We start from the raw sequence: 72089 nt of genomic DNA, 5'->3' as shown, positions 1-72089 counted from the left end.
GAGTTTTGAGGAAGGTGACCTTGTCCTTAGGAGCGTTCAGTCTGCCAAGGGTACAAACAAGTTCACGCCAAAGTGGGAAGGCCCTTACCAGGTAGTACGAGTCACCAGACCTGGCGCAGTCCGTCTGGAGACTGGAGATGGCATTCAGTTGCAAAATTCATGGAACATTGAGAATCTCCGCAAGTTCTACCCGTAAGGCCCGGCTGTCGGGCCCTGCCCCGCAGCCACCCTTTTGTACAGGCCTTGCCTCTGTTGCCTGTAACCCCTTGTACAAAGCCAAGCACAAACCCTGAGCAACAGATAAATAAATGAAGCGATGGGGCCCCCCCGCCAAATAGCATGCATGCATAAGCATATCATGAGCATAGCATGTTCATGTAGATAAGGTCGCATGATGCATCATTTTCATCTACACCAAACTGCAGGCTCCTACCGTGGATTCGGTGCTGAAGAGGAGAAGAGAAGACAAGCCTACATTGCAATCCCCGGCATGCCCAAACAGATAAGTTCTCTCTCTCTCTCTCTCTCTCTCTCTCTCTCTCTCTCTCTCTTATCCATACGTGTTATGTAAGCAAACACTTCTGCATAAGGAAACCTCACCGCTTTCGAAACTTAGGTGCTCCCGTCCCTTGACTCGAACATTGCTTTGGTCGGGGTGGTTGTAGTGGCCTTTGGCAAGAAGGTTTGGCGGGGGGCTGGTCCTTCTTTACGATTTGTTCCCGGCAGGCCTAGCGCCACGGCAGCAAACTGAGGGTGTCGGTGGGATAGCCTACTGGGGAAAACTTGTTTACTCGAGTGTATAGAGGCATTCTACCTCTGCACGGACATGTTACATGCACAAGTGCCCAGCAAGGTTTATCTTTTTGATTATTACGCCGATCAACAAGTACAGACCGAACACAAACATGGATAAAAGAGATTACATAAATTGAACTCAAGTTTGGCAAGTGCCTACACATTTTAGATTGAAAAAAGATAAGTGCCCCGTGATGCCCTTTCTTGTCTCGCTCCTCGTAGGCACTGCGGGAGGAGGAGAAGAGGGCAAATGGGGCGCCTAGGTAGAAGCCCAGTCTGACCCTGCGGGCTCCAGGAAAAGTAGCCAGACAAGACCAGGAGGGCGCGGGTGAAGGTGATGGTGAAGAGATCAGCGGAGACGACCAGTCAACCGCCACTACCAGGGCCATCAGGACGCGGCACGCAAAACGAAGCTGCAGCCCGCGAGGAAGCCTACCGGGGCCAAGCTGGAAGGCTGCTGGAGGAGCCGGGGCACCATATCCACCCCTGCACCCAACTCCCCGGTAATTCACCATGCTAGAGAGGATATGCAGGTGCAGATGGTGGTCCCACCGCCTGACGGTGATGGTGCGGCTGGTGCTCAGCCGGAGTCAGATTCGTCGCCCACCCAGTCGGCACCGTCGTCATCGCCGTCACTGTCCTCCTCGTGGCTATCGCTCGAGGAGGAGCTTTCATCGTCGGTCGAGCTCTCTGTTGTAAATATGTAAAGCCAGCATTCAAGTTTTCAGCAAAGATTATGAACTAACCATATTCACAATAACATTCAGGTCTCATGTTTACTCATATCAATGGCATAATCAACTAGCGAGCAATAATAATAAATCTTGGATGACAACACTTTCTCAAAACAATCATAATATGATATAACAAGATGGTATCTCGCTAGCCCTTTCTGAGACCGCAAAACATAAATGCAGAGCACCTCTGAAGATCAAGGACTGACTAAACATTGTAATTCGTGGTAAAAGAGATCCAGTCATACTCAATATAAATTAATAGTAATGGATGCAATTGACAGCGGTGCTCTCCAACTAGTGTTTTTTAATAAGAGGAGGATGACTCAACATAAAAGTAAATAGATAGGCCCTTCGCAGAGGTGAGCAGGGATTTGTAGAGGTGCCAGAGCTCGGTTTTTGAAATAGAGATAAATAATATTTTGAGTGGCATACTTTCATTGTCAACATAACAACTGAGAGATCTCGATATCTTCCATGCTACACACATTATAGGCGATTCCCAACCAGAATGGTAAAGTTTATACTCCCCCACCACCAACAAGCATCAATCCATGGCTTGCCCGAAACAACGGGTACCTCCAACTAACAACAGTCCTGGGGGAGTTTTGTTTGCAATGATTTTGATTTGGTTTGAGTATGGGACTGGGCATTCCGGTGACCAGCCATTTTCTCGTGAGTGAGGAGCGGAGTCCACTCCTCTTGAGAATAACCCGCCTAGCATGGAAGATACAGACAGCCCTAGTTGATACATGAGCTATTCGAGCATACAAAACAGAATTTCATTTGAAGGCTTAGAGTTTGGGACATACAAATTTACTTGGAACGGCAGGTAGATACCGCATATAGGAAGGTATGGTGGACTCATATGGAATAACTTTGGAGTTTATGGAAGTGGATGCACAAGTAGTATTCCCGCTTAGTACAAGTGAAGGCTAGAAAAAGACTGGGAAGTGACCAACTAGAGAGCGACAACAGTCATGAACATGCATTAAAATTAATCAACATTGAGTGCAAGCATCAGTAGGATATAATCCACCATGATCATAAATATCATGGAGGCTATGTTGATTTTGTTTCGACTACATGCGTGAACATGTGCCAAGTCAAACCACTTGAATCATTCAAAGGAGGATACCACCCTATCATACCGCATCACAACCATTTTAATAGCATGTTGGCACGCAAGGTAAACCATTATAAAATCCTAGATAATTAAGCATGGCATAAGCAACTATAATCTCTAGTTGTCATTGCAAACATGTTCCATTCATAATAGGCTGAATCAGGAACAATGAACTAATCATATTTACAAAAACAAGAGAGGTCGAGTTCATACCAGCTTTTCTCATCTCAATTAGTCCATCATATATCGTCATTATTGCCTTTCACTTGCACGACCGAACGGTGTGGATAATAATAATAGTGCACGTGCATTGGACTAAGCTGGAATCTGCAAGCATTTTAATACAAGGGAGAAGACAAAGTAATATGGGCTCCTGGTTAAATCAACAACAATGCATATAAGAGCCACTTCAACATTTTCATTATGGTCTTCTCCTCTCGACCCCGAAAGAAAAGAGAGGAAATAAAACAATTTACACGGGAAAGCTCCCAACAAGTAAAAGAAGAACGAGAAATCTTTTTGGGTTTTCTTTTAGTTACTACTATTACATGCATGAAAAGTAAACTAGCTAAAAGCTACAACTAATTTTTTGGTTTTTCTTAAGGTTTTTCAAACACACAAGAAGAAGGTTAGAAAGAAAGTAAACTAGCATGGATATTACAATGAAAAAGTATGATCACCGACAACTAGAATGAGTGTGTGAACATGAATGTAATGTCGGTGAGAAATACGTACTCCCCGAAGCTTAGGCTGTTGGCTTAAGTTGGTCTATGCCCACGGATCAAAGTGGTCCTCTCCTGTGTACTGAGGAGGATCCTCGGGGTGCCACTGGTTGGCGATCTTCTCTGGATCCCACTGATAAATAGACTTCCGATAAGGGTCAAGTGGTGGCTCCGACTTGGCCTCTGGAGCAGGTGTCGCGCTCATGTACGCGTGAATGGCCTCCGGCAAAATGAGGTACGTGCCTGAAAATATGTTAAACAAAGAGGGCGCAGGCAAGGTAATAAACTCACAATAAATTTTATCAAATATCAAATTATATTTAAGAAATTTCTTCTTTTTTTCACAATAAAATCATGTGCTACCATACTTTTATAATCTAGAAAGACAGGGGGCAGCAACTTCTCTTCTTTCTCATAATGCCTAATAGGTATTGAAGTGTGCAACAAGGCGCGAAGCAAAGATGCCACCGAAGATGGGGCCCTTTGTATGGTTCAGACATAACCGTTTAGCAACCATAGCGCCTAGACTGATGGTTCTATCACGGAGTAAAGCATGGCACAAAATGGCGAGGTCAGGGGCACTGAGGCGCCCACTGTTCCCGCGACCAATTAAACATCTACTAGCAAATATTGCAAAGTAACGTAAAACAGGAAAATGTATGCTAGTGATTCTTGCATCGGAAACTTTCCTCGTTTCCCCTATAGCAATTTCATTAATAAATCCCTCCACATCATTACGATGTGGTTCCTCTACGCTGCCCTCAAAAGGTATCTTGCATACCCGACAAAAATCATATAGTGACATCTCCTTAAACTCATCATATAAATAAAAATCTACCGAAGGTGGTGACCTTCTAGCATGGAAATGAAAATTTTGCACAAAAATATTAGTGAGTAGGAGATACTGTTCGCGCTGGTCGCGGAGGAAATCGGTGAGGCCTGCATTCTCAGCCAAATAATAAAAATCATCATGAATCCCGGCTGCCTTCAAGAACTCTTCACAAGGCCATTCACATGGCCGAACCTCCGCAGTGCGAGGGAGAATATATTTGGGCTTCTTATCCTCCTAACTTTGCTTATCCTTCGAGCTTCGGCTCGAAGAGCCTCTCAACAATCTCTTCATCATTCTCTTTCACTGAAAATTTCTGAAATTTTTAGTAACTCAAAATAAAAGTGAACCAAACTCAACAAAATTGAAAGCAACCACTCCCACAAGTGCCTAGAGACTATATCATGCATTAGAACTATTTGGGACCAAATAAATTTGACATGCCAGCTCAAGAACAGGGTCACCTAAGCAGCAAAAATTTGCAATAAATAAAGCACTAGAATAAAAACTAATTGGACCATTGGAGGAGTCAAATACCGAAGAACAACCCCCCAAAGCAAATTTGTGAGTGCAGCTTTGAGCAAGGAGATCGAAAATCGCAGCAAGATGAGCTAGAACACGGGTTTGAGCGAGGTGGTGATTTGTTTGGAGGAAGACGAAGTGTGTGGGTGCAGGAATAAGTGGAGGGGGCCACGTGGGGCCCACGAGGCAGGGGGCGCGCCCCAGGGGGGTGGGCGCGCCCTGGACCCTCGTGGCCAAATGGTGGGTTCCCCTGGTGTGTTCTCAGTGCCAGATATTCTTAAATATTCTAGAAAAAATCATATTTCAATTTCAGGGCATTTTGAGAACTTTTATTTTCGGGGTATTTTTATTGCAAGGATAATTTAGAAAAATGACAAAAAAATACTATTTTTGCTTTATTTAATCTAAATAACATAAAGTAAAAGGAGGGTACAGAGAGTTGTGCTTTCTAACTTCATCCATCTCATGTTCATCAAAAGGAATCCACTAACAAGTTTGATCAAGTCTTGTTAACAAACTCATTCTGAATTGCATGAAACCGGATAATTTTCGAATAGCACGAGGTTACCTCAACGGGGATATGCACGTCCCCAATAATAAGAATATCATATTTCTTCTTGACAGTAGGAAGAGGAAATTCAAAACCTCCAATAATAATCGATGGAATTTTTCCAATAGAATTAATACTGTGGACTTGAGGTTGTTTCCTCGGGAAGTGTACCGTATGCTCATTACCATTAACATGGAAAGTGACATTGCCTTGGTTGCAATCAATAACAGCCCTTGCAGTATTCAAAAAGGATCTACCAAGAATAATCGACATACTATCGTCCTCGGGAATATCAAGAATAACAAAGTCTGTTAAAATAGTAACGTTTGCAACCACAACAGGCACATCCTCACAAATACCGACGGGTATAGCAGTTGATTTATCGGCCATTTGCAAAGATATTTCCGTAGGTGTCAACTTATTCAAATCAAGTCTACGATATAAAGAGAGAGGCATAACACTAAGACCGGCTCCAAGATCACATAAAGCAGTTTTAACATAGTTTCTTTTAATGGAGCAAGGTATAGTTGGTACTCCTGGATCTCCAAGTTTCTTAGGTATTCCACCTTTAAAAGTATAATTAGTAAGCATGGTGGAAATTTTAGCTTCCGGTATCTTTCTTTTATTTGTAACATTTTCTTTCATATACTTAGCATAAGGATTCATTTCAAGCATATCAGTCAAACGCATACGCAAAAAGATAGGTCTAATCATTTCAGCAAAGCGCTCAAAATCCTCATCATCCTTTTTCTTGGATGGTTTGGGAGGAAAAGGCATGGGTTTCTGAACCCATGGTTCTCTTTCTTTACCGTGCTTCCTAGCAACAAAGTTTCTCTTATCATAACGTTGATTCTTTGATTGTGGGTTATCAAGATCAACATCAGGTTCGATCTCTACATCATTGCTATTGCTAGGTTGAGCATCAACATGAACATCATCATTAACATTATCGCTAGGTTCATGTTCATCACCAGATTGTGTTTCAGCCTCAGAAATAGAAATATCATTGGGATTCTCAGGTTTGTCAACTACAGGTTCACTAGAAGCATGCAAAGTCCTATCATTTTTCTTTTTCTTCTTTTTAGAAGGACTAGGTGCATCAACATTAGTTCTCTGAGAATCTTGCTCAATTCTCTTAGGGTGGCCTTCAGGATACAAAGGTTCCTGAGTCATTTTACCCCCTCTAGTCACAACTCTAACAACATTATCATTTTTATTATTATTTAATTCATTGAGCAAATCATTCTGAGCTTTAAGCACTTGTTCTACTTGAGTGGTAACCATAGAAGCATGTTTACTAATAAGTCTAAGTTCACCTTTAACTCTAGACATATAATCACTCAAGTGTTCAATCATATAAGAATTACATTTCAATTGTCTACCAACATAAGCGTTGAAGTTTTCTTGTTTAACAATAAAATTATCAAACTCATCTAAGCATTGGCTAGCAGATTTATAACGAGGAATATCACCATCATCAAATCTATAGAGAGAATTTACCTTTACTACCTGTGTCGGGTTATTAAGACCATGTATTTCTTCAATAGGTGGTAAATTCTTAACATCTTCATCTTTAATACCCTTTTCTTTCATAGATTTCTTTTCCTCTTGCATATCTTCAAGACTGAGAAATAGAATACCCCTTTTCTTCGGAGTTGGCTTAGGAGTTGGTTCAGGAAGTGTCCAATTATTTTTATTACTCAACATATTATTCAATAGCAATTCGGCTTGATCAATTGTTCTTTCCCTGAAAACACAACCAGCACAACTATCCAGGTGGTCTCTGGAAGCATCGGTTAGTCCATTATGAAAGATATCAACTATTTCATTTTTCTTGAGAGGATGATCAGGCAAAGCATTTAGTAATTGGAGAAGCCTTCCCCAAGCTTGTGGGGGACTCTCTTCTTCAATTTGCGCAAAATTATATATTTCCCTTAAAGCAACTTGTTTCTTATGAGCAGGGAAATATTTAGCAGAGAAGTAATAAATCATATCCTGGGGACTACGCAAACAACCAGGATCAGGAGAGTTAAACCATGTTTTAGCATCACCCTTTAATGAGAACGGAAATAATTTAAGGATATAGTAGTAACGAGTTTTCTCATCATTAGGGAATAGGGTAGCTATATCATTTAATTTAGTAAGATGTGCCACAACAGTTTCAGATTCATAGCCATAGAAAGGATCAGATTCAACCAAAGTAATTATCTCAGGATCGACAGAGAAATCATAATCCTTATCGGAAATACAGATAGGTGAAGTAGCAAAAGCAAGGTTATATTCCATTCTAGCATTCCAAGATTTTTATTTAAGCTTAGCTAATAATTTCTTAAGATCATATCTATCATTGTAAGCAAGAAAGTCTCTAGTAGTTTCTTCATCCATAACATAACCCTCAGGCACAACAGGCAGTTCATATCTAGGGGGAGAATCTTCATCATCACTTTCATCAATATTATCAGTTTCAATAATTTCATTCTCCCTAGCCCTAGCAAGTTGTTCATCAAGAAATTCACCTAGTGGCACAGTATTATCAAGCATAGAAGTAGTTTCATCAAAAGTATCATGCATAGCAGAAGTGGCATCATCAATAACATGCGACATATCAGAATTAATAGCAGAAGTAGGTTTAGGTGTCGCAAGTTTACTCAAAACAGAAGGAGAATCAAGTGCAGAGCTAGATGGCAGTTCCTTACCTCCCCTCGTAGTTGAGGGATAAATTTTGGTTTTCTCGTCTTTCAAGTTCCTCATAGTGATCAACAAATATAAATCCCAGGTGACTCAAAGAATAGAGCTATGCTCCCCGGCAATGGCGCCAGAAAATAGTCTTGATAACCCACAAGTATAGGGGATCGCAACAGTTTTCGAGGGTAGAGTATTCAACCCAAATTTATTGATTCGACACAAGGGGAGCCAAAGAATATTCTCAAGTATTAGCAGTTGCGTTGTCAACTCAACCACACCTGGATAACTTAATATCTGCAGCAAAGTATTTAGTAGCAAAGTAGTATGGAAGTAACGGTAACCGTGGCAAAAGTAACAGTAGCAGTTTTGTAGTAATTGTAACAGTGGAAATGGTAAAGTAACTAAGTAAAGATCAATATGTGAAAAGCTCATAGGCATTGGATCGGTGATGGAGAATTATGCCGGATGTGATTCCTCATGCAACAGTTATAACATAGGATGACACAGAACAAGCTCCAGTTCATCAATGTAATGTAGGCATGTATTCCGAATATAGTCATGCGTGCTTATGGAAAAGAACTTGCATGACATCTTTTGTCCTACCCTCCCGTGGCAGCGGGGTCCTATTGGAAACTAAGGGATATTAAGGCCTCCTTTTAATAGAGTACCGGACCAAAGCATTAAAACTTAGTGAATACATGAACTCTTGAAACTACGGTCATCACCGGTAAGTATCCCAATTATTGTCACTTCGGGGTTAACGGATCATAAGACATAATAGGTGACTATAGACTTGCAAGATAGGATCAAGAACTCACATATATTCATGAAAACATAATAGGTTCAGATCTGAAATCATGGCACTCGGGCCCTAGTGACAAGCATTAAGCATAGCAAAGTCATAGCAACATCAATCTCAGAACATAATGGATACTACGGATCAAACCCTAACAAAACTAACTCAATTACATGGTAAATCTCATCCAACCCATCACCGTCCAGCAATCCTACGATGGAATTACTCACGCACGGCGGTGATCATCATGAAATTGGTGATGGAGGAAGGTTGATGATGACGACGGCGACGGATTCCCCTCTCCGGAGCCTCGAACGGACTCCAGATCAGCCCTCCCGAGAGAGATTAGTGCTTCACGGCGGCTGCGTATCGTAAAATGCGATGAATCCTTCTCTCTGATTTTTCTCCCCGAACGTGAATATATAGAGTTGGAGTTGAGGTCAGTGGAGCTCCAGGGGGGCCACGAGGTAGGGGGCGCGCCCAGGGGGGTAGGCGCGCCCCCACCCTCGTGGACAGGGTGTGGGCCCCCTGGTCTTGATTCTTTCGCCAGTATTTTTTATATATTCCAAAAATATTCTCCGTGAAGTTTCAGGTCATTCCGAGAACTTTTATTTTTGCACAAAAATAACACCATGGCAATTCTGCTAAAAACAACGTCAGTCCGGGTTAGTTCCATTCAAATCATGCAAGTTAGAGTCCAAAACAAGGGAAAAAGTGTTTGGAAAAGTAGATACGATGGAGACGTATCACTCTCCGCGCAGCACCCTAAGCGAGCACCTGAGCACCCAAAGACTCTGAAGAAAAGAAAATCTGCCTCCATTAATTTAAAATGGAGGACGTGCCCTTCCGGTAGGCTATGGGCGCGAGCAAAGGTCTTCCACCCACGGCGGAAGAACATAACATGAGGAGCGGGGAAGTCCACATCCACCTGCGTGCTGCTGTTCCCGCAGCCCCTCATGTGGAGTTTCAACGCGTGCGGTTGCTCGAGCTCCATCACCCTTGCGAATGGAGTAGGGAGACGGAGGCGGCCGCGTGGAGGCTTGTACAACCTGATAAAAAACTCCAGAGGTTGGTCTCTGACGTGGCCTTCCATCGGGGGAGGGTCGGCCGGCGGGGGCGCAATCAAAGCGCCACCCCGTCCTCCTCGGCCCCGTGCGCCACGACGACCACGACCTCGCCACCTCCCACCTCCTCTCGTAGCAGGCTCCGCCCCCCGCATCTTCGGAGGGAGGAGGGAGATGCTGTCAAGAAGAAGTTCTCGTCGCCATTGGGGGAGGGGCGGACCCTTGACCTCTCACCATGATAAACGTGGACTACTACAGGAATGGAGAGGGAAGGAGGTGTGGAAGAATGTCTTGCACCGAGCCCCCTTTTTATAGGCGGGCTCGGCAGGGGGCTAGATTTTTCTCACTGAGGTGGCCGCCCCGCTCTGCCAGTCCGGCTCCCCTTGCCATTAACGGCTCGAAGAATCAAGGCCGACCCCCTGCACCAATCCATGACGCCTAGCTTTCTGCCATGGCACTCATTCCCACGCCCTCCGCATCTGCCACCAACCTTGCGCAATGCATGCGATACACGTGGCAGAAGCGCTTGGTGCGGGAAGGATAGTGGGGTGGCAGTTATCACCCCGTGAACGTGGGACATGGGTACTCCTCAAATCGTGGCCCATTATCTCCCTCACTAATGTTGGCGTTACACGACGCACGGGAGAACCGGAAACTGACCTGGGCTCAGGTTAATGAAGAAGCAAAGAAGATCTCAAAGGACGATCAACTACTACCCTCTTGCCTGTGAAGTAGTTAGGGTCTACCCCGATGATGCCCGGCAGTGCGTTCGGGCCAGGCCCGGGGGCTCCTATCGGTGCAACAAACCCTGGGTCTGTTGCCCAGACCGTGCACAGGCCTAAGATCAAGATTACAACATCCAAGACGAGACCAAGCATAAGAGATCAGCTCTTTGAAAATATAGAGTGCAGATCAAGAAGACCAAGTCAAGCTAAAGGAGTAAGACACCGCTAAGGGAAGACCTCCCTTGTCGGGCAGGCGAGCCTGGCAAGGTCAAGGTTACCCCGGAAGCAAGGCTCAAAGACCAACCCAGCAGGCTTGCCGGCCCCTAAGAAGGCAAGCTACCCCTCCAAGGCTCCACTGCACCACCTCACAGCGACATAAGTCATCGATTAATGCGGTGTTAAGCCCCCATGTGACTAAGTGGTTGTTCTTGCCACATGGCAGCCACTTCCTATAGAAATTACTTCCAAATGACACCTGTCCAGCGACGTGTCATGCAGATAGGAGAAAAGGTGGCCTAGCAGCCCGGCAAGGCTTGCCGGGCTGGACATGATCTGACACTAAGTGGCGCATTTAATGCGCTCTGCCCTATCTGCAGAGTTAGGTATAATAGGACTATTTGCTATCTAATCAGTGCACAATGACTGATTTGCCACTGTGGTGACCCCTTGATCTATAAAAGGAGGCCCATGGCAACCATAGAAAGGATTCGGACCCTTGTACACTCATATGCGCGTAGCTGCTCTCGCCTCGAGGCAACCCTGCCGGGCTAGAGCGCCGCGTTTCCACCACAACCCACCATCAATCAACCAAAGCAGTAGTAGGGTTTTACGCCTCGCGGTGGCCCGAACCTAGGTAAAATCACCCGTGTGATCTCGGTCGTGTTGCGGGACGCTCTCCGCTCTTTGTGCAATGTGCTCATCGCCCCTGCCGAACCACAAGGGGCTCATGGCACCATAGGTGGTCGTGGTTTCTCATGATAGATTTCATTCAGATCTAGATCAAATTGTTCACAAAATCTGCCTTGACCATCAAGCCCAAGTCACTAGCTACAATGATCTTGTCAAAGGGCACATTGATCCATCGAAGGAAAACAATAAGAAGAAGAAGATAGAGAAGAAGAATGCTCCTCCTCCTACTGATGCTGAGACACAGAAAGAAAATGTTCCTGAACAAGCAATTCCTTGGCCAACTCTTGAACCAGTTATAGATGCATCTACTTCACCACGGCCAACTGAAACAGTGCTTTTGGCCTCCCAAGCTCATGAAGAGAATCCTTCTCAGCACCAAGTTTCAGAAGAAGGTGAAATCCCTTAGTCTGATCGACAAGCTTCTCCTGCCCGTGTTGAACCAAATGGTTCGGTTCCTTCCTCTGCTCCTCCAATGACTCCAGGAGCAAATCCCCAACGGTCCCCAGTGGCTGATAAAGATTTAATGCCTGATTCAGCACCTAAACAAGTGTCTAATCCTTCTCCTCTGAGAATCTCACTCAATACTGCACAAAGAACTTCAGATGTTGACCCTTCTGCAACAAAGTCAGCTTTTGCTCATCACTCATACTCAGTTATTTAGGGCGATGAAGATTTCCGTAGAAGATGAACTCAAGCACCCTTATCCTCGCAAGCAACTGCCACTGTTCTCCATCGGCGTTGGCGTCAAAGGACCTCTTTTCAATTGGAACACTCATCCAACTTTCTTTCAAGAGAGTCCATACAGCAAGCCCCGCACTTCAGAATCTCCTCTCTTTTGGACTCAGGAACATGCCATTTGTTATTCTCGGATATTATATGAAAGCCGCAAGATTTTCCCTCAGGAGTTCCCGGATATTGCTGCGATGAAAAACATTGGCTGCTTCAACCATGTATTGTAAGAAATCAAAGAGTTTGGCCTCACGCATGTCTTTGCATATCAGCATCCATGGAATAGAGAGATCATTCTGCAATTTTATGCCACTCTATATATCTCTGGTGATGCCTCTGATAGCACAAAATGGATCATGGAGTGGATGACTGAAGCGAAAAGAATAAAATGCTCTGCAGTAGACTTTGTCTCCCACTTTCATTTCCCTCGGTTCGAACATGGCAAGACTGAGATTCGGGTTCATAACATTGATGTGATCTCTGATGAAGATTTCTGATGCACAATGGATGATGAAAAAGAATTGACTACAATGGTCCTCCCCTGCCTGAGCACTTGACATTCGACAATCAGACCTTATATCATATTCTTAATTATACCCTCAGTCTACTGGCTGGGATGAATACAGACAACTCTATTTCTAATGTTCTTCGGAACACCATCCAGGCTATCTCTCAAGGCTTTATCTTCGATGTCGAAGACATGTTATTGCACATACTGATGGATTCAGATTAGCACCCGAAAACTATCAAGGTATTTGCGCCCTAGATTCAGAAGTGGTTGACTATGCAATGAAGACCGAATATGTTGCAAAAGTCAGTCTCAAGAGTTTCGTTCCTCTAGTTCGTGATAAGATAAAAATCATAGAAGAATTTTCCTCAGGGAAAGTTCCAGTATCAAGCCCTCCTAATTATCATAACACTTTCGACGGACCTCGGCTATGTCAGCGTGATCGTCAACCGAACACACAACCTCCTTCACATCTTGAAGTGAGTTTGCGCACTCAACAATTGTTGCTGAAGCATATGGATGTAGATCGCCAAGAGAAAGAGCACCTGGCCGCTGAACTAAATGCAATCCACAATCGAACAGTACTTGTGCACATGATTACATCAGAATACAAGAAGTGTCTCTGGAAATTCTTCTCAAAGAAGCAATTGAGCAACTCCGACCTCAAAGAACTCTGTGCGTATATCGACCAAGGGTTTTCAGCTAAAGATTTTCAAGACCGCATTACTCCGCCTTTGCCAGCTCGTGAACCAACAACGAATTTACTTCGGATTCAGCTGCGAAAATTGCTCGACGAATCAGAAGCAACATCACCCACTAAGAAACCTGCTGAAGGAAATATTTTGTCTCGCAATACTCAACAGGCTGATCCCAATGTGCCTTCCTCTTCTCAGCCCCGAGCCCGTCTTGAAGGATCTGCTGCTGCTGACGATGAAGATGTACCATCCACCTACAAATCAGAAACTTCTTCGGGCGATGCCTCATAGTGAATCATGTTAACCTATTTTCGCACTCATGTTATTCGTCACCATTTTGACACTAGTTGACAAAAAGGGGGAGAATCACATCGAGAATTTCGATAGATTTGCTCTGTTGGATTTCGTCGCTATGTTTATTCGCTCTATCTTTTGAGACTATTTTAGCCACTTTATATGCTCTGATGTAAAACTTCTGATATGGGTTGTAATATTAATGACCCCGCCTGCTGCACTATATTCTCTCAAAGCATTTGTTTTGCAGGTGAAATTATTGACAGAAGTCATGAATGATTGCACTATATTCTTGTTGGATTAATTAACATCAGTACGAATCATTACCTCGAACCATTGAAAAATCCTCCACTTAATTTAATAAATTGCAAGGAATCTCATTGTATATCAGTTAACCCTGCATACATGTAGGGGGAGTACATTTCATCATCGAGCCAAGTAACGCAAGTTCACTCTTGTTTGATTTACATTTCAGTTATCTATCTTCACTTCAATGATTATCTGTTTTGTCAACAACCGTCCAAAAAGAGGGAGATTGTTTGTGAAATGATAGGCCCCTTATGTTTTGAAGTTTGTTGACATAAATAGTATGGTACTTATGTGTTTGCTAGTGCGCACAGAGTAATAGGTCTCTGAAGTATCGAGGAGTTTGATGCAAACGATGAAGATATTCTCTCTGCATGACAGCGACGGTTATCACCGAAGATGAAGCTAACAAGAGTGACCCCTAAAAATTGCTGAAGTACAAGCAACTGGTTCGGTGTCTCTTCAAAGTAAATGACTGCGCTCGAGGAAGGATGAAGACGTAGCATTTGTTTCATTGTTCTTCTTCTTGCATTGAGTCATAGGACCACCGTACTATTAATAGGGTCGTAGCGTTCGAAGCTTTGATTCTCTGATGCTAAACCCAAATCCTATGAAAGCCGTGAGAGAAATCTCTTTGTGCTTCGAGCAAATACTTGCTAGCAAGAGACTGTGATCTTCTTCGCTGGAAGAGATTTGCCTCAGACCGAAGAGTTAGCATTACTTGTTCCTCAAGTAATGTTACCGTTGCTCGAAAATCTGACTGTTTTGAATGTGACGGTTGGCCATTGGTTGGACATCGTGTCCAAAATGGTCATTTCCCATCCGGGAAGGTTGTGGCTATAAATAGCCACCCTGGCCGGCTTTGTCCGGTGGCTGCTCCGTTTGGTTCCAAGAAGATTGTTGAGCAACCCACTCTCTGAGTGATTTGAGTTTAAAATCCACCAAGAGAAAAACCCTAGAGTGGAAGAATTACATAGTGGTTCAGCATCACTTGAATCTAAGTTTAGTACACTCCGCCTATTACTCTTGAGAGCTGCAAACTCTCTACACTGTTAGGTGCCAATTTCTTCAGAGACCAAGAGTGATTGTGGTTCTCGAAGAAGTAGTCTATAACGGTTCGGAGATCACCTTCAAGTATCTACCATGAGTAATCGGCATCGGTTGACGAATCGATTGTCGAGGAGAATAGGGTGAAGAGAGTTTATCTTCCATGTTAAGTCACAGCCCCTCCAACCAGACGTAGTCCTTGTGCAGAAGGACGAATTGGTCGAACAAATACCTTGTCTCCATCGAGCATCTTCGGTTACCTCTGTCACCCATGTTTAACTTCAGTGCATTTTCATTCATATGACTCTCATCGATGCTTGCCTTAGTTTCCTTTTCGTACTCTGCCTTAGTTCACTATAGTCTGTTTTTCATTCATTACGCTGCTGGCTTCTGAGAGATTTAAGTTTTCCGAAGAAAACTTGAAACTCCCATTCACCCCCCTGGTAGACATACTTCTTTCCTACAATTACTACCCATGGGATTAGCATATGAACTTATTATTATTATTTTCTTTCATTGCTAAGATTGAAACAAGAAAGTAAAGCAAAACTCAAACTACTCTTTATTATATAACTCAAACATTATTATATAGATAGATAGATCATGAAACAAGGACTCGAAACTAGATCATACTAAAACTTTATTCTTCTAAATCACGAAATAGCTAAGGATCGAACTAAGATAGATAACGATGGTAAAAGTGATGGTGATACGTTACCAGGGCACCTCCCCCAAGCTTGGAACAAGCCAAGAGTGGTGCCCATACCCGTGCACTCAATTGTCTTTCTTCTATGATGATGTTGATTGATGACCCACAAGTATAGGGATCAATCGTATTTCTTTCCATAAGTAAGAGTGTCGAACCCAACAAGGAGTAGAAGGAAATGACAAGCGGTTTTCAGCAAGGTAATTTCTGCAGGCGCTGAAATTTTTCGTAATAGGTAGTTTGATAGTAAGATAATTTGTAACGAGCAAGTAATAGTAATGGTAATAAAAGTGCAGAAAGGTAGCCCAATCCTTTTTATAGCAAAGGACAGGCCGGAACGGTCTCTTATAATAAGCAAAGTGTTCTTGAGGACAAACGGGAATTTCATCTATTCACTTTCATCATGTTGGTTTGATTCGCGTTCGCTACTTTGATATTTTGATATGTGAGTGGACCGATGCTTGGGTGTTGTTATTACTTGAACAAGCCTCCCACTTATGATTAACCCCTCTCGCAAGCATCCGCAACTACGAAAGAAGGATTAAGATAGAATCTAACCATAGCATTAAACATATGGATCCAAATCAGCCCCTTGCGAACTAACGCATAAAATAAGGTTTAAGCAATTGTCACTCTAGCAACCCATCATCTAATAACTACTCCACAATGCATTCCCTTAGGCCCAAAGATGGTGAAGTGTCATGTGGTCGACATTCACATAACACCACTAAGGGAATCACAACATACATATCATCAAAATATCGAACGAATATCAAATTCACATGATTACTTATGACAAGACTTCTCTCATGTCCTCAGGAACAAAAGTAACTACTCACACAACATATTCATACTCAACATCAGAGGGGTATTGAATAGCATAATAGATCTGAACATATAATCTTCCACCAAATAAACCGGCTAGCACCAACTACAAGATGTAATCAACACTACTAGTCACCCACAGGTACAAATCTAAGGTTTTGTTACAAAGATTGAACACAAGAGATGAACTAGGGTTTTGAGACGAGATGGTGCTAGTGAAGATGTTGATGAAGATTGGCTCTCCCATGATGGGAGGGTTGTTGATCATGACGATGGCTTTGATTCCCCCCTCCTGTAGGGAAGTATCCCAGACAGAATCGCTCCAAAAGTGCTCATGCCCAAGTTCCGCCTCGAGACGGCGGTGCTACATCCCAAAAGTCCTCTCTTTATTTTTTTTCTAGGGAAAATGAGCTTATATACCAGAAGATGGGCACCGGAGGCTGGCCAAGGGCGCCACTACCCACCAGGGCGCGCCCGGGGGGGGGGGGGGGGTAGGCTCGCCCTGTTGCCTAGTGGGCACCTGAGTGGCCCCCTCTGGTATTTCTTTTCTCCAATATTTTTTATATATTCCAAAATAAATCTTCGTAAAATTACAGCTCATTTAGAGATGTGGAGAATAGGTATCTCTGACATAGCTTCTTTAGCTCTAGAATTCCAGCTGCCGGTAATCTCCTCTTTGCGTAAACCTTGCATATTATGAGAGAAAAGGCATTAGAATTACTCCACAAAGTGTTATATTGAATAAGAACACTATAAATAACAGTAGGAAAACATGATGCAAAATGGATATATCAACTCCCCCAATCTTAGACCTCGCTTGTCCTCAAGCGAATGCCGATATCGAAAATCATGTCCACATGTTTAGAGAGAGAGGTGTCGATAAAAACAAAATACGAACATAGTGGCACCATGATCATTATTATAACAACCATAAACTTTATCATAAAACTTCTCATGAGCAAGTAACAATTCATCACAACAGCGAAGTATAAAGCATAAACTTTCTTGAAAACTAACAAACTATGTTCTCAGTCAATAATGCAATTGCAATTCATCGTATTTTCAGGAAGGTCTCAAGTCAGAGCTTTTTAGCAAGTAAACATATTCAACCATCATTTAGTCTTCTATGATTGCTAACACTCACAACATATATATGGAGCAAAAAAGTTCAGAGACATAGAAAGACAGGGGCTTATAGTTTCACCTCCCAACTTATTCACCTCAAGGGTGATGTCAATAATAATAAGTCATGATCACTCATATCCAACTGGATATACATGCCTAGATCTTTCCTCGCCACATGATGCTTGCAAAAGAGAAAAATAAAAAGGAATAGAGGAGAACACTTTTGACTCTTGCATAAAAAGTAAATACATAGAAGTAAAAGATAGGCCCTTCGTAGAGGGAAGTAGAGGTTGCCATGCACTTTTTGGTTTTTATGCACAATCTCTTAATGCAAAAGAACGTCATGTTATATTGCCCCTTATGATAGCAACCTTTATTACACAGTCTGCCGCTTTTATTAATTTGCCATCACTAGTTTCTACAATGTTTATTTTCGCTTACAATAAAAGATCAAACATATTTAGAGGCAATTTTTACTGCTTATGCACAAACGACAACTTACTTGAAGGATCTTATTCAATCCATAGGTAGGTATAGTGGACTCTCATAACATGAAATTGGATTTAAGGTTTTTGGATGCACAAGTAGTATCTCTACTTGGTGCGGATTTTTGGCTAGCAAAGATATTGGGCAAGCACCACATGTTGGAGGATCTATGGCAATATAAATTCTATGTGAATTTGAACAAACATAAATCATTACGCTGTCTTCCTTGTCCAACGTCAATAATTTGACATAAAATACTTAATGGGGGCTCACAATCATAAAAGATGTCCAAGAAAGTATATTTGCATGTGAATCTTCTCTTCCCTTATTAATTCTTTCATGGATTACATCATTGACCAGTGCTATGTTTGTCAACTTTCAATAAATTTTAACACTTATACTTTCTATGTAATGTCATTACTTTCTATAAGATTAGCATATGCTATTTTTCATTATTTCTTTATTTTGATTGAAGCATAAAAGTAAAGAAGCAAAAACTCAAAATAATCTTTATTATATAACTCTCAACTCGATTACATAGATGGATAGATCACGAAACTAGCACTCAAACATAAATCATACTCGAAATCACGAAATAATAGAGGATCGAACTAAAAACTGGTGAAGATAATAAAAGTGATGGTGATACAATACCGGGGCATCTCCCCCAAGCTTGGCGAAAGCCAAGGGGAGTGCCCATACCCGTGTACTCAAGTCTCCTTCTTTGATGATCATGGTGGTGATGACGAAGTGGAATTCCTCTTCTCCAGCTTACGTTTGAGGATAAAATTTTGATCCCTCGAAAAATTGTTTTCTTGCTCAAGCTTCAATATCCTTTTGCATAATGCCTCCTTGCTTTCTTGCAGAAAATGGGACGGGATAAATTGGATCTTAGATTTGTTTACTCTGTTTGGGAGACTTGACTTCTTGAATTCCACGTGCATATCTCCAGGTTGAAGTAGTGGAACTTCATCTTGATCTAAGCTGGCATCCCTTGTTTCTCAAGATGGGAATGGGTCAGGTCGACCCGCCGGGTCACTGACCCGACCCAAAAAATCAAGGCCAATGGGCCATGTGGATCGGCCTCGAAACATAGTTGGGTCAGTGGAGCCGGCACCGAGTGACCCAATGGGTCAGCAGGGCCGACCCACCTCCGAGGCCTAAACTTCATTGCATGCTACGGTTGGTTCTGCCCTTGTCGGCGCCCCGTCCATCCCTGCCGCCGGCGGCGTGCCTCCCGCTTGGTCCGTTCCTGGTGTACCGCCGCTCGTTGTCTCGCCGTCCAGCTCGCCACTGTTAGGAATAATCTTGACCGGGCAGTGTTCTTGGTCGATGCGTGAGTTACCTAGTTACGCGAGCATGCATGTGTTTTGTTGCAGTAGACTCGTTAATTCGTTAGCATTAGTGCCCGCGGGCGTAGCTAGCTAATTCGATTGAACGTGTAATGTGCATGCATGTAGGATCTGCTGGCATGCCCTCGTTGTGCACGCGGACGCGGCCGGGCCGAGCGGATCACAGCGCGCGCAGCAGGCACGTGTGAGCGCGGTCTTGCGCATGCATGCACCTGTAGCTGCAACATACCCCTATATCTGATTACCTGTGATACTAGATAACAACTAGAATTTGGGCCGACCCGAGATACCCATTGGGCCAGCAGGGCCATTGGTATTTTAAAATGGGTCGTGTCGTGGCCTCATAAATTGGCCTTGAGACCATGAGGGCCAGGTCCAAGGCCAGGGCCGGGTCGGCCCATTCCCATCTTGACTTGTTTCATCGAAGTCGGTATCTTCCTCCTCATCGGTGGACCATAGGTAGGGATAAATATCCCCAAAGATCTTCGGATCTGCAGCATAGTGGGAAACATAGCTCTCTCCATCTGAATCTTGAGACGACGTACCTTCAGATCTGTCAGAAAATAGCACGAAACAAGAACAAAGGATATTTCCGTGATGCTGTGGTCAAATTGTCCGGGGGTATATATGAAGAATTTTTATCTTGGGAAACAGGTATACCATAGGAAAACAGAGTCGGCAAGGTTCCTGAGGGGCCCACTAACCACCAGGGCACACCGGGAGGGGCAGGCGCGCCCTGGTGCCTAGTGGGCACCTGAGTTGCCTTCTTGGGTGTTTCTTATTTTTTTCTAATATTCCAAATCAGACGGAAAGTAATTTTGCAAAATTTCTGGAGTTGGTTTACTTACCGTATCACGTACCTCTTCCTTTTCAGGGTTCTGGAGTGTTCTGGAAGGTCTCTCCTATGTATTCTTCTGGTGTCATGGTTTGAATAATGGTAGTTTCAACATTAATAGGTGTACCTAGAATATAGTGCTTAATTCTTCCTCCATTGACCACCTTCGGATTAGTGCCTTCGACATTGTTGATCTTAATAGCTCCAGAGCGATAAACTTCTTCAATGATACATGGTCTTTCCCATTTGGAGAGGAGTTTTCCTGTTAAAAGTCTAAAACGAGAATTGTACAATAGAACATACTCACCCACCTTGAATTCCTGCCTTTGGGTTCTTTTATCATGCCATCTCTTAACTTTTTGTTTGAACAATTTATCATTTTCATAGGCTTGGGTTCTCCATTCATCTAATGAGCTAATATCAAATACCTCTTTTCACCAGCAAGTAAGATATCATAATTGAGTTCTTTAATTGCCCAATATGCCTTGTGTTCTAACTCAAGAGGCAAATGACAGGCTTTTCCATAAACCATTTTATATGGAGGCATAAGGTTTCTTGTATCCGCGTTGGTATTTCCCCGAAGAGGAGAGGATGATGCTGCACAGCAGAGGTGAGTATTTCCCTCAGTTATGACAACAAGGTTATGAATCTAGTAGGAGAACCAAGGAACACTATGTAAACAAGACTTGCACACAAACAACAACTTGCAACCCAACACATAAGATCCCTCCTCGACATTGAGATAGATTAAATTGTATGAGATTTGATAAATAGATCAAACTAAAACACAAAATCAAATAAATAAAGGAAAAACGCAGCAAGGTATTTTTGGTTTTAGTATGATAGGAAATAGACCCCGGGGCCGTAGATTTCATTAGAGGCTTCTCTCAAGAGAAAAACATATGGTGGGTAAACAAATTACTGTTGGGCAATTGATAGAAAAGCAAATAATTATGACGATATCCAAGGCAATGATCACGTATACATGCATCACTTCCAAGATTATTAGACCGAATCCTGCCTGCATCTACTACTATTACTCCACACATCAACCGCTATCCAGCATGCATCTAGTGTATCAAGTTCATGGGAAAATGGAGTAATGCAATAAGAACGATGACATGATGTAGACAAGATCTATTCATGTAGGAATAGACCCCATCTTTTTATCCTTAATAGAAGAGATACATGTGTGCCCTGTCTCTTTCTGTAACTGAGTTTGAGCACCGCAAGATCGAACCCATCACGAAGCACCTCTTCCCATTGCAAGAAAATCAATCTAGTTGCCAACCCAAACGAAAGTTTCGGAGAAGAAATACGAGGCTATAAAGATCATGCATAACAGAGTTCAACAAAGACTAAATTAATATTCCTGGATAGTTCTAATCATAAACTCACAATTCATCGGATCCCATCAAACACACCGCAAAAAGTCATTACATCAATAGTTCTCCAAGAACATCGAGGAGAACATTGTATTGAAGATCAAAAAGAGAGAAGAAGCCGTCTAGCTACTACCTACGGACCCATAGGTGTGTGGTAAACTACTCACGCATTAGCGAGGGGTAAAAAGGATGATGAAGAACCCCTCTGGGATCGTTGACCCCTCCGGCAGAGTGCCGGAAAAGGCCTCTAGATTGGATCGCGTAGTTCTAGAATTTGCGGCGGCTAGAAAAGTGTTTCGCCAACTCCCCTATGGTTTTTTGGATTTTAGTGTATTTATAGAGCAGATATTTGGTGGAGAAGCCTCCCGTGGGCCATGCATACTACCCACCAGGGCGCGCCTAGGGCCTCTGGCGTGCCTAGTGGGCCCCACGACCCTCCTCTGGTGCACTTCCTTGGCCTCCTGGGTGTCTTCTGGGCGAAAAAAGTCTCCAAAAAGTTTCGTGGCATTTGGACTCTGTTTGGTATTGATTTTCTACGAAGTAAAAAACAAGCAAAAAACAGCAACTGGCACTAGGCACTACGTCAATAGGTTAATCCCAAAAAATGATATAAAGTTGCTAGTAAATGAGTATAAAGCATCCAAGATTGATACATTAATAGCATGGAACAATAAAAACTATAGATATGTTGGAGGCGTACCAACATCCCCAAGTTTAATTCCCGCTCGTCCTCGAGTATGTAAATGATAGAAACAATTTTGTTATGTGGAATGCTAGCCATCATATTCATCACATAATCTTTTCTTTTATGGCATGGACATTTGGATTTTAGATGATTCGAAGCAATAGTCTATAATTTGACATCGGGACCTCAATACTCAAGCATATCAATACACGGCCATGTCTTTCAAAATATCAACACTAAAGAAAGCTATCCCTGGCCCACTATGCTCAATCATTGATCCATTCATGAAACACACTCAAATATTAGCTACATCCAATGAACAAGTATGATAATAGTGTTCCCTAGTTCGTGCTTTATAAGAGAAGGTGGAGACTCAAATGAATATAAAAATTGCATAAAGTAAATAGTAGGCCCTTCACAGAGGGAAGCAGAGATTTGTAGAGGTGCCAGAGCTCATAGCTTAAATTGAGAGATAAAATTGTTTTGAGTGGCATGCTTTTCCAGTCAACAAAAACGACCAAGAATTTCGACTACTTCCCATGCTAGATAAATCATAGGCTGTTCCCAAACATAAAATAAGTTTATTCCTTTTTTCACCATTCTTTCACAATCCATGGCTAGCCATATGCACGGGTGCCTTCCATACCAACACTTTCCAAGGAATTAATTATTAGAGAACATAAACTAAATTTATTTTTTCATTTCGAGACTGGGCATCCCTATTACCTTGCCACACTCTCGTGCAATGACAAGTGAATAAACACTCATTTGAGAATAAAATATCTAGCATGGAAAATTTTGGCCACCCCCTGCCGCTTCATGAGCGGTACGGGCACACAAAAAGGAAATTCATTCCAAAAATTAGATTTGGCACATACAAATTTACTTGGAACGACATGGAAATACCGCATATAGGTAGGTTGGTGGAATCATTTGGCAAATTTTGTGTTTAAGGAGCTGGATGCACAAGTAGTATTCCCGCATAGTACAAATGGAGGCTAGCAAATAGATTGAGAAGCGACCAACCAAGAAACAAAAACGATCATAAACAAGCACTAAACATACCTAACACCGAATAATGAACCACAAGTAGGATATAACTTCATTGCATAACTATTGTCTTTCGTGCTTGCATAGGGAATCACAAACCTTAACACCAATATTCTTACTAAGCATAATTACTCACAAACATGACTCACATATTACTATCTCCATATCGCAAAACTATTGAAAGGAATCAAGTTTATATTGTGCAATGATCTTCATGATAGTTTTTATTATCCCTCTTGAATATCTGTCACTTGGGGACTAATTTCATATATCACCATTGCTTATAACAAGCTCTCAAACAAATTTAAGTTAAGAACAAGAGCACACATATTTCTTCAATATTTTCATGTCTCAAAATAACATAAGTGAAGCATCAGAGGACATTTCTTTAAATTTCTATTAACTCTCAAAATAATCTAAGTGAAGCATGCGCACATATTTCCTCAAAATTAAAGCACCACCGTGCTAAAAAAGATATAAGTGAGGCACTAGAGCAGTTCCATCAAATCATAGCATCATTATGGATCTCTCAAATAGGTGTGTCCAGCAAGGATGATTGTGGCAAACTAAAAAGCAAAACAAGCAAAGACTCATATAATACAAGACGTTCCAAGCAAAACTCTTGTTATGTGACGAATAAAAATATAGCTCCAAGTAAAATAACCAATGGTTGTAAGAAGAAAGAAGGGATGCCTTCCAGGGCATCCCGAAGATTAGTTGCTTGGTACTCCTTGAATATTACCTTGGGATGCCATGGGAATTTCCAAGCTTAGGCTCTTTCACTCCTTATTCCTTCATCCGTCGTGATCTCACCCAAAACTTGAAAACTTCAATCACATAAAACTTAACAAAAACCTTCGTGAGAGCCGTTAGTATCTATAAAACAAATCAGCACTCTAAGTAATATTGCAAACGCATTCATATTTTATTATTGCATTATACCTGCTGTATTCTAACTTTACCATGGCTCATACCCCCATACAATCCATAGATTCATCAAAATAAGCACACAATGCAACGAAAACAGAATATGTCATAAACAGAATAGGTTGTAATGATCACAATTTTGACTATACTTATGTAACTCCAAAAATTAGGAAAATAGAGGAAATTTTTATATCAATCGTGTGTAAAAATTCAGAGTTTTTGTCCCTTCTGTGCTTTTTGAAATTTTAGCTACTGGACGCAAAAGTTTCTGTTTTCCAACGGGATCAAGTCAATTATCACCCAAGCTATCCTAAAGGCTTCACTTGGCACAAACACTAACTAAAACATAAAAAACACAATCATAACACATGCATAATTGTGTATTCATTGGAAAACAGGAAGAAAAAAATTCAGAGATAACTATTGGGTTGGCTCCCAACAAGCGATATCGTTTTACGCCCCTAGCTAGGCATAATGCATAGATTCAATTATTGTCATCTTTAGTTTTTGCTATCTTTGTAAGAGTTTTCTCAAACCCGGGAGGCTCTTTATGCTTCCCAATATTGTCACAAAATAAGACCATCTTGAGATCCAAAATATCAAATCACTTATTACATAATGTAATCAAAGTATTCATGCGATTGAGGTTCCCACTAATATTTTTGAGAGGTTCATTAGAATTTTGCAACACAACCAAATTTTCCTGTGTATCACCCAATTTTTCAATATTTGAATCCCTTATTAAGTAAAAGTAAACCCCTTTTCTGGTGGTGGAAATCCCAATATTCCCTCTATTATTCCATAAGTGGCATTAGCATCAATCTCAACAAAATTCCTTTTAGTAGTAAAATCCAAAAGTTGTCTATGATGCATGGTTAAACCTATATAAAAATTGCGGAGCAAAATTTTTGCATCACGTTTTGTATTGCAAACACGGTAAGATTTCATTAACCTATACCAGGCATCTTTCAAGTTTTCTCCTTGTTTCTGTTTGAAGAATAGAATTTCAAAATCTGGTGACAAAGGAGGGGTAGTCATATTAGTCATGATGACAAGATGACCAAAACAAAAAGGCAAACAAAAAAATATTTTTGGATTTTTGCAAAAAAAAAAACATTTTAGAAGTGTGGGAGATGAAAATAAGAGGCAAATGACAAATAAAGTAATTGCAATGAGTTGATAGTTTGTGCGTAGGAACCTGATAGATTTCTCCCCAGCAACAGCGGTCGAATTTTTTTCTGATTGCTTGTATCTGCATTGGTATTTCCCCGAAGAGCAGAGGATGATGCACCACAACAAAGGTAAGTATTTCCCTCAGTTATGAAACCAAGGTTATCAATCCAGTAGGAGAACCAAGCAACTCAATGTAAACAACACCTGCACACAAACAACAACAACTTGCTACCCAACCCGTAAGAGGTGTTGTCGATCCCTCCTCGATATGGAGATCGATTAAATTGTATGAGATTTGATAAATTGATCTAACTAAAACACAAAATAAAATAAATAAACAAAGGAAAAACACATCAAGGTATATTTGGTTTTAATATGATAGGAAATAGACCCGGGGGTTGTAGATTTCACTAGAGGCTTCTCTCGAGAAAATAACATACGGTGGGTAAACAATTTACTGTGGGGCAATTGATAGAAAAGCAAATAATTATGATGATATCCAAGGCAATGATCATGTATATAGGCATCATGTCCAAGATTAGCAGACCGACTCCTGCCTGCATCTACTACTATTACTCCACAGATCGACCGCTATCCATCATGCATCTAGTGTATTAAGTTCATGGAAAAACGGAGTAATGCAATAAGAATGATAACATGATGTAGATAAGATCTATTCATGTAGGAATATACCCCATCTTTTTATCCTTAATAGCAATAATACATGTGTGCCATGTCCCTTTCTATCACTGAGATGGAGCATCGCAAGATCGAACCCATCACAAAGCACCTTTTCCCATTGCAAGAAAAATCAATCTAGTTGGCCAAACGAAACCAAAGTTTCAGAGAAGAAATACAAGGCTACAAAGATCATGCATAAAAAATCAGCAACGACTCAAATAATATTCATGGATAGATCTGATCATAAACTCACAATTCATCGGATCCCAACAAACACACCGCAAAAAGTCATTACATCAAATAGATCTCTAAGAACATCGAGGAGAACATTGTATTGAAGATCAAAAAGAGAGAAGAAGCCATCTAGCTACTACCTATGGACTCGTAGGTCTGTGGTAAACTATTCACGCATCAACGGAGGGTCAACAAGGATGATGAAGAACCCCTCCGTGATCGTTGACCCCTCCAGCAGAGTGCCGGAAAGGGCCTCTAGATTGGATATCGTAGTTTCAGAACTTGCGGTGCCCGAAAAGTGTTTCGTAGACTCCCCTATGGTTTTTGGGACTTTAGAGTATTTATAGAGCTGATAGTCGGTGGAGAAGCCTCCCATGGGCCCCACTACCCACCAGGGTGCGCCTGGGGCCTCTAGCACGCCCTGGTGACTAGTGGGCCCCACAAGCCTCCTCTGGTGCACTTCCTTGGCCTCCTAGGTGTCTTTGCGGCAGAAAAAGTTTGCCTAAAAGTTTTGTGGCATTTGGACTCTGGTTGGTATTGATTTTCTGCGAAGTAAAAAACCTGGCACTGGGCACTATGTCAATGGGTTAGTCCCAAAAAATGGTATAAAGTTGCCAATAAATGAGTATAAAACATCCAAGATTGATGCTTTAATAGCATGGAACAATAAAAACTTATAGATACATTGGAGACGTATCAACATACCCATAGGATTTTTATAAGATATTTTATAGGCCCAAAGTGCATCGTCAAGTTTCTTAGACCAATTCATTCGAGACCTATGGACAGTCTTTTGCAATATTAACTTTATTTCTATATTGCTCAACTCAACTTGACCACTAGATTGATGATGATAAGGAGATGCAATTCTAGGGTTGACATCATATTTTGCAAGCAATTTACGAAAAGCACCATGAATAAAATGTGAACCACCATCAGTCATTAAATATCTAGGGACCCCAAACCTTAGGAAAGTAATTTCTTTAAGCATTTTAATGTAGGTTTTATGATCAGCACTACTAGTTGGAATAGCTTCTACCCACTTGGTGACATAATCAACAGCAACCAAAATATGTGTATACCCATTAGAGGAAGGAAATGGTCCCATATAATCAAAGACCCAAACATCAAATGGTTCAATAACAAGTGAATAATTCATAGGCATTTCCTAACATCTACCAATATTACCAATTCTTTGACATCCGTCACAAGATAAAACAAACTTACGAGCATCCTTGAAAAGAGCAGGCCAATAAAAACCAGATTGTAATACCTTGTGTGGAGTTCTATCTCCCGCACGATGTTCTCCATAGGCTTCGGAGTGACATTTCCATAGGATTTGTTCCTGTTCATGCTTAGGTATACAACGTTTAATAATACCATGTACTCCTTCTTTATAAAGGTGTGGGTCATCCCAAAAGTAATGTCATAAATCAAAAAAGATTTTTTTTCTTTTGTTGGCATGTGAAACTAGGTGGTATGAATTTAGCAACAATGTAATTAGCATAGTCTGCATACCAAGGAGTATTACGAGAAGTATTTATGAGAGCTAGTTGTTCATCGGGGAAGCTGTCATCAATAGGGAGTGGGTCATCAAGGATATTTTCTAACCTAGATAAATTATCAGCTACGGGATTCTCAGCTCCCTTTTTATCAGTGATATGCAAGTCAAATTCTTGTAGCAAAAGAACCCACCTAATGAGTCTAGGTTTACTAGCATAATGGATAAAATTTAATCTCTTATCAACTCTTTGTCCTAGAACAACACCAACAGCATAATTACTAGCATCACACATAATTTCAAAAGGTAAGTTCCAATCAGGTGGTTGAACGATAGGTGCAGAAGTTAAGGCTTTCTTAAGTGTTTCAAAGGCTTCTACACAATCATCATAAAAAACAAATGGAAAATCTTTTTGCAAGTGATTAGTAAGAGGCCTAGAAATTTTAGAGAAGTCTTTAATAAATCTCCTATAGAAACTAGCATGACCAAGAAAACTTCTTATACCTTTAATATGTTTAGGATATGGTATTTTCTCAATTGCATCAACTTTAGCTTTATCCACCTCAATACCTCGTTCATAAATTTTGTGCCCCAAGACAATACCTTCATTCACCATAAAGTGGCACTTCTCCCTATTCAAGACAAGATTAGTTTGTTCACATCTCTGCAAACTCGATTAGGGTTGCTTAAGAAATCATCAAAAGAAGTCCCGTAAACGGAAAAATCATCCATGAAAATCTCAACAATATTTTCACAAAAGTCAGAGAATATAGCAGTCATACATCTTTGAAAGGTAGCAGGTGCATTGCATAAACCAAAAGGCAAACGTCTATAGGCATAGGTTCTAAAAGGACAAGTAAAGGTGGTTTTCTCTTGATCAGGTTGTGATATAGGTATTTGAGAGAAACCGAAATATCCATCAAGGAAACAAAAGTGTGTGTGATTTGTCAATCTTCCTAACATTTGATCAATAAAAGGCAAAGGGTAATGATATTTTCTAGTGGCTTTCTTTAATTTTCTGAAATCAATTACCATTCTATAGCCAGTCATAATTATTTTTGGAATGAGTTCATTTTTATCATTGGGAATAACAGTAATACCTCGTTTCTTAGGGAAACAATGAACAAGAGTTACCCATCTACTATCAGCTATGGGATAGATTATTCCTACTTCCAGAAGCTTTAATATTTTAGTTGTTACCACTTGCTTCATCTTAGGATTTACTCGTCGTTGATGATCAACAGATGGTCAAGCATTGGGTTACATATTAATCTTGTGCTGACAGAGAGTGGGACTAATGCCCTTAAGATCATCAAGAGTATATCCAATAGCAGACGGTGATTCCTTAGAGTTTTTAACAATCACTGGTGTAGAGACGTGCTATACAAACGGTTTTTACCCCTTTCCGCGACAGAGTTTTAAACCGTCGCCTAGTTAGTGTGTGTGATAGGGGGCCTTCCCACACACGCGAGGCAAAATGAGCTCATGTGCGATCGGGCGAGGCATCGAAGACAATTTGACAGGCCCAATCGTTCCTGTTCATATGTACATCCCACACAGTGAATCCCAGGAAAACGTTTCCATTATTATGTATATCACAAACAATTTTTTATGTGGAAAAGTTTGTGCAAGGTGGCCTAACACAAACAGTTCTGTGCCGGAAGCCGTGTGTGATTGTTATTTATCCAACATGCCTACTTTCTACAAACCGTGTGGGTTGTATGAGTTCATCGCCCAGGGTGTTGTCAGAGTAACCGTCTGCAATAGAAAACCCCAATAAGCAAGGTAATTGGCCTATTATTGATAATCCATGTAGTAATCAAATTGACATTTCTTATGAAACACACCAGATATTTCATATCTGTATAATGGCAACCAGGATTTCATAATCAAATTACATCAGATGGCTCCAGCACTCAGTTACACCAAAGAGAGATATAGCTAGCTACGCCATTACACAACAGCACCAAGTTTCATATGCAACATCGAAAAGCTTTGAAAAGTAGCATCATACACGGTAAATAGACAAATGAATCTCATCTAGGAAACTGCAGAAGCAGAAGGCGAATATTGAGCCTTCAGTGATGTTGAATGTCCTTGCAACTTTAGGCCAGTGGCTATGAATAATTGCCCGCTCAACCTTCGTCCTCTTTAGGAAGACTTCAATATTGTACCGTGGGTGTTGAATGAATACCTTCCTCGCCTCTTGACCATGCAGGTGGTTTGAGAGGTAATCATCGGTGAACTGCTTTGGAAAGTACTGAAAACAAAGATATGCATAAATTGCTGTTACAAATTTTGAAATGGCGCAAGGGGTAAAAACAAGGTAAAAGAGTTAGTACCATCCTATAGTTGACTGATTTCTTCTTCATTGAGCAAACAAAGATCTTGTTGTTATTCGTCGCAAGTTTCTTTATCCTAACAATATTTCTGAGTTTCTTGACTTGACTGATATTCATAGACATCTCATTTCCCCATATGCAAAATGGGTCGAACAGTGGGACTAAGCCTCTGACAGCAGGACCTACATGTGCAAGACCAAATTGTAAGAAACCTAAATATTAGAATGATTCCTGCAACTGCACAATAATGTGCTATTAGCGAAAGGACCATGCATGAGCAAACCTCGATGGTAAACTGCAGTGCCTCCCATTGTTTCCTTGCACGTGCTTATCGGGAGGAAAGCCCTTTGACCTCCATCCGCCGCCCACCTCTCTCCCGACGTCTCCATTAATAGTGCTCGAGCCCCTGTTTAATGGCGTGGCTATGTCTCACTCGACTGGGATTTAAGAGAGAGAAAAGAAAACCTGAAAAGAAATTTTTGCATGGATCTTGATGTAAAATCCGACGAACCTATATAGCATCGACTGCGACTTATAGCAAGACTGATGAATATACAAGGACAATGAAAGTGGATAATTATTGTCTTACTTATTTAGGAAGATAACTAAAAAAGCCACATGTGGCAACGCCCAAAATACACAAGGGCAAAAGAAGAAGGAAGATGTAGACAATGATCTGGCTCGCTAATCTCTACTTTCTTTATGCGCTGGAGGCTGCAGAGACTAGTTCTCGTGGCGACCGATGATGATCTCTTTTCTATCCTCAATATGTTACTTGGCAGCATCCACGGATTCCTGCACCAGCCTTTCACGCTTGATGCGGAGCATGGCATTCTCATCCATAAGTTTCTCGACGATGACGCCCGTCCTCATGAACAAGGGAGTGGTCTCCTCATGCTCCTTCGCCCTTCCGGCAATCTTCTCCCTCAGTAGGTCGTGCTCGGTGCGGAGCTCCACCTTGTCCTCCGCTAGTCCTCGGATGACGTCGGTACCATTTTCAAATGAAGGCATTCATCTCGTCCTCCATCTTCATCTAGCTAGAGATCCGACCCATCAGGTCATCAAGCATAGTGCGCATGCGCCTAAGTGTCCTCGCCTACCCGTGAGACATTTTCCCAGGCCGCGGCACGGAAGGACCTCTCTACTGCATTTGTGGCGCGGTGGGAGATCTCTGCTGCTTCTGCGATGCGGCTGAACCAGTCTGGTGCATCGACAACGCGGCGGTACCTTGGTGCTGCTTCGGCGGTGCAGCGGGACATGTCGGCTGCTTTCGTGGCGAGGCGAGACATATCTCGTGCTACCGCTTCCATCCTCGCCTTTCCCTGGTAGTAATCTCTTGAACCAAAACTCATGCGGGCCATGGCAGACGCAACGGAACGACGATGAAGGACTTGTTTGTTTTTGTGGATGAGGAGTTGAGGAGGAATGTGCAGTCATCTTGGAGTAGGTAGTATTTATAAACGAGTACTAATACGCTCCTAACTGGGAAACCGTTTAGGTTTTGATTGGTGTGAACATGTTTGCAATTAAATATAGCATGCTAGTAACTTGGAATGTGACGGGACGCAAGCTCAAAATTTATTGACAGTTCTAATTTCCAAGTGCAGCACAATTCCTGGATGGCGTAACGTGGGCACGCGTTCTCGGCCGCGTACGTGGCCTTTGCACCATAGGGTGCATTGCAATAGGCGATGTTAGTACATGTCTTGTTCCATCAACCGTGCGGGCTCGTTATTACCATCATGCACACTTCTTTTAATTTGAATGTGTGCCCGTCTAGCACACACACGTTGATCTGTCTAACTATTTAGTTGTGGCTAATCGCAAACAGTCCATCCGTGTGAAATGTATGTCATTAATCACAGACGCCTTCATCTGGCTGGCCTATTTTGTTGTGTTGCCTAATCGGAAATAGTTCATCCGAGTGAACTGTATGCCGTATATCGCACACACCTTGATCTGGGTGACTGTTTTTGTTGAGTTCCCTAATCGCAAACAGTTCATCTGAGTGAACTGTATGTTGTATATCACACACACCTTCATCTGGCTGCCCATTTATGTTGTTCTGCCTCATCACAAATGGTTCATTGGAGAGAACAGTATGCCATGTATCACACATGCAACTATAATCTGAATTGTGTTTGATGTCTCCGCCATCATAAATGTTTTGCATCATTTTTTACGGTTTTATGACATCACCGTTTGTGATTAATGCATCTCACATAGTTTCGTCGAAGGGTCTCTGATTGTAATGTCGCGTTAGCAGCATCCTGCAATAGTGAATCTCTTTGCTTCATGCTCTGTAGGGTTAGCACTAATAATAACATGATATATCTTCTTCTCATCAAGATAAGCATATTTCAAACTATCTGGCAATTGTTTTAATTCAAACATAGGATCATATTTAGGTGGAGGAGTGCCTCCTAGAGTATCAACAGGCAAATTGTGTTTATGAATAGGTTGTTGATCAAAGAAAATTCTATCTAGTTCATTTCTTTCATGCAACTGCATATCATTTTCATGGTCTAGCAAATATTGTTCTAACGGATCGGTCGGAGGTACGGCAATAGAACCAAGACCAATTATTCATCTTTACTAGGCAATTCTTTAGCATGAGGATGTCTAGGAAACTTAGGGAAATTAAACTCATGAGACGCATAACGAAAATTGACACTGACAGTTCCTTTATTTCAATCTATCTTAACATTAACAGTGTTCAAGAAAGGTCTACCGAAAATTACGGGACAAAAATCGTCTTGTGGAGAACCAAGAACTAGAAAATCAGTAGGGGATTTTATTTCCCCACACAAGACTTCAACATCTCTAACAATTCCAACTGGTGTAATGGTGTCTCTGTTTGCAAGTTTTAGAGTGACATCTATATCTTCTATTTCAGCAGGTGTTATATCATTCATAATATCTTGATATAAAGTAAAAGAAATAGTTGTCACACTAGCACCCAAATCACATAAACCATGATAGCAATGATCTCCTATTTTAACTGAGACAACTGGCATGCCAACAACGAGCTTATTCTTATCTTTAGTATCGGGTTTGGCAACTCTAGAAGCTTCATCACAGAAATAAACAACATGCCCATCAATGTTATCGACCAAGAGATCTTTAATCATAGCAATAATAGGTTCTACTTTAAATTGTTCAGAAGGTCTAGGTGCTCTAATATTACTTTTGTTAACCACAGTTGATACTTTAGAATGTTCCTTTATCCTAACAGGGAAAAGTGGTTTTGCAATATAAGCGGTAGGCACAACTGGGTCAACATTAAATGATAGTTTCATATTTAACTATAACTAGCTTCTCAATATTTTCTTTAATACGGGGATGATATTTAAACCACTTCTCCTTAGGAGATCAACATAATTAGCAAATGATTCACAAAAGGAGGCTACTATCTCAGAGTCAAGTCCATATTTAGTGCTAAACTTGTGAAAAGCTTTGGTATCCATAAAAGATTTAACACAATCAAACTTAAGTGTTATACCTGACTCATTACCTTTGTCAAGTTCCCAATCTTTTGAGTTGCGTTTAATTCTTTCAAGAGGGTCCCACCTGAATTCAATAGTTTTCTTCATAGAAGAGTCGGTCGAAGAAGAATCGAGCATGGTTTGATCATCATGAGAAAGCCGAACATAAAAATTTTATATGGTAATTTCCCTTGAGAGCTCATGATTGGGGCATGTATACATCATGTATTTAAGCCTCCACCAATCTTGAGTGATACTTTCTCCTTCATGAGGCCAAAAATTATATATAATTCGAATCACGATGAACTAGATACATAGGATAAAACTTTTGAAGAAACTCTAATTTCAATCAATTCCAGTCCCAAGCTCCAATTTCGTCACATAGCCCATACCATGTCTATGCTTTTTCCCCAAAAGATAAAGGGAAAACCTCTTATTAACCTCATCTCCAGGTAAACCTACAAGCTTAAATAATCCATAAATTTCATCCACATCGATTAGGTGCATATCATGATGTAGTGTTCCATCTCCTTCATAAGGATTAGCTAGCAGTTTCTCTATCATACCCGAAGGAATGTCATAAAAAATAGTTTCAGTAGGTGCAGTAGGTTGAGGAGCAACACTTTGTGCTTCTGGTCGAGGTGAAGATACCCTGAACAACCCCATCAAAGGATTGTTTTCCACAGTAACAAGTAACAATAAATTTCAGCATGCAATATAAATTTTTCCTTACCAATTTCCACTCACGGAAAGGGCTTCGCTCCCCGGCAACGACACCAGAAAAGAGTCTTGATGACCCACAAGTATAGGGGATCAATCATAGTCCTTTCGATAAGTAAGAGCGTCGAACCCAATGAGGAGAAGAAGGAAATGGCAAGCGACTTTCAGCAAGGTAATTTCTACAGGCGCTGAAATTGTCGGTAACAGGTAGTATGATAGCAAGATAGTTTGTAACGAGCAAGTAACAGCAATGGTAATAAAAGTGCAGCAAGGTAGGCCAATCCTTTTAATAGCAAAGGACATGATGGAATGGTCTCTTATAATAAGCAAAGCGTTCTTGAGGACACACACGAATTTCATCCAGTCACTTTCGTCATGTTGGTTTGATTCGCGTTCGCTACTTTGATAATTTGATATGTGGGTGGACCAGTGCTTGGGTGTTGTTCTTACTTGAATAAGCCTCCCACTTATGATTAGCCTGTCTCGCAAGCATACGCAACTACGAAAGAAGAATTAAGATAAAATTTAACCATAGCATTAAACATATGGATCCAAATCAACCCCTTACGAAATAGCGCATAAACTAGGGTTTATGCTTCTCTCACTATAGCAACCCATCATCTAATAACTACTCCACAATACATTCCCTTATGCCCATAGATGGTGAGGTTTCATGTAGTCGACGTTTACATAGCACCACTAAGGGAATCACAACGTACATACCATCAAAATATCGAACGACTATCAAATTCACATGATTAGTTGTGACAAGACTTCTCCCATGTCCTCTACAAAAAAGTAACTACTCACACAACATATTCATGCTCAAGATTAGAGGGGTATTGCATAGCATAATAGACCTAAACATATAATATTCCACCAAATAAACCGGCTAGCATCAACTACAAGTTCTAATCAACACTGCTCGTCACCCACAGGTACCAATCTGTGGTTTTGTTACAAAGATTGAACACAAGAGATGAACTAGGGTTTTGAGAGGAGAAGGTGCTGGTGAAGATGTTGATGAAGATTGGCTCTCTATTGATGAGAGGGTTGTTGGTGATGACGATGGCTTTGATTTCCCCTCCCGGAGGGAAGTATCCCCGGCGGAATCGCTCCGCTGGAGAACAAAAGTGCTCCTGCCCAAATTCCGCCTTGAGACGACGGTGCTCCGTCCCGAAAGTCCTCTCTTTATTTTTTCTCGGCCAAATGACCTTATATGCCAGAAGATGGTCACCGGAGGCTGGCAAGGGGGGCCCACTACCCACCAGGGCGCGCCAGGGGGTAGGTGCGCCCTGGTGCCTAATGGGCACCTAGGTGGCCCCCTCTGGTATTTCTTTTCTCCAATATTTTTTATATATTCCAAAATAAATCTCCATAAATTTTCAGCTCATTTGGAGATTTGAATAATAGGTATCTCTAACATAACTTTTTCAGGTCCAAAATTCCAGCTACTAGTAATCTTCCTCTTTGTGTAAACCTTGCATATTATTAGAGAAAAGGCATTAGAATTACTCCACAAAGTGTTATATTGATTAAAAACATTATAAATAACAGTAGGAAAACATGATGCAAAATGGACGTATCAGTGATGAGGTCGTAGGATTGTCCTCCATCTTCCAAGGCGTAGGCTCTCCATCATAAAAGGATAAATGTGTCTCCGGAGTCCTGAAATTTGCAGCTAAACTCATACCTTTAAACTTGACTTCATACGAAAAAAGTTTGTTTTGCAAGTCATAAATTTGTGCCTGAAGATGATCAATCTTTGTCATTGACCTTGAAGATGGCATCCCCAATATCCTTGTTTTCCACTTTGTGCTCGTGGATGAATGTAGTGATCATGGAGTAGTTAGTGCTAAGACTGCACTTCACCATCCCTTGGCACTTGATGCTCTCCTGCTCTATAGCTTCGAGCCTGGCCATCTCGCGTCCTTCCTTCTTGGGCCCTTGAACGTCCCGAATGTGAAGAACCCCATCACACATCTCAATGGCTTGAGGGTGTTTCATCACCTCTGGAAGGTAGGGCTTGAACACCTTCTCATAGAACTTGTCCTTGGACGAACTTGGAGGCGCCAAGGTGACCTAGATCTATTAGAAAATAGCTCGAAACAAGAACAGAGGAAAACTTGCAATACGGTGGTCGAAACAGCATGGAGTATATATAATGAATTTTTCCCATGCAGGACAAGTATCTGGAAGAAAACGGAGTCGAGAAAGTCCACGAGGGAGCCACAAGCTCGCACGGCGCGCCCTGGGGGGTAGGGAGTGCCCCCGAGCTCGTCACTTCCACGTGCACTTTCCTGGTTGTTTATTATTTTCCTAATTTTTTATATATTCCGAAACAAACAAAAGTATTTTTATGGAACTTTTGGAGTCAATTTATTTACCGTACCACGTACCTACTTCTTTCAGGGTTCTAGAGCATTCCGGAAGATCTCTTTTACGTGCTCCTCCAATGTCATTGTATGAATACTATCAGTCTCAATATTAATGGGCGTACCTGAGATATAATGTTTAATTATTTGCCCATTAACCACTCTTGGATTAGTGCCTTCGACATTGTTGATATTAATGGCTCTAGAGTGAGATATATGGTCATTTCCATTTAGAGAGAAGTTTCCCTGCAAAGAATCTGAAACGAGAGTTGTACAATAGAACTTGATCACCTACTTTAAATTCCCATTTTTGGTGTCATGCCATCTTTTAAAATTTTCTTTAAACAACTTGGCATTTTCATAAGCTTGTGTCCTCAATTCATCTAAAGAGCTAATATCAAATAACCTCCACTACTAGGAAAAGGGCTATAGATGATATGGACACTAATGGCGCACCATGTGTTGGTGCGCCATTAGTGTCCAAATACTAATGGCGCACCACATCCACGGTGCGCCACTAGTAACAATTTTTTTATTTTTTTTCAAAACTAGTAATGGCGCACCAGGGGATAGTGCGCCATTACTAGTTAAACTAGTAATGGCGCACCACATCCACGGTGCGCCACTAGTAAAAAAAATTCAATTTTTTTTCAATTTTTTTATTTTTTCCCAAAACTAGTAATGGCGCACCAGGGGATAGTGCGCCATTACTAGTTAAACTCCACATCCACGGTGTGCCACTAGTAAATTTTTTTCAATTTTTTTTTTTTCAGAACTAGTAATGGCGCACCGTGGGAGTGGTGCGCCATTACTAGTTACTAGTTGAACTAGTAATGGCGCACCACTCCCACGATGCGCCATTACTAACTTGACCCAAAAATTCCACCGAATGCACCCCCCCCTTGACCCAAAAAAAAAGAAAATGATGGAAATGTCAAAAAATAAAAAAAAATAAGTTTCCCATGTGATATGCGGTCTAGTTGTTGGGAAAATTTACAAATATGAAATTCGACTTTATTTGCAAAATCTCTCTGGAATTTGTAAAATGGGCATAACTTTTGCATACGAACTCGGATTAAAAAGTTTTTTATATGAAAAATCATCTACTCGAAAAGTTACATCCGAATTTAACCGGGGGAACCCCGTTAAACATTTTCAAAATCCTCAAAAACCTAACAGGAAAAAGTTACGGGGCTTTCAAGATCTAGAGGCAAAAAAATTCAAAAAAATTCAAACTTACTAGTGGCGCACCGTTTGCTAGGTGCGCCACTAGTAACAGAAAAAATTGGTGTTGAATTTTTTTGTTGGAATTTTTTTTCAAAAAATGATACGTAATATGACCGGGAAGTTTGAAATATTTTTCAAAATTTCATCATACTCATGAACATGAACAAAGTCCTAGACATCAACAAGGTTTAATAGGATTGATATGGTAGATATATCAACAAGTGCCTGTTAAGTGAGGTGGTGGTAGGGTTGGATAGAGCTGTGAAATTAAGCATGCTCAGGATGGAGTAGTATGAGGATGGGTGACCTTCCGGGAAGTTTGACCACTTAGTGCAATTTGACTTGAGATTAAGCATATTGACCCGAGATTAAGCCATAGTGACCCGAGATTAAGAAAAAACGAAAAAAAATTTGAGTTTGACCACTTAGTGCAATTTGACTTGAGATTAAGCATATTGACCCGAGATTAAGCCATAGTGACCCGAGATTAAGAAAAAACGAAAAAAATTGAATTTTTTTAAAAAAAAATAATTTTTTTTGAAAAAATATTTGAAAAAAAATTGTTACTAATGGCGCACTTCTATGTGGTGCGCCATTACTAAGTCAGATAGTAATGGCGCACGGCGTGATGCGCCATTAGTATACAAGATACTAATGGCGCACCAGTGGTGCGCCATTAGTATTTAATACTAGTGGCGCACCAGTAGTGCGCCATTAGTAGGCAAAACTGGTGCACCACTAGTAGGCCTTTTCCTAGTAGTGCTCTTTTCACCGGCAAGTTTGAAATCATAATTAAGTTTTTCCATATACTCAAGAGGTAAATGACATGCTTTTCCATATACCATTTTATATGGAGACATACCCATAGGGTTTTTATAAGGAGTTATAAGCCCATAATGCATCATCAAGTTTCTTAGACCAATTCTTTCTAGATCTATTAAAGTCTTTTGCAAAATTAACTTTATTTCTCTATTGATCAATTCAACTTGACCACTAGACTGAGGATGATAAGGTGATGCAATTATATGGTTTACATCATATTTGTGTAGGAATTTACGGAATCCACCATGAATAAAGTGTGAACCACCATCAGTCTTTAAATATCTAGGCAGTCCAAACCTTGGGAAAATAACTTTGTTAAGCATTTTTATAGAAGTGTTGTGATCAACACTACTAGTTGGAATATCTTCTTCCCACTTAGTAACGTAATCAAAAACAACTAGAATATGTGTATACCCATTAGAGGAAGGAAAATGTCCCATATAATCAAAGCCCCATACATCAAATTGTTCAATAACAAGTGAATAGTTCATAGGCATTTCCTGACGTCTACCAATATTACCAATTCTTTGACATTCATCACAAGATAGGAAAAACTTACATGCATCCTTCAAGAGAGTAGGCCAATAAAAACCAGACTGTAATGCCTTATGTGCGGTTCTGTCTCCAGCATGGTGCCCCTGTATTCCTCGGAGTGACACTTCTGTAGGATTTGTTCCTGTTCATACTCAGGTACACAACATCTAATAACACCATCTAGTCCTTTATATAAATGCGGGTCATCCCAAAAGTAATGTCTTAAATCAAGGAAAAACTTTTTCTTTTGTTGGTATGTGTAACTATGTGGTATATATTTAGCAACAGTATAATTAGCATAGTCGGCATACCAAGGACTATTCCGTGGAACATTTATAACTGCTAATTGCTCATCAGGAAAACTATCATGAATATGCAGTGGGTCATCAAGAACATTTTCCATCCTAGACAAGTTATCTGCTACAGGATTCTCAACTCCTTTTCTATAAATAATATGGAAATCAAACTTATGTAATAATAGAACCCACCTAATTAGTCTAGTTTTAGCATCTTTATTTTCCATAAGATAATTAATAGCAGCATGATCGATGTGAATAGTAACTTTAGTATCAATAATATAAGGTCTGAATTTATGACATGCAAACACAACTGAAAAAAATTCTATCTCAGTAGTAACGTAATTTCTTTGAGCACTGTCTAGAGTCTTATTAGCACAATGAATAACATTCAATTTATTATGAACTCTTTGAACTAAAACAGCACCAAGAGCATAATCACTAGCATCACACATAATTTCAAAGGGTAGATTCCAATCAGGTGGTTCAACAATGGGTGCATAAATTAAGGCTTCCTTATGTATTTCAAAGGCTTCTACAAAATAATCATAAAAATGGAATATCTTTTTGCAAAACATTAGTAAGAGGCCTAGAAATTTTAGAGAAGTCTTTAATGAACCTCCTATAGAAACAAGCATGGCCAAGGAAGCTTATTATACCTTTAATATCTTTAGGACATGGCATTTTCTCAATTGCATCAACTTTAGCTTTATCTACTTCAATACCTCATTCGGAAATCTTATGCCCAAGTATTATACATTCATTTACCATAAAGTGACACTGCTCCCAATTCAAGGCAAGATTAGTTTCTTCACATCTCTGCAAAACTCGATCAAGGTTGCTTAAGCAATCATCAAAAGAAGTTCTGTAATGGAAAAATCATCGATGAATACCTCGACAATTATTTCGTGAAAGTTAGAGAATATAGTAGTCATACATATTTAAAAGGTAGCAGGTGCATTACATAAACCAAAAGGCATACGTCTATAAGCATAGGTTCCATAAGGACAAGTAAAAGAAGTTTTCTCTTGATATTCTTTTAACATAGGTATTTGAGAAAAACCAGATTATCCATCTATGAAGCAAAAGTGTGTATGCTTACATAATCTTTCTAACATTTGTTCAATAAAAGGCAAGGGGTAGTGATATTTCCTAGTAGCTTTGTTTAATTTCCTTAAATCAATTACCATCCTATAACCAGTTGTGGGATAAGTTCATTTTTATCATTAGGAACAACGATTATACCTGCTTTGTCAGGAACACAATGAATAGGACTTACCCATCTACTATCAGCTATAGGATAAATTATACCTACTTCCAGAAGCTTTAATATTCCATTTCTTACAACATCCTTCATTTTAGGATTCAAATGACGCTGATGATCAACAAACGGGTTTGGCATTAGGCTCCATATTAATCTTGTGCCGACATAGACTGGGACTAATGCCCTTAATATCATGAATAGTATATCCAATAGTGACACGATGCTTCCACAGAATTTTTTAGCAATATCTTTTCTTCATGCTCTGAAAGGTTACCATTGACAATAACAGGATATATCTTTTTTCATCAAGGTAAGCATATTTGATTGTATCAGGTTGTTTCTTTAATCCAAACATAGGATCACTCTTAGGTGGGAGAGGATATCCCAAAGTTTCAATAGGCAAATTGTGTTTAAGGATAGGTCCTTGCCTAAATAGTATTTCATTTCTTTCATTCATATGCATATCATTCTCATGGTCTAGCAAATATTGTTTTAACGGATCAGTAGGAGGTGCGTCAATAAAAGAAAGACCAATAATTTCATCTTTGCTAGACAATTCTTTATCATGAGTTTATCTATGAAATTTAGAGAAATTGAATTCATGAGACACCTCACCAAAATTAACACTGATCCTTTCCCTAGTTCAATCAATCTTAGCATTAACTGTATTCGGAAAACGTCTACCAAAAACAATGGGACAAAAATCATCTTGTAGATCCAAGAACAAGAAAATCTGTAGGGTATTTGATCTTACCACACAATAATTCAAAATCTCTAACAATCCCAAGCGGTGAAATAGTATCTCTATTTGCAAGCTTAATAGTAACATCAATGTCTCCTATCTCAACATGTGCAATATCATCCATGACTTCTTGATATAAAGTAAAAGGATTAGCACTTACCTAGCCCCCATATAACATAAACCATGATAACAATGATCTCCTACTTTAACAGAAACAACATGCATGCGAATAATATGGTTGTTTTTATCTATAGGATCGAGTTTAGCAATTTTAGTTACCTTCTCGCATAAATATATGACATGTCCATCAATATTATCAACCAAAAGATCTTTAACCATTGCAATATTAGGTTCCAAACTAATTTGTTCAGAGGGTCGAGATGTTTTAATATTACTGTTATTAACCACAGTTGAAGCTTTAGCATGTTCCTTAATCCTAACAGGGAAATAAGGTTTCTCAATATAAGAGTAGGCACAACTGGATCAACATTATAGATAATTGTTTCATCTTTAACTATAACAGGTTCCTCAAACATATCTTCAATAGGTGGATGAAATTTAAACCACTTCTCCTTACGGAGATCAACATGAGTATCAAATGTTTCACAAAACGAAGCTACTATCTCCGAGTCAAGTCCAAGTTTAGTTCTAAACTTATGAAAATCATCAGTTTCCATAAGTTTAGAAAGTAATCAAACTCAATCAAACTCAAGTTTTATACCTGACTCTTTATCCTTGTTGAATTCCCAATCCTCAGAGTTGCGTTTAATTCTTTCCAGAAGACCCCATTTGAATTCAATATTTTTCTTCATAAAGGAACCAGTAGAAAAAGTATCGAGCATGGATTGATCATTATCAAAAAAACCGAGCATAAAAGTTTTGAATAATAATTTCTCTTGAGAGCTCATGATTGGGGCATGCGTGCATCATATATTTAAGCCTCCCCCAAGCTTGAGCGATAATTTCTCCTTCACGAGGCCAAAAGTTATATATATATATATATTATATATATAATTTCTATCACGATGAAATGCATAGGATAAAACTTGTGAAATTCCAATTTCAATCGGTTCCAATCCCATGTTCCAGTATCATCCAATAGTCTATACCATGCCAATGCCTTTCCCTCCAAACATAAAGGGAACACCTTCTTCTAAAATCAGTCCTCGGATAAACCTTCAAGCTTAAACAATCCACACATCTCATCCACATAGATTAGGTGCATATCAGGATGTACCGTTCCATCCCCTGCATAAGGATTAGCTAGCAGTTTCTCTAACATACCCGAAGGAATCTCATAATAAATATTTTCAGTAGGTTCAGTAGGTTGTGGGGCAACTCTCAAAGGACTATTTTCCATAGTGACAAGTGACAATAAATTTCAGCACGTAATATAAATGTCTCCTTACCAAAGGCGCTTCACTCTGTCGGGGAAATGACACCTATGAGACCACGGGGATCCCTTCTACGGTTTGGCAGGGAACAGGGGTTAAGCAAAGAGCAGATCTAGTGATCAATACCACGGGTCTTTACCCAGGTTCGGGCCGTAGAGGTGTGTAAAACCCTAGTCCTGCTTGATTGTGTATTGAGTGTTCTTGAGCTTCGGCTCATTGCTACACATGCAAGCTGGGCCGAGAGGTCCAAAAAACTGAATCCTCCTCCAGTACGCCGTGGGCCTCCTTTTATATGACCAAGGGGCTGCCACGGTGGCATACATGAGGTGTAAAGTAGCTACAGTACACACGCTTATCTTGGTCATCTAAGGACAAACGCATTTAATGCGCCGCTTACGTGTCCTCTAGCTTTATTGTGGACCGGAAGAGAGCCCGCCCCGTCCGTTGCCGCCTCGCCCCGTCTCGACACGCGTCCACGCCGATGGGGCATGCAGTGCCAAGTTGGCTGGCCAGCAGCTGCGCTGGAGAGGTGGCAGGGTCTTCACGAAGATCTACATGTCACCACGCAGGTGCTTGCCAGGCTGGCAGGCCCAGCTCCTGTACTGGAGTGGTGACTGGGTAGCCGAGTCTGGCCACGGTCTTGCCGTTGTCCCTGGCAAGGATCTTGCCAGGGCCTCGTGGGAGTCCTCGACAAGGATCTTGCCGGGGCCTCGTGGGCGCCCTCGGCAGGGATCTTGCTGGCGTCTCGTCTTCTGGCCTTCACAAAGATCTGCACGCCACTACACGCGTCGTTGGATACTGTTCTTAACATTGTCGATGGTGTCAGAGCTCCAAACCACAAGGGAGGTGCTCTAGTTGGTGCTCTGTAAGCCGTCCCAGCAAGGACCTTGCCGAGGTCTCGCAAGCCGCCCCGGCAAGGATCTTGCCGGGGCTCCAACTCGTCCTTTGTTCTCTGATTTGGCTGTTTTTCTAAGTCTTGTATCTGTCCCCGCTCGCCCTATTCACGCCTTGCGGCGGAGGTGGCTACGACTGCCCGTGCACAAGTATGGGGTGCTAAAGAACCCAAACTTTAGTACACCGACAGGAGCCCCCGGGCCTGGGCCATACACGGATGCGAAGCGTCGTGGGGCCAGGCCCAAACAGTGCACAGGCACGCGTGGAAGGGGAGTAATTGTTGTGATCTTCTCGCCGTTTGTGCTTGCGGTGGCCCGTGAATAGCCTTTATTCACGGGACGATAATCACTGTTCCACGCTTCCCACTACGCCCGCCTTTTTCGCCACGTACGCCGCATGCATGGCGCGGGGTAGGTGGCGGACGTGCGGGGTATGGGAGGGCGTGCCATGGAAGATACCCACGCGCCTTCGATTGGCGCGGGGAGGGCCGCCGTCGGCCTTGCTCGTTGCCAATGGCTTTAATGAGCCTGACTTGGAAGGACTCTTCCGAGGAGGTGTAGAGCCAAACCCCAGCCCTCCCTGCTTGGCTATAAAAAGGGGATTGGGAGGAGAAGGAGGGGGCATCTTCTCGCGTCTTCTTCTTCCCCGTTCTTCATCTACCACCATGCTGAGAGGGCGTGGTCGCGGCCGTCCTTCTACAGAGGCGACTAGATCTTCCTCTCGCCAACGAGCCGTGGCGGTTAAGGAAGAGCCAGACGCCCAAGGTGAAGGCGCTGGACGAGGCCGCGGTTGGCGAGGTGGTCGAGGCAGAGGCGGACGTGGAAGGGGGGCACCTGCGGCATCACCGTCTCCACCACCATCTCCTCCTGCTTCGTCGAGCGGCCATGTCGGAGATACAGCGCTGGAGTTTATCCTGCAGCTGCGTGAACCGCCGCGTAGCCACCTCCGTCTTCCCGAGGCGTTCACATGAAGGGGTGTTGCAATGGCGACATGTGCGCGAACGTAAAGTTCCGCGTCCCCAATGTAATGCTTCTCCATCGTGTCTGGAAAACCTTCGCACGCGCCCACTGCCTGATGAAGGGGCATGTCCTCCGCTTTAAATTAGTGGAGGCTGACTTGCTCTCCATCAATGTTTTTGGGCGCTCGGGAATCTGGCTAGAGTGCTGCACGGAGAGCTCGACTGATAATGAGAGCTCCTCCTCGGGCGGTAGCGACGAGGAGGAGACCGATGAGGAGGACGATGGGGACGGGTCCGACTAGACGTTGGGCGCTCCGTCCCTAGGCGGCGCCGGCAGCACCATCATCAACACCTGGTCTTCTCCTCGGTACAGCGATTTACCGGGGGTGGTTCTTGGCGGTGGCCTCGCAGGCCAGCTCCTTGAACATCTCAGGGCTGCCGCTTCTAGCGGCCGACGCTGCAAGGCCGGAGAAGCGAAGGAGGCGGGTGGCGGGCCGTCAAGTCGGAGTACGATGGCACCGACACCTTCATCGCGTATTGCCGGCCCGCTGCCTCATCTTTTGGCTTCTCCCTCGGCACTGTCATCACCAACCTTCTTCTGGACGGCTGCCGGGGCGTCCTCTTGGTGGCTTCTGCCGCGTGTATTTCGCCTACGCACTCCTTTTGCCCTCCTACTATTCTGGTCTGCTTCCTGAGGAGAGGGACAAGAAAGGGATTACGGGCATCTTACCCTTTTTTTAGATCTTAAGCCTGCGGGCATTTGTCGAATTTGAACTCTGTAACCCCTAGCTTATGCTTACATTCCGTATGAATTGTACTTGTCAAATCAAGGTATTGATGAAGAAAAAGGGGGTTTGCCGGGTTCTTTTGTGCGCGAGCGACGCTCACACCAAGGAACGGGTCCTTGCCATTTCTTTTATGTAGACAACGCCCCCCGGCAACCGGCCCTGCCGTCCTGCCGCTTCATACCACAACTACGCTCACGCCCTTAGCTGATGCAGGGGTAGAGTAGGATTAGGCCTTTCGCCCATCCCCCTTCCACCGCAACCACAACCAAATCCCGGCCCAAAAAAGGGACTTTGGGCACAGGGAAGAGAGAGCATGGTGGCACGAGATAGAGCGAAGTTTCCTACGTTCAAGTTTCATACGGAAGTACGTAGCTCGGGAAAAAGACTTATCTGAATGCCCCCGGCAGCCTTAGCTTGCCGGGGCTGAGGTGACTCATATTACTCGATAAGGGCCCTCCCACTTTGGCGCCAACTTGTTGGAGTTCTTGGCCGACTAAACGCGCTGAAGAACAAGGTCGCCCTCCTCATAGCTTCGGGCATGAACCTTGCAGCTATGGTAGCGGCGCAAGGCTTGCTGATAGCGCGCAGCTCGCATAGCAGCCTAAAAGATGATCTTCCTCAAGGAGTGTTGCGTCATCTTGCTGCAACTGCTCTTGCTCAAGCTCATCATAAGCGAGCGCTCGAGGTGACCTGTATATGACATCTTTGGGGAGAACTGCTTCTGCCCCGTAAACGAGGGAGAAGGGTGTCTGGCCGGTGGCTCGATTTGGCGTTGTTCTCATTGACCAAAGAACCGCCGACAACTCGTCAATCCAGCGTCTTCCGCACTTGTGCAACCTATCAAAATTCCTCATCCTGAGGCCTTGCAGCACCTCAGCATTTGCCCTCTCCGCCTGGCCATTGCTTCATGGATGTGCAACAGAAGCAAAACATATCTTGCTGCCGAGGTCTTGGGCGTATTGCATGAAGGCACGGCTTGTGAACTGCGTGCCGTTGTCGGTGATGACCCTGCTGGGCACACCAAAATAGCAAACTAGCCGTTTGAAGAACTCGATGTCTGACTGTGTTGTCACCTTTCTCATCGCTTCCACTTTGTGAACTTGTCAATCGCAATGTACAAGTACTCAAAGCCCCCGACAACACGGGGAAAGGGGCCCAATATGTCGAGCCCCCAGACCGAAAATGGCCAGGAAAGAGGGATTGTCTGAATAGCTTGAGCTGGTTGATGGAGTTTCTTCGAATGCAAGTGACACGCTTCACACTTGGTTACTAGTGCAGTTGCATCCTGGAGAGAAGTGGGCCAGAAGAAGCCTTGCCGGCAAGGGCCCTTGATCCTATGTGATAGCCACATATGCCTCCATGTATCTCCGCCAACAGCTCCAGTCCGTCCTCCCGGGGAATACACTTCAATTTCACGCCGTTCGGTCTTTTCCTGTACAGGACATCGTCCACAAACTGGTACATGGCAGACCGACGAGCTACTTTCTCCGCTTCTTCCTGTTCTTCGGGGAGTTCCCCTGTTTTGAGGAACTGAACGGTGTGCTGTGCCCATGGGCTCGGAGGCAAGGACTAAAGGCATGTCTTCTACCGTGGGATCTGTTGTCTCTACGGCAAGGGCCTATTGCTCCTCTGCAAGCTTGTCGTTCCCGGCAACATCCTTGCCGGCGGCTCCTGGGAGCTCGGCGGGAAAGTACTTGCCGGGGCCTGATTTTCTTCGCTTATTTTGTCCTGCTGATGGTTCAATGGATGGAAGAGTCAGTTGGAGCACAAAGGTCCCTGGTTCCACAGGTGACTTGAGGGCAGTACATTTCGACAGGTCGTCGGCAATGTTGTTCTCTGCTCGAGGAACATGCTCTGCTTGTAGACCGTCAAAATGATCTTCCAACTTCCGCACTTCATCTACATAAGATTCCATCAGTGGGCTCTGATAATCATTGTTCACTTGCTTCACCATGAGTTGTGAATCCCCACGGACGATCAGCTTCCTGATCCCAAGGCCTACCGCGATCTTGAGACCGGCAAGCAGCCCCTCATACTCCATGGTGTTGTTTATTGATCTCTCTTGGGGAAAATGCATTTGGACTACGTACTTGAGGTTCTCTCCCGTGTGCTGTGCCCATGGGCTCGGAGGCAAGGACTAAAGGCATGTCTTCTACCGTGGGATCTGTTGTCTCTACGGCAAGGGCCTATTGCTCCTCTGCAAGCTTGTCGTTCCCGGCAACATCCTTGCCGGCGGCTCCTGGGAGCTCGGCGGGAAAGTACTTGCCGGGGCCTGATTTTCTTCGCTTATTTTGTCCTGCTGATGGTTCAATGGATGGAAGAGTCAGTTGGAGCACAAAGGTCCCTGGTTCCACAGGTGACTTGAGGGCAGTACATTTCGACAGGTCGTCGGCAATGTTGTTCTCTGCTCGAGGAACATGCTCTGCTTGTAGACCGTCAAAATGATCTTCCAACTTCCGCACTTCATCTACATAAGATTCCATCAGTGGGCTCTGATAATCATTGTTCACTTGCTTCACCATGAGTTGTGAATCCCCACGGACGATCAGCTTCCTGATCCCAAGGCCTACCGCGATCTTGAGACCGGCAAGCAGCCCCTCATACTCCATGGTGTTGTTTATTGATCTCTCTTGGGGAAAATGCATTTGGACTACGTACTTGAGGTTCTCTCCCGTGGGCGCGACAAGCAGCACGCCGGCACCAGCGCCTTGCAGCGAGAAAGCCCCATCAAAGTACATAATCCAGTCGCGGCTTGCTTCCTAGCCGGGGAGAGTGGTCTCTTGAATTTCTTCGTCAGGCGTTGAGGTCCATTCTGCAATGTACCCCGCCAAAGCCCTGCTCTGGATTGTCGAAGTACTTTCAAACCTGAGACCAAAGCTTGACAGTTCCAACGCCCATTCCACATTCCTTCCGGTTACATCTAGGTTGTATAAGATCCGTTGCAACGGGAAGCGAATGATGACGGTGATCTTATGTGCTTGAGAATAATGACGCAGCTTCCTCGAGTCCATAAGGAGGCCGTAGAGAAACTTCTGCACACCGGAGTACCTTGATCTAGCTCCCTGCAAGAGGGAGCTAACGAAGTAAACTGGGTGATGCATCATCTACTTCCTCTGTACCACTTAATTTGCTTGCGTTGACCCTGCTTTGCCGGTGCCAGACTTTGCGGGGCTCCTGTCTCGCCGGTGCCAGACTCTGCCGGGGGTCCCGCCTTGCCGGCACCAGACCTCGCCGGGGGGAACTCTGGCTCGTCATCCAACAGTCCCGCTACCGCTACCGCTTTTCCGTCAGCTTCGCTGTGCACCACTAGCACAGCACTGACCACTTGAGTCATCGCCGCTAGATATAGCAGCAACGGCTCTTGCGGTTTGGGAGCAACTAGTATTGGTGTAGAGGAGAGGTACCTCTTCAAATCCTGCAGCGCTGCCTGCCTCCGGGGTCCATTTCATGGGCCATGTCTTCTTCAAAATTTTGAAGAAGGGCAGGGCCCGCTCAGCATTTGGAGATAAACCTACTTAAAGCGGCAACGCAGCCGGCAAGCCGACGCACATCCTTGACTCGCTTCGGTTCTTCAATCTGCTCGATTGCCTTGATCTTGTTGGGGTTTTGCTTCGATCCCGCGCTGAGACACAAAGAACCCGAGAAGTTTACCGGATGGGACACCGAAGACACACTTCTCAGGGTTGAGCTTGAGATTGATCTTGCGCAAATTTGCAAATGTTTCCTCCAAATCTTGAACAAGTGTTGCTCTGTCCTTGGTTTTGACTACTATGTCATCCATATAAGCCTCCATATTTCTATGGAGCTGGGGCTCAAAACCAATCTGAACTGCTCTTGCAAATGTCAAACCAGCACTTTTCAACCCGAAAGGCATTCGTACAAAACAGTACGTACCACATGGGGTGATGAAGGCGGTCTTCTCTTCGTTTTCCTTCGTCATAAAGATTTGGTGGTATCCTGAATAGGCGTCAAGAAACGACAGCAGGTCGCACCCGGTAGTGGAGTCCATGATCTGGTAAATGCACGCCAAAGGGAAAGGATCCTTCGGGCAGGCTTTATTGATATCTATATAATCAATGCACAGCCTCCACTTCCCATTTGCCTTGCGCACCACCACCGGGTTGGCCAACCATGTTGGGTGGAGCACCCCTCTAAGCAAGCCTGCCGCCTCCAACTTCCTGATCTCTTCGATGATAAACTCTTGCCACTCTAAAGCTTGCTTTCTGACCTTCTGCTTGACGGGCCGCGCATGAGGACATACAAAAGTGAGATCTGATAGAGATGATAAGATAATATTTTTGGTATTTTTATGATAAAGATAAAAAGTAAAGATTGCAAAATAAACGGTAATAAAAATAGCTTGTTGACGGGAGATTAATATGATGGAAAATAGACCCGGGGGCCATAGGTTTCACTAGTGGCTTCTCTCAAGATAGCATAAGTATTACGGTGGGTGAACAAATTACTGTCGAGCAATTGATAGAATTGAGCATAGTTATTAGAATATCTAGGTATGATCATGTATATAGGCATCACGTCCGTGACAAGTAGACCGACTCCTGCCTGCATCTACTACTATTACTCCACACATCGACCGCTATCCAGCATGCATCTAGAGTATTAAGTCATAAGAACGGAGTAACGCTTTAAGCAAGATGACATGATGTAGAGGGATAAACTCATGCAATATGATATAAACCCCATCTTTTTATCCTCAATGGCAACAATACAATACGTGTCGTTTCCCCTACTGTCACTGGGATCGAGCACCATAAGATTGAACCCAAAGCTAAGCACTTCTCCCATTGCAAGAAAGATCGATCTAGTAGGCCAATCCAAACTGATAATTCGAAGAGACTTGCAAAGATAACAAATCATACATAAAAGAATTCAGAAGATTCAAATATTGTTCATAGATAATCTTGATCATAAACCCACAATTCATCGGATCTCGACAAACACACCGCAAAAGAAGATTACATCGAATAGATCTCCAAGAGAATCGAGGAGAACTATGTATTGAGATCCAAAGAGAGAGAAGAAGCCATCTAGCTAATAACTATGGACCCGAAGGTCTGAGGTAAACTACTCACAAATCATCGGAGAGGCTATGGTGTTGATGTAGAAGCCCTCCGTGATCAATGCCCCCTCCGGCGGAGCACCGGAAAAGGCCCCAAGATGGAATCTCACGGGTACAGAAGGTTGCGGCAGTGGAATTAGGTTTTCAGGGTGCTCCTCGATGGTTTCGGGGTACGTAGGTATATATAGGAGGAAGAACTAGGTCGGTGGAGCCACGAGGGGCCCACGAGGGTGGCGTGCCCAGGGGTAGGTGCACCCCCTCCCTCGTGGCCTCCTCGGTGATTTCTTGACGTCCACTCCAAGTCCTCTGGATCACGTTTGTTCCAAAAATAACTCTCCCGAAGGTTTCATTCCGTTTGTACTCCGTTTGATATTCCTTTTCTGCGGAACACTGAAATAGGCAAAAAAAACAGCAATTTGGGCTGGGCCTCTGGTTAATAGGTTAGTCCCAAAAATAATATAAAAGTGTATAATAAAGCCCATTGAACATCCAAAACAGATTATATAATAGCATGGAGCAATAAAAAATTATAGATACGTTGGAGACGTATCAAGCATCCCCAAGCTTAATTCCTGCTCGTCCTCGAGTAGGTAAATGATAAAAACATAATTTTTGATGTGGAATGCTTCTGAGCATAATTTTCAATGTAATTTTTTATTGTGGTATGAATATTCAGATCTGAAAGATTCAAGACAAAAGTTTAATGTTGACGTAACAACAATAATACTTCAAACATGCTAACCAAGCAATTATGTCTTATCAAAATAACATAGCCAAAGAAAGCTTATCCCTACAAAATCATATAGTTAGGCCATGCTTCAATTTTGTCACACAAAACGTTCTCATCATGCATAACCCCGATGACAAGCCGAGCAATTGGTTCATACTTTTTAACGCGCTTCAGCCTTTTCAACCCTTACGCAATACATGAGCGTAAGCCATGGATATAGCACTATGGGTGGAATAAAGTATAATGATGGGGGTTATGTGAGAAGACAAAAAGGTAGAAAGTCTCACATTGACACGACTAATCAATAGGCTATGGAGAGGCCCATCAATTGATGTCAATGAGAGGAGTAGGGATTGCCATGCAACGGATGCACTAGAGCTATAAATATATGAAAGCTCAACAAAAGAAACTAAGTGGGTGTGCATCCAACTTGCTTGCTCACGAAGACCTAGGGCATTTTGAGGAAGCCCATCATTGGAATATACAAGCCAAGTTCTATAATGAAAAATTACCACTAGTATATGAAAGTGATAACATAGGAGACTCTCTATCATGAAGATCACGGTGCTAGTTTGAAGCACAAGTGTGGAAAAAGGATAGTAACATTGTCCCTTCTCTCTTTTTCTCTCATTTTTTTCTTTTTCTCTTTTTTTTCTCTTGGGCCTTCTCTTTTTTTTGGCCTCTTTTTTTAGTTCAGAATCTCATCCCGACTTGTGGGGGAATCATAGTCTCCATCATCCTTTCCTCACATGGGACAATGCTCTAATAATGATGATCATCACAGTTTTATTACTTACAACTCAAGAATTACAACTCAACACTTAGAACAAAAATATGACTCTATGTGAATGCCTCCGGCGGTGTACCGGGATATGCAATGAATCAAGAGTGACATGTATGAAAAAATTATGAATGGTGGCTTTGCCACAAATACGATGTCAACTACATGATCTTGCAAAGCAATATGACAATGATGGAGCGTGTCATAATAAACGGAATGGTGGAAAGTTGCATGGCAATACATCTCAGAATGGCTATGGAAATGCCATGATAGGTAGGTATGGTGGATGTTTTGAGCAAGATATAAGGAGGTTTATGTGTGATAGAGTGTATCATATCACGGGGTTGGGATGCACCGGAGAAGTTTGCACCAACTCTCAAGGTGAGAAAGGGCAATGCACGGTACCGTAGAGGCTAGAAAATTGTGGAAGGTTGAGAGTGCGTATAATCCATGGACTCACATTAGTCATAAAGAACTCATATACTTATTGCAAAAGTTTATTAGCCCTCGAAGCAAAGTACTACTACGCATGCCCCTAGAGGGATAGATTGGTAGGAAAATACCATCGCTCGTCCCCGACCGCCACTCATAAGGAAAGGAATAAAAGAACACCTGATGTGCCAAAATTGTCACACAACTTTTACCATACGTGCATGCTACGGGACATGCCAACCTTAATACAAGTATTTCTCAATTTCACAATTACTCAACTAGCACACTCTAATATTACCACCTTTATATCTCAAAACACTTATCAAGTATCAAACTTCTCATGATATTCAATGAACTCAATATGGAAGTTTTTATTATGCTCATCTTGGATGCCTATCGCATTCGGATTAATTTAACAATTAAAGCAAATTACCATGCTGTTTAAGACTCTCAAAATAATATAAGTGAAGCATGAGAGATCAATAATTTCTATACAATAAAACCACCACCGTTCTCTAAAAGATATAAGTGAAGCACCAGAGCAAAAACTATATAGCTCAAAAGATATAAGTGAAGCACATAGAGTATTCTAACATATTCCAAATCATGTGTGTCTCTCTCAAAAGGTGTGTACAGAGAGGATGATTGTGATAAACTAAAAAGCAAAGACTCAAATCATAAAGACGCTCCAAACAAAACACATATCATGTGGTGAATAAAAATATAGCCCCAAGTAAAGTTACCGATAGACGAAGACGTAAGAGGGGATGCCTTCCGGGGCATCCCCAAGCTTAGGCTTTTGGTTGTCCTTGAATTTTACCTTGGGGTGCCTTGGGCATCCCCAAGCTTAGGCTCTTGCCAATCCTTGTTCCATAATCCATCAAATCTTTACCCAAACTTGAAAACTTCACAACACAAAACTTAACAGAAAATCTCGTGAGCTCCGTTAGCGAAAGAAAACAAAACACCACTTCAAGGTACTGTAATAAACTCATTCTTTATTTATATTGGTGTTAGACCTACTGTATTCCAACTTTTCTATGGTTTATAAACTCTTTTACTAGCCATAGATTCATTAAAATAAGCAAACAACACGCGAAAAATAGAATCTGTCAAAAACAAAACAGACTGTAGTAATCTGTAACTAACGCAAACTTCTGGAACTCCAAAACTTCTACCAAAATAGGACGACCTAGATAATTTGTTTATTGATCTACTGCAATTGGAATCAGTATTTTATCATGTTCTGGTGATTCTTAACAATTGTTTTTGTGAACAGGAAGTTTCTGGAATTTTCAGCAAGATCAAATAACTATCATCCAAGAAGATCCTATAGGTTTAACTTGGCACAAACACTAATTAAAACACAAAACCACATCTAAACAGAAACTAGATGGATTATTTATTCCTAAACAGAACCAAAAATAAAAAAAATAAAATAAAATTGGGTTCCCTCCCAACAAGCGCTATCGTTTAACGCCCCTAGCTAGGCATAAAAGCAAGGATATCTAGGTATTGCCATCTTTGGTAGGCAATCCATAAGTGGCTCTCATAAGAGATTCATATGGTAATTTAATTTTCTTTCTAGGGAAGTGTTCCATGCCTTTCCTTAATGGAAATTGGAATCTAATATTCCCTTCCTTCATATCAGTGATTGCACCAATCGTTCTAAGGAAGGGTCTACCAAGAATAATAGGACATGAAGGATTGCAATCTATATCAAGAACAATGAAATCTACGGGCACATAATTCCTATTTGCAACAATAAGAACATCATTAATTCTTCCCATAGGTTTCTTAATGGTGGAATCCGCAAGGTGCAAATTTAATGAACAATTATCAAATTCACGGAAACCTAGCAAATCACACAAAGTTTTTGGGATCGTGGAAACACTAGCACCCAAATCACACAAAGCATAGCATTCATGATCTTTAATTTTAATTTTAATTGTAGGTTCCCATTCATCATAAAGTTTTCTAGGGATAGAAACTTCCAACTCAAGTTTTCTTCATAAGATTGCATCAAAGCACGATATGTTTAGTAAAAGCTTTATTTTGACTATAAGCATGAGGAGAATTTAGCACGGATTGCAACAAGGAAATACAATCTATCAAAGATCAATTATCATAATTAAATTCCTTGAAATCCAAAATAGTGGGTTCATTGCTATCTAGAGTTTTAACCTCTTCAATCCCACTTTTGCCAATTTTTGCATCAAGATCTAAAAACTCCGAATTTTTGGACGCCTTCTAACTAAAGTTGACTCATCTCCAGTCCCATCATTATCAAGATTCATATTGCAAAACAAAGATTTAATAGGAGACACATCAATAACTTTTATATCTTCATCTTTATTCTCATAAAAACTAGAAGAACACGCCTGCACAAAGCAATCTTTCTTAGCACGCATCCTAGCGGTTCTTTCTTTGCACTCATCAATGGAAATTCTAATGGCTTTGAGAAACTCATTGATATCATGCTTAGGTGGAATAGATCTAAGTTTCAAAGAATCAACATCAAGAGAAATTCTATCCATGTTCCTAGCCAACTTATCAATCTTAGGCATTTTTTTTTTCAAGCAAAGCATTGAAATTCTTTTGTGAATTCATAAACTCTTTAACACTAGTCTAAAAATCAGAGGGAAACTTATTAAAATTTCCATAAGAATTGTTGTAGGAATTACCATAATTATTAGAGAAATTACTAGGGAACGGCCATGGATTAAAGTTTCCTCTATACGCGTTGTTACCAAAATTGTTCCTACCAATAAAATTCACATCCATAGATTCATTATTATTCTCAATGAAAGTAGACAAAGGCATATCATTAGGATCAGAAGCAACACTCTTATTAGCAAACAATTTCATTAGTTTATCCATCTTTCCACTCAAAACATTAATTTCTTCAATCGCATGAACCTTTTTACTAGTAGATCTTTCAGTGTGCCATTGAGAATAATTAACCATAATATTATCTAGGAGTTTAGTAGCTTCTCCTAAAGGGATTTGCATAAAAGTGCCTCCCGCGGCGGAATCTAAAAGATTTCTAGAAGCAAAATTCAATCCGGCATAAATTTTTTGTATAATCATCCACAAATTCAAACCATGAGTAGGGCAATTACGTATCATTAATTTCATCCTCTCCCAAGCTTGTGCAACATGTTCATGACCAAGTAGCTTAAAATTCATAATATCGTTTCTAAGAGAGATGATCTTAGCGGGAGGAAAATACTTAGAGATAAAAGCATCTTTGCACTTATTCCAAGAATCAATACTATTTTTAGGCAAAGAAGAAAACCAAGTTTTAGCGCGATCTCTAAGAGAAAACGGAAATAGCTTCAATTTAACAATATCATTATCCACATCTTTCTTGTTTTGCATATCACACAAATCAACAAAGCTATTTAGATGGGTAGCGGCATCTTCACTAGGAAGGTCGGCGAAAATTGATCTTTCATGACAAGATTCAACAAAGCAGCATTAATTTCACAAGATCCAGCTTTGGTAAGAGGAGCAATCGGGGTACTAAGAAAATCATCGTTGTTGGTGTTGGTAAAGTCACACAATTTAGTATTGTCTTGAGCCATCGTGACAAGCAAGCAATCCAACACACGAGCAAACAAGAAGCAAGTGAAAAAGAGGCGAACGGAAAAGAGGGCGAATAAAACGGCAAGGGTGAAGTGGGGGAGAGGAAAACGAGAGGCAAATGGCAAATAATGTAATGCGAGGGATAAGAGTTTGTGATGGTTACTTGGTATGTCTTGACTTGTGCGTAGACTCCCCGGCAACGGCGCTAGAAATCCTTCTTGCTACCTCTTGAGCACTGCGTTGGTTTTCCCTTGAAGAGGAAAGGGTGATGCAGCAAAGTAGCGTAAGTATTTCCCTCAGTTTTTGAGAACCAAGGTATCAATCCAATAGGAGGCCACACGCAAGTCCCTCTTACCTACACAAACAAATAAGAACCTTGCAACCAACGCGATAAAGGGGTTGTCAATCCCTTCACGGCCACTTGCAAAAGTGAGATCTGATAGAGATGATAAGATAATATTTTTGGTATGTTTATGATAAAGATAAAAAGTAAAAATTGCAAAATAAATGATAATAAAAATAGCTTGTTGACGGGAGATTAATATGATGGAAAATAGACCCGGGGGCCATAGGTTTCACTAGTGGCTTCTCTCAAGATAGCATAAGTATTACGGTGGGTGAACAAATTACTGTCGAGCAATTGATAGAATTGAGCATAGTTATGAGAATATCTAGGTATGATCATGCATATAGGCATCACGTCCGTGACAAGTAGACCGACTCCTGCCTGCATCTACTACTATTACTCCACACATCGACCGCTATCCAGCATGCATCTAGAGTATTAAGTCATAAGAACGGAGTAACACTTTAAGCAAGATGACATGATGTAGAGGGATAAACTCATGCAATATGATATAAACCCCATCTTTTTATCCTCGATGGCAACAATACAATACGTGTCGTTCCCCTACTGTCACTGGGATCGAGCACCATAAGACTGAACCCAAAGCCAAGCACTTCTCCCATTGCAAGAAAGATCAATCTAGTAGGCCAAACCAAACTGATAATTCGAAGAGACTTGCAAAGATAAACCATCATACATAAAAGAATTCAGAGAAGATTCAAATATTGTTCATAGATAATCTTGATCATAAACCCACAATTCATCAGATCTCGACAAACACACCGCAAAACAAGATTACATCAAATATATCTCCAAGAGAATCGAGGAGAACTTTGTATTGAGATCTTAAGAGAGAAGAAGCCATCTAGCTAATAACTATGGACCCGAAGGTCTGAGGTAAACTACTCACACATCATCGGAGAGGCTATGGTGTTGATGTAGAAGCCCTCCGTGATCAATGCCCCCTCCGGCGGAGCGCCGGAAAAGGCCCCAAGATGGATCTCACGGGTACAGAAGGTTGCGGCAGTGTAATTAGGTTTTCGTGGTGCCCCTCGATGGTTTCATGGTACGTAGGTATATATAGGAGGAAGAACTAGGTCAGTGGAGCCACGAGGGGCCCACGAGGGTGCAGGGCGCGCCCAGGGGGGTATGCGCCCCCTGCCTCATGGCCTCCTCGGTGATTTCTTGACGTCCACTCCAAGTCGTCTGGATCACGTTTGTTCCAAAAATAACTCTCTTGAAGGTTTCATTCCGTTTGGACTCCGTTTGATATTCCTTTTCTGCGAAACACTGAAATAGGCAAAGAATAGCAATTTGGGCTGGGCCTCTGGTTAATAGGTTAGTCCCAAAAATAATATAAAAAGTGTATAATAAAGCCCATTGAACATCCAAAACAAATAATATAATAGCATGGAGCAATCAAAAATTATATATACGTTGGAGACGTATCATCGACATGTGGCATGGGCCAACCGAGGCCCATTACGGTGAAAAGGCCGACCCTTTTGACTTAGTAGAAAGGTACCGGCTCGCACACGGAAAGCCTGTTAACGGCCTATTCGCATATAGCCCATTTACAGCACGCTAACTCACGACCCGTTATGGCCTATCCGAATTAGGCCCAGTAGCATCATCTGGGCCGTCCGATATGATTCCAGCCAGTTGTAACTTCCGGCCCATGTATGGCCCATGATGTCTTTTGGACTATACGAGGCCCTTTGTAACTCTGGGCCCATTAAAGGCTCGAGGTGAAACTGGCCCATAATGAACAGTGTATCGCTTTGTACCCATTAACGACCCATTATTTTGTCGGCCATTTCTAGCCCGTGTTAACTTTCAGCCTTCTAAGGGCCCATTTATTCTTGGGCTCATTTCCAGAATTCAGTTACTTACGGTCCGTTACTGGCCTGTTCCGCTTGTGGGCCAAATTGAGCCCGTGGTTATAGTCGGCCCGTTTGTGGCCCATTGATGCACCTTGAACTACGTGGATATTTCCCCAAAGAGAAAGGGATGGTGCAGCACAGCTACAGTAGGTATTTCTCTCAGTGATGAGACCAAGGTTATCAAACCACAAGTAGAACCACGCAACACTACATGAAGGGTACCTGGACACAAAGAACAAATACTTGCAACCCGACGTAAAGAGGGGTTGTCAATCCTCCCGGGTAAAAAGATAGGTAAAATTTGTAGTAGATTAGATAAATTGATCAAGCGGGAACGCGAGATAAAATAAATAACAATAAATTGCAGCAAGGTATTTTTGTGTTTTTGGATTAATATATCTGAAAATAAAAGCAAATAAAAATAGATCTCGAAGGCAAATATGATAAAGAAGAGACCCGGGGGCCGTAGATTTCACTAGTGGCTTCTCTCGAGAAAAATAGCATAAGGCGGGTAAACAAATTACTGTTGGGAAATTGATAGAACTTCAAATAATCATGACGATATCCAGGCAATGGTCATTATATAGGCATCACGTCCAAGATTAGTAGACCGACTCATGCCTGCATCTACTACTATTACTCCACACATCGACCGCTATCCAACATGCATCTAGTGTATTAAGTTCATGGAGAAACTGAGTAATGCAATAAGAAAGATGACATGATGTAGACAAGATCTATTTATGTAGAAATAGACCTCGTCTTGTTATCCTTAATGGCAAGAGTCAATCTAGTCGGCCTAACTAAACCAAAGATTCGAAGAAGAATTACGAGGCTATAAGTAATCATGCATATAAGAGATCAAAAGACTCAAATAACTTTCATGGATAAAAACATAGATCTGATCATAAACTCAAAGTTCATCGGATCACAACAAACACAACGAAAAAAGAGTTACATCAAATAGATCTCCAAGAGACCGTTGTATTGAGAATCAAAAGAGAGAGAGGAAGCCACCTAGCTACTAACTACGGACCCGTAGGTCTACAATGAACTACTGACGCATCATCGGAGAGGCACCAATGAGGATGATGATCCCCTCCGTGATGGTGTCTAGATTGGATCTGTAGTTTATGAAACTTGCGGTGGCTGGAATTGATTCTCATCGACTCCCCTAGGGTTTCTAGAATATTGGGGTATTAATAGAGCAAAGAGGCAGTGCAGGAGGCCACCGAGGTGGGCACGCCCACCAGGGCACGCCTGGACCCCCAGGCGCGTCCTGGTGGGTTGTGCCCCCCTCGGGGCACCCCTCTGGTACTTCTTTGGCCCATCTTGTGTCTTCTGGCCAAGAAAAATTCTCCAAAAAGTTTTGATGCGTTTGGACTCCGTTTGGTATTGATATTCTGTGAAGTAAAATACTAGCAAAAAACAGCAACTGGCACTGGGCACTATGTCAATAGGTTAGTCCCAAAAAATGATATTAAGTTGCTATAAAATGATTGTAAAACATCCAAGAATGATAATATAATAGCATGGAACAAGCAAAAATTATAGATATGTTGGAGACATATCGGCATCCCCAAGCTTAATTCCAACTCGTCCTCGAGTAGGTAAATGATAAAAACAGAATTTCTGATGTGGAATGCCGCCTAACATGTTCATCACATATTCTTTTCTTTGTAGCATTGACATTTGGACTTTTTGTATGGTTCAAAGCAATAGTCTAGTTTTGACGTGAAGATTTCAATATTCAAGCATATCAACAAGCAACCATGTTTTTCAAAATATCAACACTAAAGCAAGTTATCCCTAGCCCATTATGCTCAATCATTGATCCATTCATGAAACACACTCGCATATTAGCTACACCAATGCTCAAGTACGATCATAGTGTCCCTTAGTTGGTGCTTTATAAGAGAAGATGGAGACTCAAAATAAAAATTGCATATCGTAAATAGAAAGGCCCTTCGCAGAGGGAAGTAGGGATTTGTAGAGGTGCCAGAACTCAAAGTGAAAATGATAGAGGCAAAAACATTTTGGGTGGCATGCTTTTCCTGTCAACGAAAACGATCGAGTAGTTCCCAATACTTTCCATGCTAGATATATCATAGGCAGTTCCCAAACCACGGCTAACCAAATCCACGGGTGCCGTCCATACCAACACTTTCCAAGGAAGTTAATATTTCACAACATAAAGTAAATTCATTTTTCATTTCGGGACTGGGCATCCCTAATACCTTTGCCGTACTGTCGTGCAATGACAAGTGAATAAACACTCATTTGAGAATAACACGTCTAGCATGAAAAAATATTGGCCAGCCCCGACCGCTTCATGAGCTGTACGAGCACACGAAATAGAAATTTATTTTGAAAGTTAGAGATGGCACGTACAAATTTGCTTAGAACGACAAAAGAATACCACATATATGTAGGTATAGTGGAATCATAGGGCAAAACTGGTTTTAAGGATTTTGGATGCACAAGTAGTGATCATACTTAGTGCAAATGAAGGCTAGCAAGAGATTGAGAAGGATCCAACCAAGAAACGAAAAATCTCATAAGCGAGCAATAAGCATAACTAACACCAAATAATGCACCATAAGTAGGATGTAATTTCATTACATAACTATTGACTTTCCTGCTTGCGTAGGGAATCGCAAACGTTGACACTAGTATTCTTACTAAAGCATAATTACTCATCAACATGACTCACATATTATATCATCAGATCACAAAACTATTACAAGGAATCAAGTTTATTTTGTCCAATGATCTTCATGAAAGTTTTTATTATATCCCTCTTGAATATCTATCACTTTGGAACTAATTTCATATGTTGCTTTTGATAGCTCAAACAACTCTACGTGAAGAACATGAGCATAAAAAAATTATTTTCTCAAAATAATTTAAGTGAAGCGTGAGAGAATTTCTTAAAAAACACTAAAGCACACTGTGCTAAAAAAGATATAAGTGAAGCACTAGAGCAATTCCATAGCTCATAAAGATTTAAGTGAAGCATAGAGAGCAATTCGAACAAGTCATAGAATAATTTTGGCTCTCACTAATAAATGTGTCCAGCATGATACAAAATAAAACTCAAAACAAGCAAAGACTAATATCATACAAGACGCTCCAAGAAAAACTCATGATATGTGACGAATAAAAATATAGCTCCAAGTAAAATACCGATGGTCGTTAGAAGAAAGAGGGGAAGCCACTCGGGCATCCCCAAGATTAGATGCTTGCTTCTCTTTTAGATAATAGCTTCGGATGCCGTTGGCATCCCCAAGCTTAGGCTCATCTTACTCCTTATTCCTTCATCCATCGTGATCTCACCAAAAACCTGAAAACTTCAATCACACTAAACTCAACAAAACCTTTGTGAGATCCGTTAGTATAACAAAGCAAATCACTACTATAACTACTATTGCAAACCCATTCATATTTTATTTTTGCATTATATCTACTGTATTCCAACTTTGCTATGGCTCAAGCCCCCCGAAAGAGTCCATAGATTTATCAAAATAAGCACACAACGTAAAGAAAACAGAATATGTCAAAAACAGAATAGTCTGTAGCAATATGAAAACTTTCAATACTTCTATCACTTTTGTGATGTTTGAAAATTATTTTACTAGACGCAAAAGTTTCTGTTTTCCAACAAGATCAAAGCAACCCTCACCCAACATGATCCCAAAGGCTTTGCTTGGCACAAACACTAATTAAAACATCAAAAGCACAATCATTAGAGTAGCATAATTGTGCAAACACTCCAGAACAGAAAAGAAAAAGACAAAAATAAATTTTATTCATTGGGTTGCCTCCCAAGAAGCGCTATCGTTTTACGCCCCTAGCTAGGCATAAAGGAAAGATTGAAGTATTGTCGTCTTCATTTCCAACTCTTCAATCAAACACTTAGAATTCTTCAAGGATTTAGAATATAAATTTTCAATAACAATACTTCTAGGAACAAGTTTGAGAAATTCATTCTTGCTGGTAGGGTCTCTTATTATTTCAATAAAATCAGGGTGAATACTAATCATTTTAAGATCTTCTTTGTTACTATTAGAGGTTGAACCCTTGCATTTAGTGGCTTGAGTAATCTTGCTAGTTTTTACTGGAGTTTTTTAATATTTTTAGCGGAAGCAAAAGCCATACTTAGATTACTAAAGATTTCTTCCAATTTATCAATCTGAGACGGGCTTTCTTCAATGCTTTCGTGAATTACAATGCCCTTTTATTTTAACAACTTAAGAACTTCTCCCGCTTTTGACCCAATTTTACTAGCAAAATTGTGCATCTTTTTATCCAAGTTTTCAATATGTTCTTCAGTGAGCATTTTCTTTTCAATAGCATCTTGTCTTTCCATAACATGCTCGAGAGTTAGATTTCTTTCATTAACCATAAGAGGTGGTGAACCCACTAAATTCCCCATAGCATTAAAAGCATCAAGAGAGGGACATCAAGAAATTTCCATCGGTAATTGTATCAAGGACGAATCTATAACAAGTGGTGATGCCCACATAAAAACGGCAAAGAAGAACAATGATAGATTGCTTACAGATAGATCTATTATCAGCATTGCAAATCCTATACCAAGCATCCTTTAAATTCTCCCCTCCCCTTTGCTTGAAGTTAATGTCGGTGCAGTAAAGTTTGGGCCCTTTAGTACCACATACTTGTGCACGGGCAATTGCAGCCATGCCCGCGGCAAGGCTTGACGGGAACAGCTGGAGGCAAATACGAGACGACCAAGACAGCATTCAAGAGAGTAATCGGAGAACAGAAGACAAGCTGATCCCCCAGAAATATTCTTGCCGGGATGGTCTGCGAAGCCCCAGCAAGGCTACCACCCTTGGAGGTTGAGAGCTCTGACACCATCAACAATGTTAAGACCACGATCCAGGGGTGTCTGCATGGTGGCATGCAGATCTTTGTGAAGATAAGAAGGCAAAGTTCCCAGCAAGGTTCTTGTCAGGGACGTTTGCGAGGCCGCAGCAAGGCTCGCACACGACAAGGTTCCGCCGCCCTGCCACCGCTCTAACACATCGACTAGCCTGCCAGCCTGGCAAGCACCTGCGTGGTGGCATGCAGATCTTCGTGAAGATCCCGCCACCGCTCCAGCGCAGCGTCTAGCCAGTCAACTTGGCATTGCATGGCTCGTCATCCTAGGTGTGTGTCAAGATGGGGTGAGGCGGCGACGGACGGGACGGGCTCTGTTTCCGCCCCCGATAAAGTTAGGGGCACATAAACAACACATTTAATGCGTTTGTCCTAAGACGTCAGTGATAAGCATGTACACTTTAGCTACTTTACACCTCCTGTATGCCTGTACACCTCTTGTATGCCTGTACACCACTGTGGTAGCCCCTTTGGTATAAAAGAAGGCCCAAGGCAATGTAGGAGGGGACTTTTGGACTTTCCGACCCATTTTGCATGCGTAGCAGCTAGTCGAAGCTCAAGAACACTCAATACACTAAAAGCAGGACTAGGGTTTTACGCTTCTCAGCGGCCCGAACCTGGGTAAAAATCCCTCATGTTGATCGTTAGATCTGCTCTTCGCGCACTCCTCTTCCCTGCCAAGCCGTATAAGGGATCCACGTGATCCAATAGGTGTCGTTTCCCCGACATCTTTGTTGCGCTAGGTAGGGGGAGGGATTGTGCAAACCTGATCTAGCAGTTAGGGCGTCCGTTTCTTGATCACCATGTCTCCCAAGAAGAAGGGGATCATGGCGATCGGTTCATCTGCGGCTGATCTGCCCGTGCCGTCACGGACGGACGATGGGGTAGATGCTGGCGGAGGTGAAAATCTCAAGCATCCACGATGTTTTGGCGACCGGAGCCAGGCGAGCGGTATCGTCCGCGGCCGCGACGACGACCCGCACACCGCTGGATCCAAGGATGGAGCCATGCTGCCTACGGGCGGCGCGGCAACCTCCAAGGATGGAAAGGCGACCTCCAAGATGCCCGCGCCGGCACATGCACCAGGGTCTTCCCAGGTCGTGCGCGATGAGCAAATCCGCGACGTTGGTGACCCCGAGCGTCCCGATGGAAAGGGCCCTCAGCATCATTCTCGAGATGCGCAGGGCCTGCATGCAAGCCAAAATGTTGGTGGCAACGGTGCATGGCCGCGGAACCACGATGGAGCTCCTTCTAATGCAGTTAGAAGTCAGAGCACCTCACGTTCTTCGCGCTTGTCGCTGCGACCCACGCCAGCAGAAGCGTTGGCACGAGCGCGGCTACTCCTAGATTTCCCTCCCACTTCGGAGAAGCACGAAGAATGGAGAGCTTCTATCTAGAGCCTTATCGGTTTCTGTCGGTGTACAAAAGAACGGGCGCACCTTTGTACCCATTTACCTGTGCACGGACAGTCGGAGCCGCGCCCACGGCCGCACCAAGCAGAATAGGAGAGGTGAACCAAGGCAAAACCGAAGCCCAAGACAGCCAGAGCAACGCCAAGACCAAGAACACAAAGAAGCAGAGGGGCGGAGCAGTTTCCCCGGCAAGACCCTTGCCGGGGACGGCCTCAGTAGCCCCGGCAAGACCCTTGCCGGGGCAGCGCGCCCAAACACGAACAGAGCAAGCCACCCTCGAGCCCACGGTCTCCAACACTATCGACCACGTTGGCCTAGGGCTCGGGAGGCACCTCTGTGGTGGCATGCAGATCTTTGTGAAGACATATACAAGATCAGATGAGGATTAGAAGACAGCAATCCTCGGCAAGATCCTTGCCAAGGGGAACCACAAGACCCCCGGCAAGATCCTTGTCGGGGACAGCAGCGCGCCATGGAAGGGCGCCAGCAGGGCCACCTCCAGGCCCGCACCAGCCAAGTCTCCACCGCCGTTCGCATGCAGCTGCCAGCCCAACCAGCTGGGCAGGCACCTGCGTGGCAACATGCAGCTCCCAGGGCAACTCAGCAAGCGCCTGTGTGGCGGCATGCAAATCTTCGTGGAGGCTCTACCATCGCGCCACCTCAGCTGCCTGCCTACCTACATGGCACCGCATGCATCACTGAGCAAGACGCGTGTCGAAGCAAGGAGGAGCGGCGACGGACGGGACGGGCCTTGTTCCCGTCCCCAATAAAGCAAGGGGACACCTAAGCGATGCATTAAATGTGTCTTGTCCTATAATATGAGCCATAAGCTCGTAGCACTGTACGCCTTTCCACCTCCTGTATGCCACTGTGGCAGCCCCTTTCGAGAGGATTCGGCTCTTTGGGACGACACACCCACCATAGCTAGTTCGAGAGCTCAAGAACTCTCTGAAATACAGCCACCAAAGCAGGACTAGGGTTTTACGCATCCTCGCGGCCCGAACCTGGGTAAACGATCCTCGTGCTCATTACTGATCCCGCTCTTCTCACAACCTGCGCCCCGGCAACTGTAGTAGGGATTCTTGTGATCCCATAGGTGTCGTTCCACACCAACATCTTTGGCGCGCCAGGTAGGGGGCGCAATTGTGAGAATCTGGTCTAGTAGTTAGCCTAGCGTGTCTTCATCGCCATGGCTCCCAAGAAGAAGACAGCCACGGCAGTCGGCTCGTCGGGGGCCGAACGGCCCGCGCCAGTGCGGGCGAGCGGCGGCCCGGTCGCGGACAGAACCCGAGCCGCAGTCCGCGAGCACCAGCATCGCCCTGGCAGTCAGAGCCTGGCGAGCGGCGCTGTTCGCGCGCCAGGCGACGGGCCGCACATCACCAAGTCAAAAGATGGGTCTAGGCCCCCCGCAGGCGGCGCGGGGCCCTCCAGGAGTGTCGTCGTGCCACCCACGGGCGGCGCAACAACCTTCAAGACGCCCACGCCGGCAACCACTGCGCGCTCTTCCCATGGTGTGCGCGACCAGCAGCGTCACCACGCCGGTGACCCTGGGCACCGCCATGGGAAGAGCCCTGTGCGTCGTTCACGGGATGAAGGAGTTCAGCATGCCCGCCGAAGTGCTGGCGAAAATAGCGCGCAGCCGCTGGGTGGTGACGGAGCTCCTTCTAACGTGGTTAGAAGTCGAAGCGCGCCACGGTCCACGCAGCTGTCGCCGCCACCCACGCCAGCAGAAGCATTGGCGCGCGCGCAGCTACTCCTCGACTTCCCTCCTGCTGCAGAGAAGCTCGACGAGTGGAGGGCCACCATCCGGAGCCTCATCACCGTCGCCAACAAAGACGATCCGCAACCAGCGGGGCCCTCGGGTCGGCGCTCCACCGAGCCACCACATGCTGGCGCTGGGAGGACCGGGGGATCTGCGGCCACGGTGCACTCTCCTCCTCCTCGCCAGCCGCCGCGGGCGTCTGCCCATCGTGACGACGCTTGTGATAACATCTCTATAGCGTCGTCCGACCCGCGGACCCACCGCGACCAGCGCAAAGTTCTTCGAGAATGAGCTCACGAAGATGCTCGGACCACTATTGAGTGCCGGCGGGATACACGCCACCAGTCGGACAAGCGGGCGGGACCCGCTATGGACCACCCAGCACCGGGGGGCTCCGGCGGCCTACCTTACGAGGTGGGCTGCTCGGCCTTAACCCGTGAGTTGCGGCAGTTCCAGTGGCTGTCCCACCGCACGTTCAAGCCCAACGTCGGCGAGAAGTACACTAGCTAGACCCATCCGTCCGAGTTCCTCAGCATCTACACCATCGCGATGCAGGCGGCCGGAGCTTACGACAACAAGGTGCTTGCCAATTATTTCCCGCTGGCGCTGAAGCCCAACGTTATGTCTTGGTTGATGCACTTGCCGGCGGATTCCATTTCTTCTTGGTCGGATCTGTGCCATGAGTTTGTTGGCGCCTTCACAGGAGGCCACCAAGTTCATGGCCAGGCCAGTGATCTGCATATAATTCCCCAGAAGGAAGGGGAAACCCTGCGCAAGTACATCCAGAGGTTCAGCCGGGTGCAGTACAACATCCCCGACGTTCATCCCGCCGCTGTGATCAGCGCGTTCCATCAGAACATGCGCAACCGCAAGATGCACGAAGAGATGGCGATGACCAAGGTTAAGGATGTGGCCGAACTCTACGTTCTGGCCGATAGATGTGCTCGGGCTGAAGAGGGAAGGAAGTACCCCGGTGAAGACACCGGCGTAGAAAGCGACTCTACCAATGAAGACGCCGCCACCCCGATGAAGAAGGGCCGGCGTCGCAACAGGAAACGCAAGGGCAAGGCCGTACTTGCCGTTGAGGGATCCGACGACACCGGCGCTGCCAAGAAGGCCAAGGCAGACGGCCCCGGCAAGGAGATTGCCGGGTGCGCCGCCTGCCGGGCCTTAGCAGCTGCCGGCAAGCCAGGAGGCTCCGGCAAGCAGTACTGCAAGATCCACCGCACCAAGGGCCACGATCTCCAGAACTGCCGGCAAGTCGAGCTGCTTGCTGAAAAGCAAAAGGCCGAGTATGAGAGGCGAGACAAGGAGAAGGGCCAGGACGGTGCCGAGGGATCCGACAAGAAGTGTGGTGGCCAAGGAGGCCGCCGCGACAAGGACAACCAGCAAGAGTGGCCCGCCCAGGGCCGTGACAAGAAGCAACAAGACAATGATCATGACGAGGACGAAGAGTCCGGCGCGATAGAGTTCCAGAGGGCTATAGAGGCCATGTGCGTCAACGGTGGCGCCTCGCTGCATACTTCTCACCGCCAGCTCAAGCAGTGGGCACATGAGATTACAGCAGCGGAGCCGTCGTTCGACGCTCAAAAGCCGCTGAAGTGGTCCAACACGCCCCTCATCTTTGACGCCGAGGACCACCCTGACCGCACAACCGCGGTCGGGTGTTTGCCGTTGTTGGTCTCCCCAACAATACGCAACCTCAAGGTGAACAAGATGTTGGTCGACGGCGGGGCCGACCTGAACTTGATCTCGCCCGTCGTGATCAAAAGGCTGCAAATCCCTGATGGAGACCTCGAGGAAATGGGCACGTTTCAAGGGGTCAATCCGGGGAGGAGCCAGCCGAAGGGGAAGGTCACGCTGCCTGTGACGTTTGGAGAGGAGTTGAACCACAGGACGGAGAGGATCGTCTTCGACGTGGCCGAGATCCCCTTGCCCTACAATGGGATCCTCGACCGCCCAGCACTAGCCAAATTCATGGCGGCGTCGCACTACGCCTACAACATGCTAAAGATGCCCGGGCCGTTGATAATCATCTCCGTCCCCTCCGATAAGAAGGACGTGCTGATTTGCGCCGACCAAATCTACCAGGAAGCAGTTGCAGCAGCTGCCGCCAAGGCACATGCTCCTACCGCTGAAGCCCCGGGAGGGAAGAAGAAGCTCGGCAAGACCTCTCGCACCCACTCCGGCAAGCGCACCTCCTCGGAGTGTTATGCTACCGTCGAGGACGTGCCAGCGAGCTCTACCGGCAAGAGCAAGAAATCCAGAGCTGAGCCACTGCAGACCAAGAAGGTGTCCGTCAGGGAGGATGGCACAGGAGGGGCCTTCACCATAGGCGCCACCCTCGACAGCAAATCGTAAGGCGCGCTCGTCACCTTCCTGCGGGCGAATGTCGACGTGTTTGCGTGGCAAGCATCCGACATCCCCGGTGTTCCCAGGGAGGTGATTGAGCACCACCTAGCTGTCTGTCCTCATGCTCGGCCCGTCAAGCAGAAGGTCAGAAAGCAGGCTCTGCAGAGGCAGGAGGTCATCACAGAGGAGATCAGGAAGTTGGAAGCAGCAGGTTTGGTGAGAGGAGTGCTCCACCCGACGTGGTTGGCCAATCCGGTAGTGGTGCGCAAGGCAAATGGGAAGTGGAGGCTGTGTATTGACTACACAGATATCAATAAGGCTTGTCCTAAGGACCCCGTCCCGTTGCCGTGCATCGACCAGATTGTTGACTCCACGGCCGGGTGTGATCTGTTATCATTCCTCGACGCCTACTCGGGCTACCACCAAATCTTCATGACAAGAGATGATGAAGAGAAGACAACATTCATCACCCCATGTGGTACATATTGGTTTTTACAGATGCCTTTCGGGTTGAAGAGTGCTGGCTCGACGTTTGCAAGAGCAATCCAAATTGGTTTCGAACCCCAGCTCCATAGAAATATGGAAGCATACATGGATGACGTAGTGGTCAAAACCAAGGACGGGCCAACTCTTGTGCGAGATCTGGAAGAGACATTTGCCAACCTACGCAAGATCAACCTTAAGCTGAACCCTAAGAAGTGTGTCTTCGGCGTTCCGTCCGGCAAGCTTCTCGGATTCTTCGTGTCGTAGCATGGGATCGAGGCAAAGCTAGATAAAAATCAAGGCTATTGAGCAGATTGAGGCGCCCAAGCGGATCAAAGATGTGCGTCGGCTCACCGGCTGCGTCGCCGCCATGAGTCGATTCATCTCCAAGTCCGCCGAGTGTGCCCTTCCCTTCTTCAAAATCTTGAAGAAGGCAGCCCAATGGAGCGGACCCCGGAAGCCGAGGCGGCGTTGCAGAATCTGAAGAAATACCTTTCCTCCACGCCAATACTGGTTGCGCCTAAACTACAAGAGCCGTTGATGCTGTATCTGGCAGCGATCAAGTGGTCAGCGCCGCACTGGTGGCACAGAGGGACATCGACGAGGAGGCGGTGGCGGCGGCAGAACCAGTGGATGGCAAGCCAAAGATCACCTCGGCAGGGCCTGCTGCCAACAAGGCAAGGCCCCCGGCGGAATCTGATGCCACCAAGGCGGTGCCCGCGCAGTCAAGTGAGGTGGTCCAGAAGAAGAAGATGGTGCAGCACCCGGTTTACTTTGTCAGCTCCCTCTTGCAGGGGGCTAGATCGAGGTATTCCGGTGTGCAGAAATTGCTCTTCGGCCTCCTTATGGCCTCGCGGAAGCTGCGTCATTACTTCCAAGCCCACGAGATCACTGTCGTCACCCGCCTCCCATTGCAACGGATACTGCATAACCCAGATGCGACCGGAAGGATTGTGGAATGGGCCCTGGAGTTGTCATGTTTTGGGTTGAAGTTTGAAAGTACCTCAACAATCCAGAGCAGAGTCTTGGCGGAGATCATTGCAGAATGGACCTCAATGCCTGACGAGGAAATCCAGGAGACCGCTCTCCCCGGCAAGGAAGCAAACCGCGACTGGATCATCTACTTTGACGGGGCCTTCTCGCTGCAAGGCACCGGTGCCGGTGTGCTGCTTGTCGCACCCGCCGGAGAGCACCTCAAGTACGTGATCCAGATGCACTTCCCCAGGGAGATGTCCACAAACAACACTGCTAAGTACGAGGGCTGCTTGCCGGTCTCAGGATCGCAGCAGACCTTGGGGTGAAGAAGCTCATCGTTAGGGGTGACTCGCAGCTTGTCATCAGACAAGTCAACAAGGATTACCAGAGCCCATTGATGGAGGCCTACGTAGATGAAGTGAGGAATCTGGAGGAGCGCTTTGACGGTATCCAAGCGGAGCACGTTCCCCGAGCGGAGAATGACATCGTCGATTACCTATCGAAGCGTGCTGCATTCAAGCTACCTGTGGAACCAGGTACCTTTTTGCTCCGGTTAACTCAGCCATCCATCGAACCATCAACGGGGCGGAACAAGCGAAGGAAATCTGGTCTCGGCGAGTACTTTCCTACCGAGCCCCCTAGGGCTGCCGGCAAGGATGCTACCATGTACGCTGAGCCTGCCAAAGAGCAACTGGCTCCGGCAGGGCTTCAAGCCCTGGCTGTGGAGACAGCCGCTCCCATGGCAGAGGAAATGCCTTTGGTCCTTGCCGTCGAGCCCCAGGCTCCGGCGTGGGCGCAGCATACTGTCCGATTCCTCCAAACATGGGAACTTCCCGAGGAGCAGGAAGAAGCGGAAAAAGTAGCCCGTCGGTCTGCCCTTTACCAGTTCATCGATGACGTCCTGTACAGGAGAAGGCCGAACGGTGTGAAATTGAAGTGCATCCCCTGGGAGGAAGGACTGGAGCTGTTGGCAGAGATACATGAAGGCATATGTGGCTCCCACATAGGGTCGAGGGCCCTTGCCGGCAAGGCGTTCTGGCAAGGTTTCTTCTGGCACACCGCCCTCCAGGATGCGACGACACTAGTACCAAGTGTGAAGCGTGTCAGTTCCATTTAAAGAAGCTTCATCAACCAGCTTAAGCCCTTCAAACGATCCCTCTCTCCTAGCCATTCTCGGTCTAGGGGCTCGACATACTGGGCCCTTTCCGCCGTGCTGTCGGGGGCTTTGAGTACTTGTATGTTGCAATTGACAAGTTCACAAAGTGGCCAGAGGTGGAACCAGTGAGGAAGGTGACAGCACAGTCAGCCGTCAAGTTCTTCAAGGGACTAGTCTGCCGTTTTGGTGTGCCAAACAGAGTCATCACCGACAACGTCATGCAGTTCACAAGCCACACCTTCATGCAGTACATTCAAGACCTCGGCAGCAAGGTCTGTTTTGCTTCCGTGGCACACCCCCGGAGCAACGGCCAAGCAGAGAGGGCGAATGCTGAAGTGTTGCGAGGCTTGAGAATGAAGACCTAT

The 72089-nt window shown here is 43.7% G+C and overlaps 1 protein-coding gene across 1 annotated transcript; it reads right to left on the bottom strand.

Annotated features, from left to right (window-relative positions):
• Positions 1–36306: 36306 nt before the first annotated feature.
• On the bottom strand, positions 36307–44956 carry LOC141025995 (uncharacterized). The gene is made up of 2 exons (XM_073501937.1): positions 44849–44956; positions 36307–36630 (listed from the first exon to the last, which is right to left on the bottom strand). Exons 1-2 carry the CDS (start codon positions 44954–44956, stop codon positions 36307–36309), a joined length of 432 nt encoding a protein of 143 aa, XP_073358038.1.
• Positions 44957–72089: the final 27133 nt, after the last annotated feature.

Source organism: Aegilops tauschii, chromosome 6, assembly GCF_002575655.3.
Source record: "Aegilops tauschii subsp. strangulata cultivar AL8/78 chromosome 6, Aet v6.0, whole genome shotgun sequence".
Taxonomy (NCBI): Eukaryota; Viridiplantae; Streptophyta; class Magnoliopsida; order Poales; family Poaceae; genus Aegilops; species Aegilops tauschii.
Note: the sequence above shows the minus strand (reverse complement) of the source record. Positions and strands in the feature narration are given on the sequence as shown.

Coding starts and splice junctions, on each gene's coding strand:
- LOC141025995 (XM_073501937.1), bottom strand. CDS start 44,956: ATGGTGGTGGAGACGGTGATGCCGCAGGTGCCCCCCTTCCACGTCCGC. Junction 36,631..44,848: donor GCCTTCACCTTGGGCGTCTG/GCTCTTCCTTAA, acceptor TAATAGATCTAG/GTCACCTTGGCGCCTCCAAG.